This window comes from Anolis carolinensis, chromosome 3, assembly GCF_035594765.1.
Source record: "Anolis carolinensis isolate JA03-04 chromosome 3, rAnoCar3.1.pri, whole genome shotgun sequence".
Taxonomy (NCBI): domain Eukaryota; kingdom Metazoa; phylum Chordata; class Lepidosauria; order Squamata; family Dactyloidae; genus Anolis; species Anolis carolinensis.
In genome coordinates this window covers 108105762-108177850 of record NC_085843.1, presented here as the reverse complement: position 1 = coordinate 108177850, position 72089 = coordinate 108105762, and the positions used below count along the sequence as shown (strand labels likewise).

The 72089-nt window shown below is 39.6% G+C and overlaps 2 protein-coding genes and 1 long non-coding RNA gene across 3 annotated transcripts; all 3 read left to right on the top strand.

Annotated features, from left to right (window-relative positions):
• The first annotated feature begins 12773 nt into the window (after positions 1-12773).
• On the top strand, positions 12774-29544 carry akap17a (A-kinase anchoring protein 17A). The gene is made up of 5 exons (XM_003218820.4): positions 12774-12968; positions 16447-17652; positions 21398-21546; positions 22181-22421; positions 27727-29544. Exons 2-5 carry the CDS (start codon positions 16891-16893, stop codon positions 28609-28611), a joined length of 2037 nt encoding a protein of 678 aa, XP_003218868.2. The 5' UTR covers positions 12774-12968; positions 16447-16890; the 3' UTR covers positions 28612-29544.
• A 147-nt stretch (positions 29545-29691) lies between these two features.
• Positions 29692-51438, top strand: asmt (acetylserotonin O-methyltransferase). Its single transcript, XM_003218807.4, has 8 exons — positions 29692-34119; positions 38509-38683; positions 40415-40544; positions 43130-43198; positions 44189-44307; positions 45484-45624; positions 48435-48557; positions 50415-51438. Exons 1-8 carry the CDS (start codon positions 34006-34008, stop codon positions 50624-50626), a joined length of 1083 nt encoding a protein of 360 aa, XP_003218855.2. The 5' UTR covers positions 29692-34005; the 3' UTR covers positions 50627-51438.
• A 9978-nt stretch (positions 51439-61416) lies between these two features.
• On the top strand, positions 61417-62960 carry LOC134297533 (uncharacterized). The gene is made up of 2 exons (XR_010004302.1): positions 61417-61713; positions 62787-62960. It is a non-coding gene; the product is annotated as an uncharacterized LOC134297533 (long non-coding RNA).
• The last annotated feature ends 9129 nt before the right edge of the window (positions 62961-72089 follow it).

Below are 72089 nucleotides of genomic sequence, written 5' to 3'. Positions count from 1 at the left end.
CCAGTAATTACAACATAACATTACTGCATATTGAACTACTTTTTCTGTCAAATTTGGTGTATAACATGATGTTTTGGTGCTTAATTTGTAAAATCATAACCTAATTGGATGTTTAATAGGCTTTTCCTTAATCCCTCCTTATTATCCAAGATATTCGCTTATCCAAGCTTCTGCTGGCCCATTTAGCTTGGATAAGTGAGACTCTACTGTAATATAATATATTGTATGTACATACAGCTGCTCTGAGTCCCCTTCGGGGTGAGAAGGGCGGGATATAAATGTAATAAATAAATGTAGTAAATGAATAAATAAATAATTTTAGACTTAGGCCCAAAGTCTGAAATGACTTGAAGGCACACAACAATAACAATCCTAATTAACTGGACTATCTCATTGGCCAGAATCAGGCCCGCACTTCCCATTGAAATCCTGATAGGTTTATGTTGGTTACAATTGTTTTCATTTTTAAATATTGTATTGTTCTTTCATTGTTGTTGTTGTTTTGCACTACAAATAAGACATGTGCAGTGTGTTCGTTTTTTTTTCCAAATGATAATTCGACCCCTCGACAATCTGAAGGATTGTGGACCGGCCCTCTGTTTAAAAAGTTTGAGGACCCCTGATTTAGGAGAACCCAAATTCCATTTCAAACAGTCTTCCTGTAGAGTAGAGCTTTCCAAACTTTCCATGTTGGTGACACACTTTGAGACATGCATCCTTTCATGACACAATAATTCAGAGCCGGAGGTTAAACTAAATCCTTATAAGAGTTTCATGCAATATATATGTGTGCATATTATAAAATATATATGATACATGTAATATATAAAACACATATTATACAATATATAATATATAAAATATATAAGTTCCATATTTACTGTATAAACAAAGTTTGGACATTTTCCCTTTACTTTTCTTATGCTCTAAAGTTGATTTCTGTGTTATTTCTTCTACAACTGCTCTATAGGGTTTATCACAAACATCATTGTCAAAATTTTATTTTTTAATTAGAAATGTATCATTTGTAGTGGTAATTAGTACTGCAACTTAATCAACAAATTTGAGAATTCCTTCCAACTCTAGCGACGTATACACTGACTGGGAGTCGAGTGGACTCTCCTTCTCTTGAGGTTTTTGAACTGAGCCTGGATAGCCATCTGTTGGGAATGCTTTGACCATGCCTTCCTGCCAGGCAGCCTTTGTTTGTGGGGGTAGGAGGATGGGGTGATGCATGCAGCACCTGTGTACCACAGGCAACACATTAGTGTGTCCTGACACACAGTTTGGTAAGCTCTGCTGTAGAGTCTGTGACTAATGACCTCATCATACTTACCTCTGGAAGCATCATATGATGCTTCCAGTCCAGCTGGAAGATGGATAGATGTGCCGCCCATCACACAACGCAGAATAACTTCCCGTGGAGGCCTCTCCTCCAACTGGAATGGAAACATCATTTGACACTTAACTCTCAACATGGGAAGCTTTCTGTTTTGTGCTGGCTCCAATGGAGCCAAGACAATCGTGCCCTGCTTGGGTGACACTTCCCCTGTGTGATGGGGAGAGCATCGCTGTGAGGGAGCGGCACACGGGGCGACGGATTAACTCCAGCTGCTCCTCATTTCAATGGCAAAGCCAGGTGAAGTGAGATGCTTTGCCTGGTGGCTAATATGATGAGGCCTAATTAATATTCAGAGAGCTGGACACTTTCTACATTCGGCTCCACCACAATGAACATGCATATACGAGTATCATAAGATATGCCAATTCCTTCACTTATACAACTTTATGTGATGAGGATTTCTGCATGTATGGTACAATTGCATGCAGAGTTGTTATCACACTGTTGCGTTCCACCCATACTCATTGTGTGCATGAAGAGCTCTTGAAAACTGGGAATTAAGGTCTCCTCTAGAACTAACCCAAGAATTCAGAAGAATGAAGTACCCTTTCTCCTGATTTCTTTGAAGGAGGAGTTCATGTTTTAATTTGTAAATTTGCTATTTTATCTCTCTGATTAACAGTCTACAATGTAGCTATCAATGAAAACAAAAGCAAGGAGAACACAGAAAAAATATATAACAAAAGGCATAGTGGATTTGGCTTTTAAACTCTACATTTTAAAAATCTGTTAATATATGAAATGGTTTATAATGTGAATTTGTTAATCTGTGTTCAATTGTCTGATTGTCTTTGTTGCTTGTGTAAATGTAAATTGGGTTTTATCTTTTGGTTTATGTTATTTTGTATTTTTATACAGCATTGAATGTTTGCCTCTCTATATGTTGTAAGCTGCCCTGAGTCCCCAATGGGGAGATACAGAAATATCATTCATTCATTCATAGTGGCAGGGAGAAGTATCACACATGTAACTTAGAATAAACAACTACCCCTTATAGCTGGCTCAAAAATGAGATTGGAGACTACTTTTTTTGGACTACACAACTTCCCAGAACCACCCCCCCCCCCCCAAAAAAAAATGACCAGGGTCAGTGCCTTCTTTATCGAAGTTTAGGCTGGCTGAACTTTGCTGAATTTTTTTAGTACATACAGAGCCTAAAGTAATGTTGGAGGAACCTCAACTCTTTAATAGTTTTCTTGTGTGCTCATTTCTCATTCTTCAGACAAGAAGATTAACAAGGTCCCTGATGCTGATCAGGCTGTTTGGAATAGATTTGTACAGGAAGAGAAAGTCTTGAGGGACCCTAGTCCTAGACCATTTTAAGATTTTAAAAGTCAAAACTACTCATTTGAATTTTGCCATGAAACAAATTTGTTAAGCAATGAAGATAGAACAGATCTTACTTATGTGCCCTGGAGAGCAAACTATTTGCAGTTTTTGAACACTGTATCACTTTATAATAATCTAATTTGGATATCACCAGGAAAGACACAGCTCGTTCGATAGCTACCAACTTGAATGTAAAGATATGGTATTTCCCAATTACAACAAAGTGTAAATACCCAATAATATAGGGCTGTCACATCTCAGGCTGAGGCCTTAGAGAATTACTATAGTTATTCAGGTATCCAGAAAAAAATGAGGGATAGTAACAAATTTTAGAGCAAGCAATTTTGCAAAAGGAGACTTTAATTCCTTTATGTGAAGTTCCTTGAATGCCCAACCATCCATTTCTGATCGTAATGGAAGGGCAAGGTGACTGAGCTTATTAGCATACCAAAAAGTCAGGAGCAAGTTGGAGAGAGAGTTGATACACATTCTAGAGGCCATCATGCCAACTTATATCAAGGCAAAGAAAGTGGCATGCATGCCAGCTGGCATAATGAGTGTTCTTCTTACTGAAGCTTTGGCTGCAGTAACATACATCTAGACACAATTAATGGTAGAAATATCTCCATGTGTCATCTGTGCCATAAGTAAGGCTGCTGGGGATGTGAGTGCTACCTGGCATGGCAACAACCACTGCAGAAATAAGGAAGGCAATTTAGCTTTTGGCCTGTGGAGCTACTTATTAAGAATTTTTTTGGGGGGAAACCCAAGTATTTCCTTAGATCTGTAGCACATAAAATAAGAATTCAAGAAATATTCCTCTCTGTAACATACTTTCATAAAAAACAAAGTATAATATCCCATAGCAAGTTATTCAACACTAATTGTTTAATGCAGTGGTTCTCAACCTGCACCCCCCAGGTGTTTTTGGCCTACAACTCCTAGAAACCCAAGAAGTTTACCAGCTGTTAGGATTTCTGGGAGTTGAAGGCCAAACCATCCGGGGATCCACAGGTTGAGAACCACTGGTTTAGTGGATTATTCTTAGCTCTCATACACCATCCTCTAAGTAATCATCCCCTTAGCACTTCTCCTTTCAGTAAAAATACAATAGAAGCAAAGTAAATAGCTAATAATATTCCATCCTTTTAGGATACTCAGAATCCCATTGTTTTGGTTGTAGAACTGGCCATGAAAGTTTGCACTCTAGTGCCAGTCTAAAGTTAAATAAAGCTAAATTGTGACACCACCAACATCATTACTACTACACACAGAGGTCCATATAGTGACCATGTTAGAAATGTAAATGTAGCACATTTCTTATTTCCATAAATATCTTGCATAAATATTACTGATATGTACACTTAGCTTAAATTCCAAACTGCCTTGCGTTAAAAATATGATTCTTGCAATAATGTAATTGTTAAGCCAAATGGAAGTCTAGTAATGGAAGATAATACTACAAAAAACAAAACAAAATGTTTGTTAAATAAGGAGTAAGAAAGTTGAGTCTACCTGTTTATGTAGTCACATCTGACACGGCAAAGTTTTGTTGTCAAAATGGATTCATTTTTCTCTCCAGTATCTTGATGTAAAGAGCATGGTCTATTACAACACATCTACTTCCTTTGCTGTTTTTAGTTTTGCTCGCACATACTCAACCTCAAAGTTAAGTTCCCCACCTTCCAATAATTGTATAACAAAGGGCGGAAGAGTACAATAATCAATGAACTGATCCTCTTTTAAAGTTTAAATTAACTACAGAAAGGAGAGCTATTCTGATTATGATTAGAGTAGCAGTGGTACAGAATGGATACTTCCCCCACATAGTTTTTCTAATAGTATGCATTTTTACTAGCATTGGTGATATTACTACATTTGTACTTTCTGTCATCATAAATACAGATGACAGCATTATCCAACTTCTGCTTTTTTGTGTGAATGTGAACACATTGGGAGAAGTATCTTCCATTGCTTCTGACAGCATGATAATATTTAAAACAGTGTGTTCAAATGACTGTATTCAATATGTGCTTGAACAAGCTGTCACTCGTAAAACAAATTCACATTCAGCCCTGGTTCTCATTGAGGGCCCTTCTACACATGCCCTAAAATGTAGAAGAAATTGGGATAAAAGGGTGTGGGTATGGCCAAATGGCATTTCACAAAACTGTGTAGTGATTTGGACTAATAGCTGAAAAACGCATGTTAAAAAGGCTCACTTTAAATCCACTTTTGGCCGAAAAATGTGCATATTCTTATGACTGTATACCCCTGCAGTCAAGGAAAAAATGTTATTTTGTTCAGATTTTCTAGTGTGGACTGCTCCAGTGCATGTGTGCATTTTAAAATCCTGAAACAGTTAAAGAGGGCTGTAAACAAATGGAGCCACGGACATACAGGTGGCTAAATGGAAGCACAAATGGAAAGCAATTACAATGGGAACTCTCTGCAGGCAGTCCTTTGTTCTGATCTTTATGAAATTAAACAGACCTTGAATTTTCAGTAAGGTGAGGAGAGATAAGAAATTGCTTGTATCTACATTTAGATATCCACATGAGTGCATATGAGGTCCAGCGCATCTCGGGGAGTCAGTTTTTAAAAAAGTAAACTTCTGTCGGATGTTATAAACGAAGGTGTCAGGATGGTGGGGGATCATTTACTGGGACTGACAGGTCTGTGTTTGGACTTGCTGTCAGATCTTGTGATTTTTTGCCCCTTATCTGTCCCACAATTTGATTCTGTTTGAAAGTGCCCTGAGTGATCTTATGTTAGTTGCTGTCTCTTAACTAACCTACATCATAGGATAGCTGTCCAAATAAAAGTGTGGTGGGACCATGCATGTTTTCTTGATCTGAGGCCTGATCTACACTGTCATATAATACAGTTTATAGTCCATGTAGCCTCATATAATGCAGATTGAACTACTTTGAACTGGGTTATGAGTCTACACTGCCATATAATCCAGTTTAATGTATTTCAATCTGCATTCTGAAACAGGATTATATGGCAATGTAGATGGGGCCTCAGAGCAAAGGTTCATATTCAGAAAGAGTCTCCGTTTTGCAATAATCTGAAGGAGTCCTAAACCTAAAATTTCTGCTACTGCTTCCACTTTCAATTTTGAAGAAAAGGGGCTAGCTACACATCCAGAGCCCACCCATTATTTTTTCTCAAAGAGCTCTTGCTCCACCAAAATTCTGATAGTGAAGGGGAAAGATGGGAAGAACTCTAGGATCTGTGGCTTGACTTACATAAAGCCTTTGCAAAAAAAAAAAAGCAGGGGTAAGCAGAGGATAATGCATTGGTTGTCCCAGACAATGCTTGCCTGTGATCCCGGTTATCAAGGCAAGCCGTTTAACATCACAGTGATCCAAATATACACTCCAACCACAGCTGCTGAAGAAGCAGAATTAGATAAGTTCTATGAGGATCTGGAGTACCTACCGGATAACACACCAGAAAAAGACATTCTCATTACAGAAGATTGGAATGCTAAGGTGGGCAGTCAAATGATAAGTTAAGTCAAGTCAAAATAAAGTTTCACACATCTTTTCCTTGCTTTCATTTGTTCTTTGATCAAAACTCTCACTTCTAGAAAAAAAAGAATAGTTTCAGTTCATATTTCAGCAAGCTGGCACAAACTTAGCAGCTGTGTGTTTGCTTTGGTTTATTTGCTGCAGTGTTGTTGTTTTTTTGTTTTGTTTTTAAATTGGCTTACCCCACAATTCGTAGGCACACCCAAAAGTACTTGCTATATGTAATGTAAAAAAATATAACTGTGAAGCTGATCAGAAACAGGTTATGCTTTTAAAATTACCTTGTGGCTTAAGAGTGAGAAAATATGGTGCCTGACTAACCCAGGCAGCCATGCCAGGATTAGCACAAGGTATAGCCACCATGTGGTTGGGCTTCCCTTTTATGCCTTGCTGGGGTAGGGTAGGGTGGGAAGCAGGCCAGCGACTGCTGCAGCCCAGCCACTTATGTGACACCTTTTCACCCAAAATGAAGAGTGAATTAGCCCAAATATAACTCAGCCAAAAGATAATCAATCCACTGATTTAAAGATTATTAAAGAAATGAGTGTTCTATAGAAAAAGCTATTTAAAAAACACATTTCAAAGTAAAAGATACAAAAGTATTAAGTATACAAGGTATACTTAATAGATCAAAACAAAAGTACATCCAAAGAACAGGATTCAAAAGTCTTTCCAAAATATATTCTAAAAGGTATTATTTGATGGAGCAATAAACAAAGTCTAGCACTGAGAATAAAGCCAGAGTCCCCAAAAGTTAAACAAATAACTGTATCCAAACAAGAATCCCTGATCACAAACAGAAAAACTTGACATGAAACCAAGGGAAGAATCTCCTACAACGGAGCTCAAGGAAAAGGTGACATTCACCTGAAAATACAGTGGTGCACTCACACAGAGCAACTAAAGAAGATAGCTTAAGAAACCAATTTTTCCCATGGAGACACTATTTGTCTGAGACCTGAAATCTATTTATTTTTCAAACGCTGAGAAAACCGTAATTGTCTCTGCTTGGCACTATCTTGTCATAATTGAAAACTCTGCGTTATAAGCAACAACCTGATGTCTTCCACCTCCCTCACATTCCTCTCAGGGTCAGGGAAAGTCTCTGGTAGAGTCTCGTGTGAAACATTTGAGCTAAGAGCAGATCTGTCTGTAAGGAATTCCAATCATCCAGGGAAGAACTACTTTCTTCCTGAGACACTACAGAAGTAGCCAGCTCCAATTCAGGAGCGCAAGGCCCTACGAAAGGGTCCCCCTCCTCCTCCTCAAACCAGGCCTCAACAGTGACATAGAAACTGGTCAATGACTGAGCAGCAGTTTGCTGTTCATTCATTGTCTAGCAGGCCCATTACTTGGTTGGAGGATCTGGATGGCGGCCTTCTCTCTGATCAGATAGTCGGGTATTTATTCCCAGACAGAGCAAGCTGCTGGCAGTTTGCTCAGAACTTTGATTCACCCAACCTCTCAGTTGTGTTTGCTTGCTGTTCTGTTCATAACTTTGTGGGGCAGTTGACATGGGCCTTGGATCCCTGACTGGGTGCCCAGTGTATTCCAGGCATTGGTTTGCAGAGGGACTCAGTGGATGTGGTTGCATAGGTAGGCAGATGCAGTATACACCACCTGATGGCTTAGAGAACATGGCTGGTGCATCTCAAGCCATCACTAGGACATCTGGCACCAACATGGAGCCAGACCCAAGTGTGAGCCAATCTTTTAACTACAGCTGTAAGCAAATAAAGTTATATATGTGCATGGTTTCTTTTGGGATTTTGACACAGACTGTTATAATTACTTATGCTTATAATTTCTGAGGAATTCCAATAATAAGCTAAGAAATGTTTACATAGCACCACATACATCTATGTAGGTTCTGGTTGTCTGACAATGGGCCTTTCCAGACAGACCCAAATGACATCTCTGGTAAACCCAAATTAATCAGGATTAATTAAACACCTGGAAAAATCTGGACCTTAAGTTAAGATCCGGATCTTTGCAGGTGGGGATTGTCAGGGGTTCTATGCAGTTATAAAATTCCCGTTCTTGTAGAAGTGTTTGCATTAGTTTCAGTTAAGGAACCAGGGATCCAAAAACACAAAAACACTTGAACAAAAACACACAGACTTTTGTTTTTTCCCAAATAAGCAGAAGGCTTTTATTTCTCCTTTGTTGCAGCAGTATACAAAGTATATACAAAATATACAAAGTGTACAGCTTCTTCCTCACTTCTCATAGCACTAATTCTCCAAATACACTCTCAAAACCACCATCCGCCTCTCATCAAACTTATTATAACTACAACCTATATACTACTCCGATTGCATTAACCACCACACCCTAATAGTGGCTTAACTCTTTTACAGGTGGCTAGGCCAGATATATTAATCTTGCTATCATTAAGAAAATGCCAAGTAATTTCCAAATCATGACAAGGGTTTTGTGGGGATCTCAGTTCTTCAGACTCAGAGCCCAAAGGGTTGGGATTACAACCACACCCCCCCCCCCTCCCCAGCTCCCATTTCCCCCAGAAAAAACTCACTTAAGGGGCCTGCTAGCAGCGCAGGCCCCTCTAAAGATCTCTCCTGATGCATAAAAATGACATGTCATGAGGTGAGGTGGGAGTGAAAGCCTAAGGCTTGGGTTGGGTGTGGCGACTCAATCCCAAGAGGAACTGGGATTTAATGTGGCATTGGCCCCTTTTACACTTGACTAAGGTCTCATCCACACTGCCATATAAAATCCAAATTATTTGCTTTGAACTGTATTATATGGTAGTGTAGACTAACATAATCTAGTTCAAAGTAAATAATCTGGATTTTATGTGGCAGTGTGGATGGGGCTTTGGTCAAGTGAAGAAGGGCTCAATGTCACATCTTCAGGATCTAACTTTAGGGAAGGATTGTAGACAGAGCATCCAATGCATCTTATTGCCTATATGAGAAAATGTCCCACACGTTTTGGTATAACAAGATTATCATATGCCTCATCAGAACAAATTATGTAAGATCAGATGAAGAGGGGAGATATCACATTATCTCCCTATTTTCTTACCTCAGACAAGTAAAGATGTTTCTATTCTGGCTGACATTTGATGAGTGACTATATAAGGTCTTACACAATGTGTTGGATATGACTAATCCATGCGTATGTTTAATGATTAATTTTCTAATCTGATTTAAATATTTTGGTTTTTTAATCTTGTTTTAACTTTTGAATTTTATAGATTTTTCGTGATACTTTTTTTAAAAAATTGTAAGAGAAATTTGTTTTGAGAGCCAATATAGTGTAATGATTGGAGCATTGGATGATGATTCTGGAAAGCAAAATATAATTCTCTATATAAACCCCCTGGCTGAATTTGTATTAGTCACATACTCTCAGCGCCGGAAAACATCATGATATGTTTTCCTGAGGTTTGCTATAAGTTGGAAATTACTTAAAGTAAACAACAACAAGCAACTTGACTTCTGATATGTGAAAAAGGCAGAATAGAAATTAACAACCACAATAATATCCTCCACTGCCTATAGAGGAGGGCTTATTTAGAAGTGGAAATCATGATGCCGTCAAGATATTGTGGGACAGCATGTCCTAGCAGTCCTAGCCTGTATAGTTAATGGCGTGGGATGAAAGGAGTTGCAATTCAAAAATATTTGGAAGGTCATATGATCCCCATCTCTACACTAAACCATCATGGTTAATAACTACTGAAAAATCAATTTTCACCTTTTGAGCTTTTCTAAGACTTGTTTAGACCAATTGATTAGGTGGCCTATGCTAAGATAAAGGTCTCTTCCAACTCTATGATTCTATGAAAGTATATGCAGCATTTTTTAAAGTTTTTTTTAAAAATAATGTTCTTGCTATTCAGTATAATTCAATTTTTTTCTCATGACAACAGCTTCCTCTAGTGGAATTCCACATTTTGTGCTACAGGGTGGTTAATAAGCAGCACAGTCCAGTGTATGTTTCATTAGAAGTAGGGTTGTTGTTTTTTTTTGCTAGTACTACTTACTACAAGTAAATTTGTATATAATTCAGTCTAATAATATTTTTTAAAGATTACATTGGCAGCAAAGCTCCTAGAGCATATCTTCCAACTTTCACAGATAAAAAATGAAACCTGATCAAGCAACATCAAAGTGTTATCAAGATGGCAAAAGGCATTAATGAGGAAGAACATACAAAGCAGGAGAGGCCAGAAAAGGATAGATAACGCACAAGGCTACAGAATTCTATTGCACTGATCCATGACAGTTAAAGTGGTATCAAACCGAATTAATTCCACAGTGTGGATACATCCTCAGTCAAGGGGGAGAGGTATAGGAAAAGAAAAAGACCATATTATATCTGAATGACTCAGTCAAGAACACCACAACCTTGGATTTGCAAGCCCTCTTAATACATCTTGGAACATTTGACAGCAAATATTAACAATAATGATACTAGCTATGATAAAAACCTAGTTAGTTAATTGATATTTCAGGGCCCTTCCACACAGCTGTATAAAGTCCACATTGAGCAGGATTATATGGCAGTATGGACTCAGATAACCCAGTTCAAAGCAAATATTGTGGGTTATAAGACTGTGTGGAAGGGTCCTCAGATTGATAAAAAAGATCAGAATGTCTCACATTTTGTGTGCATTCTTTCTAATTTTGGAGATATTTTTTTCTGTCAGGAGTGACTTGAGAAAATGCAAGTTGCTTCTGGTGTGAGAGAATTGGCTGTCTGCAAGGACGTTGCCCAGGGGATGCCCAGATGTTTTACCATCCTGTGGGAGGCTTCTCTCATGTCTCTGCATGGAAAGCTGGACCTAACAGACGGGAGCTGACTCCAGTCCCTGGATTTGAACCACTGGCCTTTCACTCAGCAGTACTGCCAGCACAAGAGCTAACCCATTGCACCACCAGGGGCTCCACATTTAGAGATACATAAAAGTAAAGGTTTCCCCTTGACATTATGTCTAGCCGAGTCCGACTCTGGCGGATGGAGCTCATCTCCATTTCTAAGCTGAAGAGCTGGCATTGTAGACGCCTCCAAGGTCATGTGGCCAGCATGACTGCATGGAGAGCAGTTACTTTCCTGCCAAAGCGGTACCTATTGATCTACTCACATTTGCATGTTTTCAAATTGCTAGGTTGGCAGAAGCTGGGGCTAACAACGGGAGCTTACCCCGTCCTGCAGATTTGAACTACCAACCTTCCAGTCAGCAAATTCTGCAGCTTAGCAGTTTAACCCGCTGTGCCACCGCAGCCCTTGGAGATGCGTACATTTTGCTTATTCCAGGATAGTTTCTGTCAAAGGATTTTCATACCAGCTGCCTTGATCAGTTTACCAGTAGTTATAGGTACCAGATCCCCTATGATCTTGTAAGCTAAGTAAGGGCCCTTCCACACTGCTCCTGTATCCCAGATCTGATCCTAGGATATCTTCTTATCCCAGAATATCTGGCAATGGACTCATATATTCCAGTTTAAAGCAGATAATCTGGGATCAGATCCTGGAATATAAGGCAGTGTGGAAGGGCCCTTAGTCAGCTTAGTATTTGGGTGGAAAACCAACAGTGAAGACTGCGGCCCCTTCTACATAGCTGTGTAAAATCCAAATTGAACTGGATTATATGGCTGTGTGTTCAGATAGCAGATATTGTGGATTATTTGCCTTGATATTCTGGGTTATATGGCTGTGTGGAAAAGTCCTGGGGGATCTTCCACACAGCCATACAACCCAGAATATCAAGGAAGAAAATGCTACAAGATCTGCTTTGCACTGGGTTATCTGCTTTGCACTTCCAGACAGGCCCTATATCCCAGGATGTGATCCTAGGTTTTCTGCTTTAAACAGGATTATATGCACACCCACTGCCAGATAATCTGGGATAAACAGAAAACCTGGGATTAGATCCTGGGATATTGGGCCTGCCTGGAAGGGCCCCTTGGCACCATTCACACAGCTGAATAAAATCCTACATTTTCTACTTTGAACTGGAATACATGGCAGTGTGGACTCAGATAACCCAGTTCAAGGTAGATATTGTGGGATTTTCTGCCTTGATATTCTGGGTTATATGGCTGTGTGGAAGGGCCCTGGGTCCACACTGCCATATCTTGCAGGTCAAAGCAGAAAATGTGGAATTTTATTCAGCTGTGTAGGAGGCTCAGGGCCCTTCCACACAGCCCTATAACTCAGAATATCAAAGCAGAAAATCCCACATTATCTGAGTGTGGACTCTGATAACCCTGTTCAAAGCCGATATTGTGGAATTTTCTGCCTTGATATTCTGGGATATAGGGCTGTGTGGAAGGGCCCTCAGTCTTCGTATGAATTTGTATTCAGTGCGTATGCGCCCCCAAGCCATGCCTCCAATCTGGACCCTAACAACAGGGAACGTCTAATCTCCGCAAGAGAGAGTCTGCCGCTCTATAATTGCTAGCTCTATGTACTCCCCGGCCTTTCTTCTTCCGGTCCTCTGCTCACTACTTCCCTTGCTGGAGTTCCTGGTTATGTTTCCGAGGGAAGCGGAAGTTTTTTTGTTTTGGTAGCGCTGGGCCTTGTGGGAAGGCCGGCGTCGCCTTGCGCCCAGGCCAGCAGCCAGAGAGGGAGTGAGCGCGGAGGAGGAGGAGGAGGAGAGGCACGGGATGGCCGCGAAGGCCCCCTTCGGTCGCTGTTCCTAACGAGGCCGTGTGGCCAAGGGAGGGGTGCGTATGTCCGTGTGTGGAGAGAGAGGCTCTTGGTGTAAAACGGGGAGGGGGTGCTTGTGCCTTCCTCTTCCAGCCGAGAAGGAGTTATGTTTGCCTCTGCATTTCTCCTCTTTCAGGGGAGAGGGAGCGCGTCTCCTTGGCCTTTTGCGGTTGGGTTTGTGAATAAAGAGGAGGTAGGAGAAATGGGCAGGATTTGGGCGCTTTGTCATTAGACCATCTTCTGGATCTTTGTGTCTTGGGAGGCCCACTCGATGCCCATGGCTGCTTAAAGCTGGGCTGTTATCAGTAAAGTCATCCCTGCTCTCGCTGATACGTTTGTATTTTATTTTAGTTAACAATCTGTGGCTAATTAACTTGGCCCCCGCCCGTTTTACAGCTGTAGTCTGTCCTCCCTATTCTCCAATTCTGTATCCACGGATTCAACCATCCATGGTTTGAATGTATATATATATATATATATATAGAGAGAGAGAGAGATTAAATGTTTCCCCTTGACATTAAGTCTAGTTGTGTCCAACTCTGGGGATTGGTGCTCATCTCCATTTCTAAGCCAAAGAGCCAGTGTTGTCTATAGACACCTCTAGGGCATGTGGCCAGCATGACTGCATGGAGCACTGTTACCTTTCTGCCTGAGCGGTACCTATTAATCTACTCACATTTGCATGTTTTCGAACTGCTACGTTGGCAGAACATCAGGAACTCATCCCGCTCCCCAGATTCGAACTGCCAACCTTTCAATCTGCAAATTCAGCAACTCAGCAGTTTAACCCACTGTACCATAGTGGGCTCCAAATAATAATAATAATAACCACAACAACAACTTTATTTTTCTATCCTGCCACGATCTCCCCGCATGGACTCAGTGCGACTTACACAGGGCCAAGCCCAAAACAAATAATAAGCAAAATAAAATACATATAAAACAGCAAACTTAACCCAGGTAAAACACATTAAAAACAATAACACAATATAATAAAGGTAAAACCAATTTAAAAACAGGGTGATAACACAGAAAGACCACAACTCAGGAAAAAATGGTATAAAATGGTAGAGCAGGTCTAGCAAAGTGCAAAGTTATGTATATATAAATCCAAAAAGCAAATCTGGATTCTATCATTTTGTACACTGCCATTGTATAGCATGGGACTTGAGCATCCATAGATTTTGCAATCCACAGGGTCTCCTGAATCAAATCCCAGCAAATTATTTATTTACTTTTATACCCTGCCCTCACTCCCTCATTAAGGGACTTAGAGCATCTAACACTTCACAGAAATTCAATGCCATACGAATCTAAGACTATACAAAAACTCAAAATAAATATAAATCACAGATACAAAAAAATTAACACATCATATAAAACTGCAGTATTAATAATAATACACTTTATTTATATTCCACCCTTCTCCTCGAAGGGACTCAGAGCTGATTACAGTATATATAAATCAGAGGCAAACATTCAATACCTTAGTTATAATTACATACAATGAGACACAGCACAGACAAGGCAAAGGCTTATCTTTTCATTTTTGGCTTTGGAGGTGTTGCTCATCTCTGGCTCTGGAGAGGTGTTCTCTATTTTCAAGCCGAGGAGCCTGCATTGTTAGCTCTTGGTTGTGTATCCGGCATGATTTCTTGGAGCATCTTTTGTTACCTATTTTCTCACATTTGCATGCTAGCTTGGCAGGAGCTAGGGCTGACAGCGAGAGCTCACCCCGTCCCACGGATTCAAACTGCCAAAGTTCAGGTCAGCAACAGCAGCATAATTGTTTAGCCCATTGTGCCACCGCAGCCCCAGTACATAATACAACAATAATTCAAACCAGCTATAATTAAAACCAGCTCCATAATGTCAAAATCTTTTATCATTTAATGCACTTGCTCATTGTTTTCCCCAAAAGCTTCCCCCTCCCCCTGGAGGAAAGTGTTTATTTTTTTCTGAAGGAAAGCAGGGAAGGAGGCCAATCTGATATCCTTAGGGAGGGAGTTCCAGAGCCGAGGAGCCACTGTCGAGAAGGCTCTCTCCCTCGTACTCACCAACCGCACCTGAGACGAGAATGGGACCGAGAGCAAGGGGGCATTGTATTATTATGTCGACTGCTTTAGCTCTCTAAAATAGAGACCCATACAATAATAAAAGCAGTACAATACATAATTTAAAACCTAACAAAAGTACAAACAGAATTAAACATAAAAATATTAATAGTTAAAAGCAATAAAACCATTAAACAGATCTATTAAAATATTGAAAACACAACATCCCTTGGTTTGGTCCTAAAAGCTTTTTTTGTAATTGTAGTCGATGCTTTTGAAGTTCTGTTTCTTAAAAACCCAACAGTAGCTCCTGCAAGGTCTTTGTTTTGAGGTGGGATCAAAGTTTGCACTTGACTCCCTATTGCTGCTTTCCGGCAAAAGGGGAGTTCAGGATATCCTTTGCCCAGAGGAAAGAAGCCCTGAAGGCTGAGGCCACTGAGATCCTCTCATACAGAAGGATTTTCATGGCCCCTTCTACACTGCTGTATAAAATCCAGATTATCTGCTTTGAACTGAATTATATGGCAGTGTATACTCATAATCCAGTTCAAAGCAGATAATGTGAACTATTGAATTTGATAATCTGGATTATATGGCAGTTTAGAAGAGGCCTCACTCCTTTGCATCAAAGCTACTGCAAATTTCTTTCTGGGTGCTTCTGAGAGTTTTTGTTCTCGGAAGCACATTTTCTGAAGTCTTGGTTCTAAAAAGCACTTACTTTATTCAGATAGGTGTCAAAGGACATACCATTTTGTTTTGGTCTTAATGAAGCAAACAAATTATGGATAAATGTTACCTATAATAAAGAATTCGTTATTACTATTATCAGTATCAGCATCATATTTTCATCTATTAAATTATGCAGTGTTGGGAACTTGGGGAAGTAGTAGTGCTGTGATGTTTTTATCATTTGTTTGACATTTTTCACTTTTAAGTGAAATCTATAGTAAAGAATTTTGTTATGTAGAATGTTTGCTGTCATTATGGCTGTCTTTTATGTATGAAATTATGTGTTTTTATATTTGTATCAGATATAAAGTGCTTTAAATATGATATTTATGGGATTTCTTTTTAACATACTTGTATAATTTATAAGTTTGTTTTGCTGAGCTTGTAATTCTGCATGCTATTATACTCAGGAAGAGGAAAAAATACAAACTTAATGAGTTTGTAGTGCAAATATATTTCGAACGTGGTATAAATGTCAATTTTGTTCCCATTCCAAAGTTGTCACCCATTTGTCTTCACCTAAGCATGAACTTCAGTGAGAACAGTAGGAAACATATTGTGACTAAATATGCTAAGTTTTGTCAGGATGTTTGTTTCATAAACCGTTTCAGTTAATTTGGGTAACTGTGTTTACTGGCAATAATGTTGAGAAATATCTTTTTCTTTGATCTAATAAACAAGACACTAACTCATCTATTTCAATTCTCCACAGAATATTTTTCCCGGCTTTTACAAATGTTGAAATTCTTGCAAGATTGTGATAATTCAAATAATTGTGTTGAAGCAGTGTGCTCTCAGAAGACTGTTGCCCCCCTCCCCCAAATCTTGAGTTTCCCTTTTGCAAATAACACTCTTAGTACTCCTTGCATACTTTTACAGTTGCTGTGCAAAGATAATTCATATTGCCTTCAATTAGAGAACACAAGAACAGCACAATTAAGAAAGGGAATCCTATTTAATGGATTCACATATAATGATAACATTTAACAGGCCCTAAAAGATAGAGAACTTACAGTCTTTAAAAGCTGCTTTTGAGATATAGTTAAAATGGTAATTTATTCAAACAGAGGAACAGTTTTCTACCCATGTCTACAAAATAGATAAGCCTATAAAATAGTTAAGCCTGTTCTTGCTAGAATCATAATTTTTTGTAGCCATGGCGGCTGCTACAATAGTTCATGATACTTCCGAAGCTGTAGAGCTCTGTGCTCCATATGGGCTATTCCTCAAGCCCATTACAAAAATGACAATCAGTGTGGCCCTTCCACAGTTAAAGCAACCAGGAAAGTCCATTTCCAATTGGGAAGTGATGGAAAGACTGAAAGGAATGGTGCAAACACATCAGTTCTCAACTTTACGGATTTCCAAAAGCACCATGGATTTCATCCGCTTTGAAGGAGAAGTGGAAAATAAGGGTCTGGTTAAATCCTTCCTTACATGTCTAGATGGCAAAACTATAAAGCTAAGTGGTTTTTCAGACATTCTCAAAGTTCGTGCTGCAGAATACAAAATTGATTTTCCTACTCGACATGACTGGGATTCCTTTTTTCGTGATGCAAAAGATATGAATGAAACGCTGCCAGGGGAAAGACCGGACACTATTCATTTGGAAGGTTTGCCTTGTAAATGGTTTGCACCGAAAGACTCTGGATCAGAAAAACCAAATGAAGAAGTTCTTATTAAAGTGTTTAACAAATTTGGGGAAATTCGTAATGTGGACATTCCCATGTTGGATCCATACAGGGAAGAAATGACTGGAAGAAACTTCCATACATTCAGTTTTGGAGGCCATTTGAATTTTGAAGCTTATGTTCAATATGAGGAATATGCAGGCTTTATCAAGGCTATGAATGCTTTGCGTGGGATGAAGCTAATGTACAAAGGTGAAGATGGCAAAGCAGTGGCTTGCAACATAAAGGTGAAGTATCTGAGCTTTTCCTGGTATATATTTTTAGAGAATGTTAGATTTTTTTTGTATATTTGAAACAACTGGTTGCAATTTTAGACTTGTGCAGTGTTCTCTGCTTTCACAAACTGAATTCACGGTTCAGTGAGTTGGGGAGACGAGAAACAGTAGCAGTATCAGCTTTATTTTATGTTTTCACAAATGATTCCCAAGTTTGCAAAAGCTTTTCTTATTTTTTCATAATGGTGGAACTCATGGTTGTTCAATGAGACTGAACAGGACACAGAAAGGAAGGTAAATTTAATCTCTTATGAAGGCTAAATTACATAGCAACCACGAAATGTAAAGATGGATACTTAATTGAGTGGCTTTAAAAGGGACATATTGTGTATATACCCATGTGTAAGTCAACATGTATAAGTTGAGGCAAGTTTTTTGGGTTGATTTTTGACCAAAATTTCTAGACTTATACATGAGTATATGTGATGTATATATTTATGGAGGATAAGGCTGTCACTGACTACTCATCAAAAGAGTTATGTATCATCTCCAGTACCAGTAGATCTGAGTATCATTTGTTAGACAATGTGAAGTGTTAGGTGCAGATGCAGTGAAAGCCTTCTGGTGGACTTCTGTAGGCTACTGAACAAAATACTTAACTAGGTGGGCTTCTGCTTGGTAGTTTTTGTATCAGTGTAACTTCTTACATTCTTAAAGATTACTGTATGAAACACTATAGTGTGACCTGCTCATCAACAGATTCTATGTCCACTTCCGCTTCAAAAACATACATGTTTATGGGCCTGTTGATCTTTTAAGTGTAGTTCTGCAATAGACTGCTGGTTCTAGCACAATGAAAATATAGAGTTGGGCAGTTGTTCACAGTTTCAGCTTTCCATGTTGGTTGCCTTGGAACGTATCCCCTCCACATATGGGGTATGGGTGGGGGTAGAGATTTAGAGTGTACAGTTTATAACAGGGATTCTCAAAGTTTCTAAGCCAAGGGCCTGTTCATAGTACCTCAGACAGTTGGGGAGCTGGACTATTGTTTGAAAAAAAAAACATGAACAAATTCCTATGCACACTAAACGTATCTTATTTCTAGTACAAATAGACATTAAAGAACAGTACAATATTTAAAATGAAGAGCAATTTTAACCAACATAAACATAACAATATTGTAATGGGAAATTTGGGCCTGCTTTTGGCTGATGAGATAGTCAGATTAATTAGGATTGTTGTTGTGTGCCTTCAAGTTGTTTCAGACAGGGAAGAAAGTCCAAATCTAAGGTTTAGGGTGGGAGCCAGGTAAATGACCTTGAAGGGTCACATTCTGGCCTTAATTTGGAGACCCCTGGTCTATAAAGATAGATACAAGGGTTTTTTTTTTTTCTTTTAAAGAAAAAATCATGACAGGAATTCAGTATGAGATTTGTGACTAAGCGGATTTAATATTTCTGGGTAACAGAATTGAACAATTTTGCAGTGTTTGTATTCATTCTGCATGATGTTATTGTATAGAGGAGCCAACAAAGTGGCTAATGGACGTCAGTACACATTGGACACTCTTAAGTATCCATTTGAACAATAGGCGGGGGTTATTAATTAGTAAGCTCCAATGTATTTGAAGTCTCCAATGCATGCTAGGACACTCTTGCCAGTGCCCTGATATGTATCTTCACAATTCACTAGGAAGGTTCTGTAACACCTCTGCCACATAGCCGTTTTTAATTCCAACTATGATATAGAATTGCAGTCCACATTTGTAACATGCTCATTCTTTTCTACATGTAAGCCTTGAACACATACACTGGCATTTCCTCCTGCACTTGAAATCACTTCTTTCATTTGTTTAACCACTCTTCTTGTGAGGAAGTGATCAGGAATCATTAACATACTGTTCATTCATGATAAGTCAAGATTGCTTCTGACATATATCAGATGAATGCTTTCACAAGAATTAAAAGAAGCTGAGCCCATATAATTACCTTAGCTTTTGGTCATGTGAAAAGAACACCATGCTTATCTGGATCTCAGAATATATTATAGACGCATGTTCCATTTTCTGCAGTCTTTTGAGATTTTAGTTCCATTTTCTGTTGGCCTTTGAAGAGATGCAAGAGAGCCAACTATCAATAAGAACTACTCAATAAGAGGATTTTATCTCAGTTGTTGGCTTCTCATTAATTGACACTTCATTCTCTGTGAACTGCATTCAGTTGAGCTTGCTCAAAGGCAGGTGTGCCTAAGGTAGTAGACAGGCTGTTTTGAAGGCTATTTTTACATTTATGAATTTTCTTTCAACGTGCAATAGAGCTCCTGCTCATGTGCCCACCACTGAGATATATTATGATCATGAGCACAGCAGGCAGTGTTTTTCTCATGTTCCCATCCATGTGGAATTTTCATCTGAAGAAAGTAATCCTGGTTCCTGTAGTGGAAAAAAAACTGGTGTGTTTCACTTTACTTTTTTATGGTTTCTGGGTATGTTGTCTTTATATGTATAGGGACATTTACATTTTTGCTTTCAACTTTAATATTTTCATGCTGATGTTCTGGTTGATTTCTTTATTTAATATGTTACATAACGTTCATGATTCTGTTTTGCAATCAATCTTGAGAAGATGTTTTGAAATGTAAACAAATGTGTAGATGGAGAAATTCTGAAATATTTTTGATAATAAAATGAGAGATGTATTACAGAAATGCACACATGTGGCATCCTGAAACCACAGATAATAGTAAACCTTGTATGTTGATTTGAGTCAAAAGGATATAATAGAATTGCCTAAAACCTAGTTGGGGGGCGGGGGGAACAAACATTTACAAGGGGAAATTTTTTGTAATGTAAGAAAGAGGAACCATACTTATTGGATCCATGGATAAGGGAGTCCTACTGTATAATATAACACTTAGAACCTTTGAAAAATTCATAAAATCCTTCCGTGGGGCCAGGCACTTGCATGGGAGAGAAAGAAGATTTATTTATTTCGTGCCAAAAGCATTGCACAATAAAATACATTTTCAAATGATGAAATAAAGGAAATCACAAGCAACTAAATAGTTTTAGACCAAAAGCGGGCAACAGCAACCGCATTGTCCGTAGCTTTAAACAACAACTCCTCCGTACATGAGGCAGGACATTGTGGGCAAGCATACATATGTGGAGTTGTTTGTTCTGCTCCAACGTCACACAAGGTGGAGGATTCCTCCAGGTAGTGCCACCTTGCCAAGTTGTCTTTAGATCTGCCCACTCTACTCCTGAGTCTGTTCAGGGACTTCCAAGTTGCCCATTCTTGGTTTGCCCTTGGAGGAGGACCCTCATGGGGGCCATCCAGTTAGAATTGCCAGGTTTAGCTGCCCAGGGGGACATTCTTGCTGTGAGAAAGATGATGAAAAAGCTAGCTGTTGAAAGCAACATAGGTGTCCCAACAATTCTCAGGTTTTTAATCTTCAACCATCTAATTCATGAGTTGATTTAATGGATAGATCCAGGGTGGTATAGTGATTTGAGTGTTGGACAGGAGCCACACCATGTCCAGGGTTCGAATCCATGTTCAACCATGGATACCCAGTTCATAATCTTTCAGTCTCAGATGAAGGCTAAGGCAAATCCTCTCTGAACAAATCTTGCCAAGAAAGCCCCATGATACATTCAGCTTACAGGTGTTGGAAACAAAAGACACACAAAACCAATACATTTAATAAAATCATAGTTTAACATATTAGCAGAATTTTTTTCTTTTGTCTTTAAAAGGTTTCATTTGATTCAACAAAGCATCTGAGCGATGCTTCAATTAGGAAACGTCAGCTTGAAAGGCAAAAGCTTCAAGAGCTTGAAAAACAAAGAGAAGAGCAAAAACGTAAAGAAAAAGAAGCAGAGGAAAGGCAAAAAGAGGAGGAAAGGTACCTTTCATTCTTTTCATGTATGATTACAAACTCCAGGCATTTCTATACTTGAATTTGCTAGGGGGGTTTTTTTGGTATGTTTTGGGCAATTTTTTAAACTTTCAAGATCTGTTGAATATTTTAAATTAATGTATACATCTGAACATTATGATAAAACTGTTAGTAAGGAATCAAGCATTGGCCAAAATGTGAGCATAATGGTTGGAAATTTTATACCATTGGATTTTGATTCTGATAGTAAAATAAATTAAGAAAATACAACAATTTATGGAGAAAGCTTTTATACATACCACTAATAAAACCTGTTCTTTTGAAATCAATTTGATATTGCATTAGTGAGGTTTGCAATGCAGTTTGAATAAATCCTGAGCTAACAGTAACACATAATCTGTGGTGGAGTTGTTTGTATTTTTGGAATTTTATTTCATAAGTGGAGTGAAAATTGCCACCTCAGGCATTTTGTAAATTTCTTGGGTCATTGATTTATAAAAGAGTTAGGCTAGTGTATAATGAACTACGAATGTTTATCTGCTGTTGAGATTTTGTGGAGAGAAATGATTTGTACATTTCTAATCATTCAGTTAAATTCAGAAGCTAGACCTCTAGTGATTGATTTCATTTTCTTCTTTAGAAAACAAAAAGAACTTGAGGAATTAGAAAGAGAGAAAAAGAGAGAAGAAAAATTGAGGAAAAGAGAGCAAAAACAAAAGGATCGTGAAATTCGTAGAAACAAAAAAAGACTTGAAAAAATACAAGCTGAAGAGCAAAGAAGACTGCAAGAAAAAATAAAACTTGAAGAGAGGAAGCTTCTTTTAGCTCAAAGAAATCTTCAGTCCATTCGACTAATTGCCGAACTGCTGAGCAGAGCAAAGGTAACTTAACTTGAGGGGCCTGTTTCCAATAGAATATACCATATATACTTGGGTATAAGCCAACCATAATATAAGGCAAGGCACCTAATTTTACCATAAAAAACTGGGGAAACTTACGGACTTGAGTATAAGCCGTGGGTGGAAAATGCAGCAGCTACTGGTAAATTTCAAAATGAAAATAGATCCCAATGAAATTATATTGAGGCACCAGTAGTTTAAAGGTTTTTGAATATTTACCGTATTTCAAAGAAAAACAGTAAACTAGCTCTGTAAGTGGAAAAGTAGGGTCAACAAAAACAATATGGTATTAACTTAATAATAATAATAATCTTCATTTGTATCCCTCCCTATTTATCTCCCCGTGTGGACTCAGGACAGCTTCCAACATAGTAACAGGCAAACATTCAATGCCTACATAAACAATGCAGAGCTAGATATAGATCTATAATTATATATACTAATTTCACATATGCATTTCCCCTGAAATGTTTGCAAATATATATATATATATATACATTTCCCTCCTGCAATATTTGCAAGCCCTATATGTTTGTTTGTATCTATCTAGAAATCTATATGTGTGTGTGTGTGTGTGCATTTCCCCTACAATATTTGCAAGACCTATATATCTATATTCATATATATCTATCTAAACATCTCTCTATATATAGATAACTATATCTGTATAGGATTTGCAAAGACTTGCAATCATGTGAGGCAAAAATTCATATATAACATAATGTATACACATAGATACAGATATACAGGTACATGGAAATCTCTATATGTATATAGGATTTGCAAAGACTTGCAAACACATGAGGGGGAAATCATATATAAAATTTATTTAGATAGATAGATACAAATATAAGGGTACATTGGGATTGCAAAGGCTTGCAGGGAGAAATGCCTATTTGTAGCAGAGATTAACAAATATTTCAGGGAAAATGCTTTTATACAATTAATGGGTATATATATATATATATATTCTTCTTCCTGACTTGCAAGGGCTTCTTTCTCTTTTCAAAACATTCCCTTGGTTAAGAGCTAGGGAGGCTTTGGAAAAGTAAACACTGATAAGGGAGGGTAAGATGAGAGATAAATATATCATATATTGCAAGTAACTGCCTCCAGTTTCCGCTGCCAGGCTTGACCCGATTATAAGCCGGGGGAGGCTTTTTCAGCTCATAAAAAGGGCTGAAAAACTTGGCTTATCTTCGAGTATATATGGTAGTAATTTTTAAAACTGTAAGTAGAAAATTATGATTTGTGAAATAGTTTGAAAAAATGCATACCAACTGATATTTTTGACACTTTGTTGGATATCCTGTACCATGCATAAATCTACACATGCACAGTGAACAGCAACATTACACAATAGGATGTGTGTCTGTTTCTACATAGGACAAAAATGTCTGCTTTCAGGGGCAGTTATTCTCTTCAGTAGTTATATAATTTGCCAGCTCAGTTCATGTTGTTTTAGAATTCATCAATAGCACTATGGCTGGAGAAACCAGAATTTGTTTCAGTTATCTAGTGCTCTAATGCCTGAACTGGTACAAAATGCATCTATAGCATAATTTAAAGTGCTGATATTAAACTTCAAAGCCATGAGAGTCCATATTATTTGAAGGACTACATCAATATCTGCTAACTTGCCTGCACTCTGTATTGTATTATACTGTACGTATTGTAGCCCTGGTGCCAGCTTGTAAAATCAATTACTCTGGTCAGTTCAGTGTTCCTCCACTTTGAGCTCCATTAATATCTGTCATTTTCCATTACAGATTAACTGTAAAGTTAAATATGCTTGAGGTATAAGAACTGAATTAGAACCACGTGAAAGAAGCTGTTTGATTTTAATTGTTGATATTTCTCTGTTTTTATAATCTTACAATATTTTGTGGTTTAAAATTTCAGTTTAAAACTTTTTAAAATGGATTTGGTTTCAGCTTGGACATGTTTCTGGGCTAACAATCCAGCCAGCCTTTCTGTTTGACAAGAAATATGTGTTTAACCAATTAGTTAAATTCAACCTTGGGCTCTGATCTGTAGAAAATAAATGAACATCTATGGCTGAGACTGATGACAAAGAGCCTGGAGCATGAAGGCTTTCCACCTCTTTGCAACACTGTTGCCTTAGTTTCTCCAACAAGCCATTGGTGCCTGACACTGGCACATTTATGGAGCAATCCATGGCCTACTTGCAGCCTTTGGAGCATGTTCAAGTATGCAGAAGCTCAATATTAGCTATAAATTGCATGTTTTGGTTTGTTTTGAGGAAGATTTCATGTATAGCTTTGCCGTACTTAGCATCCTAGCTCTCTGCTTCACCAGTTTTTTTAGACTTCTTTAGCAGCGGTCCTGACTTCTGAGACTGATTGTTATGGTGACCTGCCATGAGCTTTTTTCACAGGAACTATTGAATGAGAAACACAGGCCAACACACATTTTGGTGCCTCTAATGTTAGCCCTTCTGGGTATATTTGACCTGCTGATTCCAAAAATGATATCAGTTTCCCCCTATCAACTCCAGCTTTTGAGGTAGAGAACAAATGCCATCTACCAGTCTTCATCTGCTTGCCCATAGAAAACCATGATAACCTTTATCTAAGAAACTAGAACTGATGCAGTCTATCTAATGCAATTTTCTGAATCAGCACCACAAATACCATAATAAAATAACTTGATGTACATTGTACAATAAAATTAAATCCTTTCCCAAGCACATATCACAAAACAAAACACCCATCCCTCCACAATCCTACCACTACCGCACAGCCCCCAATGCCACATCAGTGTGAAACCATGGTGTTCAGTATAGTTACAGCTCCAGGATAAAAGCTGTCTCTCAGTCTGTTTGTCCTTGCCTTTGCTACCCTGTACTGTCTGCCAGATGGTAATACAGTAGAGTCTCACTTATCCAACACTCGCTTATCCAACATTCTGGATTATCCAACGCATTTTTGTAGTCAATGTTTTCAATACATCGTGATATTTTGGTGCTAAATTTGTAAATACAGGAATTACAACACAGCATTACTGTGTATTGAACTACTTTTTCTGTTAAATTTGTTGTATAACATGATGTTTTGGTGCTTAATTTATAAAATCATAATCTAATTTGATGTTTAATAGGCTTTTCCTTAATCTCTCCTTATTATCCAACATATTCGCTTATCCAATGTTCTGCCGGCCCGTTTACGTTGGATAAGAGAGACTCTACTGTAATTCAAAAAGGGAATATGCTGGATGAGATGGATCCCCAAGAATGCTCTTGTTACGCCCTAGGCAGCTGGAGCATCGAAAACCCAACACAAAGACCAATAACAATATATCTTTATTAAAGCAAGTAAAGTTCCAAAAGAAAATAAGCAGCAAAGTTGTAGAAGCAATTGACCTTTCAGAAAAGATCAAAGTTAGTCCAATAAGTAAAAGTCTTATGTCCAGTATTAGAGTTCAAAATCCAGAAACCAAAACACACTCAAACTCCGCCTGAGTTTTGAGTGGAGAAAAGAGCAAGAAGCAAGAAGAGTTCTCTTGAATAAATGTCCAAAAACAGGGTTTCAGGGCAAGGCAGGAACTAGATGTTCTGGAGCTGAAATGCAGTCCAAACTTGGCAAGGAGGTAGACCGGCGCCCGGTCTACTCAAGAGTAAGTGCACCGTCAGGCTGCCTGGAAATCCAGGAGCTGGAGACGATGATGTTTCTCAGTGAGATGTAAAGTTGTCACCACAAAGGCAAGTTCTCAACACAACACTTTTATTGAAGTTCATAAGCTCCCCCAAACCAGGTGCCTAACTCCCTAAAACTTTCCAAGAGCTTGTTACAGTTATTACACCAGGTGTCTAACTCCTCAATTCTTCTCAAGAGAACTGGGCTTAACCATAGTCACCACGCTCCGCTAATCTGGCGCTTCTCCGGAGGCTCTGTCTGTTTGATCTGTCTGAATATACAAATGCCCTACGATCAAACGCCAAGTTTTTTGGAGAATCTGGGAGAGCCGGCATTGTTTCAAGGGCATTCTTAATTGGCTCTAGCTTGGAAATGTCAACATGAGGCATCTGGAAGGGTGTCGAAACTTGCTGACTTGGGAGAAAACCCAAATCTTCTTCATCCTGGTCAGGAAATGGCACAGGGTCCAGGGCCAAAGGTGCCCTAGGCATCACAGCTCTGAGTTTTCTTAAGGCTATGGGACCTATAAAGGTCTTCCAGAGAGGGGAGAGGGCAACCAGTGATTTTCTGTGCAGAAGTGGTGACCCTTTGGAGTGCCTTCCTATCTACCACTGTGCAGTTACGCAAACTACGCACAGATGCAGAAGGTTAGGACACTCTCCATAGCACAGAAGTAGAAAATCACCAGCAGTTTTTCATTTTGTTGTTGGTTCCTTAGAAGTCTCAGGTAGTACAGTCTCTGCTGGGCCCTCTTAACCAACACTGCCATATGGATGCCCCAGGTCAGATCCTCCTTAACAGTGACATCCAGGAACTTAAAACTGGCCACCCTCTCTACTTGGTCCTTATTTATGACTAAGGGCTGGATTTCTGGTATGTTCTTTCTGTAATCCATGGGGTTCCTTGGTCTTATTGATGTTAAGAAACAGATGATTGTCCCTGCACCATGAGAGCAGCCAATGCACCTCATCCCGATAAGCAGACTCATCCCCTTCAGATACAAGCCTCACAATGGTTGTATCATCAGTGGATTTGCTAATGATATTGTTATGGTGGACGGGGATGAAATCATATGTGTACAAAGTGTAAAGCAGAGGACTCAAGAGCCCTATGGCATCCCAGTGTTGAGAGTGAGAGCTGAAGAGGTATGATTACCTAATCTAACCCTCTGGGAACATCCAAACAAAAAGTCCATCCAGGAACAGATTGAATATGACAATCCAAGATCCATGAGTTTAAACACCAATATGTGTTGGAGGATTGTTTTAAACGTGGAACTTAAGTCTGCAAAAAGCATCTTCACATAGTTCTCCCATAGTTCCAGGTGAGTGAGAGCAGTGAAGTGTGATGGTTATGATGTTCTCTGTTGATCTGTTGACTCTATATGCAAACTGATGGGAGTGAGTGCCACAGATCTGATACCACAGAAACAGGCCTAAAAACCAAGACATCAAGGAAAAAATGCTTTATTTGGGTTGTGTAATCAAGGAATCTCTCTCTCTCTCTCCCCTATAGACTATCTTTATGAATTTTTCTTCTTTTCAGCAATTCTTTATGTATGAAAGTCTTTGTTACAGAGAAAATGTTTTTCATATAAAGACAGGAATTAAGTTATATTTTCTTTCTCTTAGGCAATAAAACTTTTGGAACAGGAGCACAGTGAAGAAAAAGTCCGCATTCAGCAATTAGAAGATAGGAGGAAACTGCAGGAAGCTGAACTCCGAAGAGTAGAGGAAGAAAAAGAGAGAGCTCTTGGACTGCAGAGGAAAGAGAGGGAGTTGCGTGAGAAACTATTAAGTAATCTTCTGAACAAGAAAATAGAAACAATACATCTTAAAAAGACTTTACCTAGTACCCCTTTGAAAACCCTTCCATGTGTTCCTCAGTCTTTCAAACCTACCTCAGTTCCTCCCATTTTGGCTAAACCAGTGTTGATGTCTCAGAGCACCATAGCAGCTAATGAAGATCTGGATTCTCAGCCCAAGTATTTAAATGGGAGCCTTCATGAAAAAGTTCTTCTCAAAGACCCTAAGGTTAATATCAGTGACAGAGAAACAGTTTTTGATGAAAGTGCTACATGTGTCCTTACATGTATAACACCAAATCAGCAGCATAGGAGTTCATCAGATCATGAGCTGAATATCTACAAAAAGGACCTCATACCAGAACAAGACAAGTGTAACATAGAACCCAGCAAGGGAAGGAGTCACTTGTACAGAGACACACAGAACCATCACAGCAAAGACAAAACAGAAAAAAGTAGGCATAGAAGAGACTTGAGTAGTGAGGATGAAAAATTCAGAAAAGAAAGGCGCCTCCATAAAAAATGCTCCACAAAAAATAGCAGTCCTCACCAGAGAGGTTCAAGTCGAGAACATGCACAATATCAACGCTCCTCTAGTAGAAACAGAGAGCAGGATAAAAGAGGACGTAGCCATGGCCACAAAAGTGTGGGTAAGAAACAAAAATACCGGAAGAGATCTTTGAGCCACCAGAGAAGCACTTGGAGTAGGTAATAGAGGACTTTATTTTTTGCAAGGGCTATCCCAGAGATAACTGGACTAAATTCTTCCTCTTTCTAGCCTGGAAGGGAAAAAACCTAATTGAAAAATTTACTAGAATATAGTTTATGGAGTCAAAAAACCAACAACATAATTGACATGCTTTTCAGATTTTTTTTTTACTTTTTAAACTGTCAACTCTGTTGACATCCTTACAACCTGGTGGCTCTTATCCATTCATTCTCGTTGATAACTAGCCCTCATTAGGCATTCAGCATTTCATTTTTTTTAAATCTTCCATTAGATTCTTTTAACAATCACAGCAATCTTTCCTAAGACATAGACTATCATGTCTGTCTGTGATAGGAAATATAAACTTGACCTGGAGCTGCGCACTTGATTCATAGAACTCAGTAATTCCATGCAAGATTTATTGTTATCTCAGTTGGTGCTAGATGCAACCATATTTTTATACAGTGGTGTGTTGCTGCCTTTGCTATTTTTGACAGCAGCATACTTAATAGATTGTTGCAGGGCCTGGATGGCCATGGTGTTTGCAATTTTACTTGTTTATGTTTTGTTTCCAAATAAAGATGCCAGTTTTGGATGCCTTGAGAAAATTGTCATAGAGGCTGCTGTTGCATTAATATATGATGTAATTTGCTCAAAATGTTAGCTATTGTCTACATGCAATTTCGCAACAACTCTATTTTGAAAGATGAATCTTCCGGTTAAATTATTTTTATGTACAATATTTAGATTGTACTTTTCTCTTTTTATGACATCTTTGCTTTTAGAAATGAGTCTCAGGAATTTCTTCAAAATACTACTGCAGTGTAAAACCAGCTTTTTAAATCTGATGGTAAAACCATAGAAGCCATTGCCAGTGAACTCCAACTTCTGTGTGATGTTTAGGTACATTAAAATATATACATATGCATCATTAAATCAGATTTCCTTTCTGTTTGTTTGAAGAATTGGGTATTGCGTAATATTATTCCATATTATTCCATCTTACAATATATCTTATAATTGCTTTACAAGAAGAAGAAGCACTGCATTTTATGCTGTTTTCCCCTCTCAGAGGTTTAATCTTTCATATCTTGATGAAGAAACTTTATTATTTTTGCCTTTACAAACAACTTTTCATGGAAGCCAAACCTGATCGTAGACAAACAGCTCCAGATTTGTTTTTGTTTCAAAACAGTTCTTTTTGTTCTATATTATCTTTAACACTTCTTGTCATCTTTTAAGTTTAACGCAAGTGTGTCTGTGAAGCAGACTTTGGCCTACAAAATAGGAAGGCCACATGAAGGATATTATATAAGCAATGCTATAATTTTTGTGAGTTTTTACATTGTGAGGAATCTTAATGTGGTAGCTATATGCCAGGATTCAAAGCTAAAGTACCTCGAGTACCTCGGTATCAGTGGGATTTGTGCCAGTCATGATGTATTTATCAGTAGTTTTCACCAAATATACTATAGATTCGAATTAGATGTACTCACAAAGAACGGGTTCTTTGAAAAATGGGTGTGACTTAATGTTCTATGAAGCTCAACCAGTTAACTTGGTTTAGTCACACTTACTTCACATGATGGCTTTGAGAATAAAATGGCATGAAGTACTTGTACAGCACATTAACATCCACAGTTCAGCTTCCTGAAAAAGGTAACATTCATTTTTCTTATGAAGCAAATTTTAAACTTTCAAGGTAACCATCATAGCTTCAAAATATTTATTTGACTGTTCTTTACAAGGACATAGTTTTCTAACTGATCACTGATGTTTCATACAAAGTATTCACCACTCTGATGGGTGGAATAAATGGTAAGAAACTTTATCAGAGGCCCAGAGGGAAGAGGTGCAGTGTCATAGTTAGGAGCCAGTCTGGATCAAACCAAGATCTTTTTGGTCCAAGATCTTGTTCCCACGATAGCCAACCAGATATGTATCACAAGTGATATATTAATGCTGCGTTAACCTCCTGCTTCCTAGCAACTGGCATTTGAGGGCATACCTAAATTCTGATCTTTTATATCCATATTAGTCCCAACTAGAGTAGACCCAGTCAGTCAATGTTGAATGGTGAGGCAACATGTAGATCTAATGGATTCGCCTTGAGATGTCTGCATTATTTACCTGAAATTCTACCCTTTTCAGAAGATCCTACCCTGTTCCAATCTCTGATAAGATACCAACGATCATATGACAAATTCCAGCAATTTATCCACAAACAAGTCCCATATATTATAGGCTCACTGCATGTTGAATGATGATCAAACTTTTAAGTAAATTAATAATAATAATATAATAACTTTATTTTTATATCCCACCCCATCTCCCCAAAGGGACTCGGGGCGGCTCACATGGGGCCAAGCCCAACAACATACAATAAAATACACAATATAAAATACAACAATATAAAATACATAACAATCACAATAGTATAAAATACAACAATATAAAATACATAACACAGATCAATAGCACAGCTTCAACAGAGTAAAAACATGGCTATTAAAAGAGGCGATAACATGGCACTTCAGTCCATAGTCTTGGTGGAGAGGTAATTTCAATCGTGCAGCGAATTAGGAGAGCTAATCATGGCCATCCGTGATAAGGAACAAAAGACTGTGCTATAGGAACAGGTTGGGACTCAATCAACTGTTCACCTCAGTCAAAGGTAGCTTGAAAAAAACAAGTTTTTAAGGCTTTGTCAGTTCAGTTTGTTGTGGTTGGCGCTAGCAATTTGATTTTGGCTTCCCAAAATAATTGCTAGTACCAGGTGCAGTACTGTTGAATATTAGTTGTTACTCATTCATGAATAAAATTGCAGTTGAATCCAGAGTAGCTAGAAGAAATCCAACCGAACTCTGTTTCTTAATCTCCCTTTTGTTCTGCAGCCTGATTGAAAATACTGACTTAACACATTTATATGAATGTACTGTTATGCCAAGCAACTGTTTTCTGTTCTAAGTTAGAATGAAACGCTTTCTTTAAAGCAAAAACAAAACCAAGGAACAGATATTGGTAATAAGCACTTTTGGGTATTAGATTTGAGCATCTTAAAACTCTTGGCCAGTGAAAGTAATCCCAGTTTTATCCTCTTCGTGTTTTAATAAGAGGTTACACAGTAATCATCAATAGCATAACACAGTTTGTTGTGTGTTCAATCCTTTTCAGATATATGACTTAAGTAAATCTTTTGAGCTGATTACCTCAGTTCTCTTCCAGAGACACATACTATTTAGCTGAAACCAAAAGGTAACATGGAATCTGGTTTATTCAACAAAAGGATATTAGATTTATAGACCTGTATTTAAAATCACAGCAGTATTCCCCTTTTCACTGAAAATCATGAGCCCTACATATTTGTGGACAATTTTTTGCTGTCCAGGAAGCAGTCTTCCCAGGGAACCCACCCATGACTGTGCCATCCCTTGCCAGTTTTTTTTCACTTTGAGAAGTGCAGCAGTTTAAAAATCCTTAATATCATTTTTAAACTTCCATGTTTTATTTCAATGTGAAGTAGTTTTTCCATGTGTCTCATTTAGAAGTGGAGTCACACTCTTGGAATTTGTGCTTTAAAGAGTTGAAAATAGAAAAAGAAATGTGACTGTATTTAAAGTGAAAAGTATGTTTTTAAAGGGGAGTTACACATTTTTGCAGCACTTCAGCTAAATTTCAGTGACGTCAGAGGCAATGGCAAAGGCAACTTAAGTCCAGCCACCTAGAAGACAGTAAAAGAGCATAGGAGATTATATGGATTGTGCCAGCTATGTGTTCCCCTATTGTTTGCCTTGAAGTCATCTCTGATTTATGGTGACTCTAAGGCAAATCTATCACAAGGTTTTCTGGTGCTGAGATGTGTGTGGTATGCCCAAGACCACAAAGTGGGTTTCCATTGCTGAGCCAGAAATTGAAGCCTGGTCTTTGGAGGCATAGTTCAACAAGAGTAGTTCCATACTCTTGTTCTACCTACAACAGCTAAAAACTTATGTGAGTAATAAATAGGGTTAAAATGTATATAATGATTTCCAGTGTTCAACCATGCATGTTGTCCTTACAACAGCCCTATAGGTTGACTCACTATTATTATCCCTCTGCTCCCCATTATTTTTCTGGAAAGTGAAACTAAGACAAAGTGTGAATTGCCCATGGCATCTTAAAAGATTGAAAGCAACAGCAAATTCAAAATGAAAAAAATCATAGTACAGTAGCTTAACCACAGTGTCATAATCAGGAATCAGTAGACTAATAGGTTTGTTTGTAAGGCTACACTAACCTCACAAAGCAAACCTATTTACTACTTCAGTAATTTCTGTTGGCTTGTAATAGAACTCCACAAATACAGAGCCAAGGTTACCAACAGAAATTATTTTGGGAGTTGTCTACTTTTGAAGTACAACAATATAGAGAAAGTCCAAATACCTGAAGAAGTTGAAGCGAAACAAGGGGAACAACTAAGGAGAACTTGTCATGCTTGTGCTTAGAGTTGTGATCTGCATGAAGCACCTCTACACAGAAGCTGTTGTTTTGGATCTGCATATAACATTTTGACTCATTCCTAAGCTATGGCTAGATACAAACTTATGACCAAAATACAGCTCCATGATTATCACAGACACATTTGTCTCTCTAATGCCTTTCTTTATGGCTGTTACTAAGAGACTACAAACTCATTGTTTTGTTGGAACATTATATCCCTTTATTGGAATATTATAATTTGATATGAACTGTTTCTATAGATGCTTCTAAAGTACAAAATTTACTTTTTGTTACACAGTTTAAAGACATTTACTTCTAAGTAAACTCAATTTAAGAACTGAAGGAATTATAATTGAGTGACATCTTTTTTGAGGAATTATAAAGAGTTGCATATGTACATACATTGCTGCTTTGTGTTGATGTAGATATCTGTGCATTACTCGTGAAGAGTAGCTCTGACATTGTGCTCTGACATTGTTGGCCTCCTGTTCTTGGAGGTTTGACACTTGGGGGGTGGGGGCTTTTTTTCAACTCAAGAGCAGCTGCTGGGAGAGTGAATGCAAACCAGGGACTCACTGCCCCTGCAGTGGGGGAGCCACCAGCTGCCACTGTCCAAACCAGTGAGGCTCATACTTGACTGAGTTGCCCATTTCCATGGCAAGGCCCTTCCAACACATGACTAACTCTAAATCTAACCCAATATGTATATATAATAATTCTGTCATCCTTTCTTCTAACCTATGCCATCCAAGCAGTCCATTTCCATCTGTGAACTTATGGCAGCATGTTTTTGTAGTAAAGAGGGTCTGTATCAGCACATGTGTTAGAAAACAAAACATGTGTTTGAAATGGCATTAGTCTAGTTAAATTGGACTACGCAGAATGATCTATGCCCGCAAGCAAAAGAGGCTTATTTAAATGAAGAGGGAAAGAGGATTTTTCACAGATCGCTGCAGAAAAATGAACTCCACGGAAGACCTTGAATATCTGCAGATCCTAATTCAGTACCAGAATGGATTTTTAATATCAAAGGTAATGTAATACCTTATTTTATTATGGCTGTGTTACTCTGTTGAAACTTTATATATTATTGGCAAACGGAGAACCTTTTAACCTGCCTTTTGAAATGGCTTTAATATGAATAGAAAAACATGTAGGCAGCAAGTGTTGCAATGGATATTGTTAGATTTAAGAGCATTATCAACATAATTTAAGCCCATGCCTTAGGAAATCCAAAATCTCTGCTGGTTCAAGATCCCTATTAACTCAAACAAAATCCAAAATTAAAAACCTTATAGGCAAGAAACATGTTTAAATTTTAAATTCAAATTTTTGGGAGTTTCTAGCATTTTGCTTAAACGTAGTATAAGATTCCATAAGTGTTCAGCAGCGTATGCCTTTGAAATGGTTTTGTTACTGTCTCCAGTTTAGCAGTAGCCCTTTACCTTTCTAGAATATTGGTGTTCTGTTGTTATTGTGTGTCTTTATGTTGTTTCCAACTTACAGTGACCGTAAGACAAACCTATCACAGGATTTTCTTTGCAATATTTGTCCAGAATAGAGTTGTCATTGCCTTATTCTGAGGCTGAAAGAGAGTGGCTTTCCCATGGTCATCCAGCAAATTTCATGGCTGAGCAGAGATTCAAATCCTACTATCCTGGTCTCCAGAGTCATAGTGCAATGCTCAACCACTGTACCAGGATGACTCCCTTCCAGTATATCTCTGTTGGTATATATGCTTGGGCAAGCCACACACTTTTAGACTCAGAAAACTCCGCGATAGGTTGCCTTAGTCAAAATTTGAAGGCACACAACAGCAATAACATCTGTATCTACAGATAATTCATTCTATGTGATGAAGTGAACTACAGTCTATGAAAACTCATGCTAGAAATGTATTTTTCTCTAGTCTCAAAGGTGCTACAGAACTCTTACACCTTTACAGTATTTCAGGAATGCATAAAAAAAGATCTGATTCATATACATGAAATTATTCTTCACTGGTATGAAATAAAACGCACCTATATGTGGCACCTTAAAATATATATCCAGTCAGTAGAAAAATACAAAAATGTTAGAATCTCACTTGAAAGCCAGGAATGTCCAGAACTTGGAAATCTTGGTTTTTGTTTTGTTTTGTTTTTTAAATTCCAGCACCCAGAATCCCTCCAGCTAGTTATTTTGTTCAGAAGATTCAGGAATTTCTGATCAAACAATTATAATTTTTCCCAGCTCTGAGAAACCTCCTAAATTCAAATATTGTGGCTCCTATGTCCCTTCAAATTGACTGTGGTTTATCATCATCCTTTTATAGGATTTTCCTATCAAGATTTCTTAACAGCTGATTTTTACCATTGCCTTCTTCTCAGGGTGAGAGAGTGTGACTTGCCCAAGGTGATCCAGTGCATTTCCAAGACTGAGCAGGAATTCAAATCCTGGTCTGCTGGAGTATTAATACAACACTTGAATTGCACATTATGTTACTTCTTTAAATATCAACATAGTAGAAAACTAATAAATAACTTGATCAATCTCTTCTTAAATATTTTAAATGTGACAGTACTTCGTAAAATGGCATACTGTTACATCTATCTAGTATACAAGAGGAATACAAATGCCAAAAAATGAAATTGATAGGTATCTCCACTGAAGCTTATATAGCTTGCTATCACATCTAACCTTTCCAAAAATTCCAGTAATTGCGAACTGAAGTGAACCTTTTAATTAAATGTATTAAAACCAGAGTTCATATATCAATAAACATTAAGAAATTACTGTAATCTATCAGTATCTGGAGCAGTGATGGGTGAGGTATCTATTTCAGAAAGCATCATGAGGACATCATGCTTGCAGTTGTGATTTTAACATACTAAGGAGTTTGAGTTTTTTTGAGCAAGACCAAACGTTTGCAAGAGAGATGTAGATTTTCACATTAAACCATCATATACAGTGTGAACATCTCTTCTCTGGAATGCCGAAATCCAGAATGCTGAAAAAACTTTGGCCTGAGAGAGTGACACTTTTGTTTTCTGAGGGTACGCAAACTTTGTTTCATGCACACAATTATCAAAGATGTTGTGTATAACCAGGTGTATCTGTAACATCAATGAATATAATGTTTATACTTGGATTCATCTCCAAGATATCTCATATGTAAAAGGTAAAGGTTTTCCCCTGACATTAAATCTAGTCATGTCCAATTTTGGGGGTTGGTGCTCATCTCCATTTCTAAGCCAAAGAGCCGGCATTGTCTGTAGACACCTCCAAGGTCATGTGGCCAGCATGACTGCATGGAGTGCCGTTATGTAGGTATATGCAAATACAGTAGAGTCTCACTAATCCAAGCCTCACTTATCCAAGCCTCTGGATAATCCAAGCCATTTTTGTAGTCAATGTTTCCAATATATCGTGATATTTTGGTGCTAAATTCATAAATACAGTAATTACAACCAGGGCCGGCCGGAGATATTTTTTGATGTGAAGCGGGGGTGCTGAAAAGCGCCCCCGCCACCGGCCCCGCCTCCCGCGCCCTGGCCCCGCCCAGCGTGCCCTGGCCCCGCCTCCCACGCAGCGTGGGAGGCGGGGCCAGGGCGAATAGTGAGGGAGGCGGGGCCAGAGTTGGCCCCGCCCCCCACCCAGCGTGCCCTGGCCCCGCCTCCCACGCAGCGTGGGAGGCGGGGCCAGGGCACGCTGGGTGGGGGGGGCGGCGCCAGAGTTGGCCCCGCCTCCCACGCTACTCCCGCTTGCCCGTCTGGCCTTTTCTAACAGGCCAGACTGCAGCGGACGTCCCTCCAGGCCGCAATCGCGGCCTGGAGGGACCTTCGCTGCAGTCTGGCCTGCTAGAAAAGGCCAGACGGGCGAGCGGGAGTAGCGTGGGAGGCGGAGCCAGCTCTGACGCCACTCCCCCCCCGCCCAGCGTGCCTTGGCCCTGCCTCCCACGCAACGTGGGAGGCGGGGCCAGGGCACGCTGGGCGGGGGGGCGGGGCCAGAGCTGGCCCCGCCTCCCACGCTACTCCCGCTCGCCCGTCTGGCCTTTTCTAGCAGGCCAGACTTCAGCGGAGGTCCCTGCAGGCCGCGATTGCGGCCTGCAGGGACCTCCGCTGAAGTCTGGCCTGCTAGAAAAGGCCAGACGGGCGAGCGGGAGTAGCGTGGGAGGCGGAGCCAGCTCTGACGCCGCTCCCCCCCCCCACCCAGCGTGCCTTGGCCCTGCCTCCCACGCAACGTGGGAGGCGGGGCCAGGGCACGCTGGGCGGGGGGGCGGGGCCAGAGCTGGCCCCGCCTCCCACACTACTCCTGCTCGCCCGTCTGGTCTTTTCTAGCAGGCCAGACTTCAGCGGAGGTCCCTCCAGGCCGCAATCGCGGCCTGGAGGGACCTCCGCTGCAGTCTGGCCTGCTAGAAAAGGCCAGACGGGCGAGCGGGAGTAGCGTGGGAGGCGGGGCCAGCTCTGACGCCGCTCCCCCCCCCGCCCAGCGTGCCCTGGCCCCGCCTCCCACGCTGCGTGGGAGGCAGGGCCAAGGCACGCTGGGCGGGGGGGGGGGGGGCGGCGTCAGAGCTGGCTCCGCCTCCCACGCTACTCCCGCTCGCCCGTCTGGCCTTTTCTAGCAGGCCAGACTGCAGCGGAGGTCCCTCCAGGCCGCGATTGCGGCCTGCAGGGACCTCCGCTGAAGTCTGGCCTGCTAGAAAAGGCCAGACGGGCCAGGGCGCACTGGGCGGGAGGCGGGGCACCGTCAGGGCGGTGCCCCGCCTCCCGCCCAGCCTGACGGCGCCCCCCCGGGCCTGCGCCCGAGGCGGCGGCGTCAGGTGCCTCAATAGTGGGGCCGGCCCTGATTACAACATAACCTTACTGTGTATTGAACTACTTTTTCTGTCAAATTTGTTGTATAACATGAAGTTTTGGTGCTTAATTTGTAAAATCATAACCTAATTTGATGTTTAATAGGCTTTTCCTTGATCAGTCCTTATAATCCATGATATTCGCTTATCCAAGCTTCTGCCGGCCCGTTTAGCTTGGATTAGTGAGACTCTACTGTACAAGTTTTCCAAAAGAAATAAAAATATTAAGAAATCAAAAACACTTTTGGTCTCAAGCATTTGGTTAAGGAATATACTCAACATGTACCAGCAACACTCTTTGCTACAGTAAAGCTTAATCACAGTTCTGTAAGCACTGGTTCCATTGTCTGCCTTTCCAGTGGACATATATCACACAAGACTGTGTGCTCCCATCTGGGGCCCTTCCAAACAGCCCTATATCCCAGAATATCAAGGCAGAAAATCCAACATTATCTGAGTGTGGACTCAGATAACCTAGTTCAAAGCAGATATTGTGGGATTTTCTGCCTTGATATTTTGGGATATAGAGCTGTCTGGAAGGGCTCCTGGTTAGCATCTTTAATTCTGGTTCCTATCTTTGCCTTTAGGTGATGTTCACTGCCTGTGAGTTGGGAATCTTTGATCTCCTGAGAGAGTCAAAGGAGATACTGTCGACAAAGACCATTGCAGAGCGGCTAGGCAGCAGCATTCGTGGAATGGAAAGGCTTTTGGATGCTTGTGTTGGATTGAAGCTTCTGAGAGTAGACATGAAACAGGAAGGAGGTAATATGATCAACTGTTCCACATCAGGACTCTATATTCACTAGGTTGTGCTAGATCAAAATGTTGCAAATTGTCCTAGGGCCCTTCCACACAGCCCTGTATCCCAGAATATCAAGGCAGAAAACCCCACAATATCTTCTTTGAACTGGGTACCTGAGTCCACACTCAGATAATGTGGGAATTTCTGCCTTGATATTCTGAGTTATATGGCTGTGTAGAAGAGCTCCTAGAACGTGGGTGAAAAGTGTGACTTGTTTGGTCAAGCAGCATCACAGTGTGGGCAAGATAGCAAAAAAACACACAGGTTAGGAAAATCTGCAGCAGTTTCCATTTGCCTGAGCTTACAGGGAAGAGACAGATTCTACTACCATTCCTCTTCTTTCCTATGTTTAGTTAATTGAATGCTAATTAGTTTTGCACTTTGAATTTTGTTTGCAGCAGTCAAGAGTAAGCTGAGGACAAACTGATAAAGTGGAAGAAGGAAGACAACTGGTACATTTTAAAAGTAGCTAAATAGTGGGACAACAGAGGATTAACCAAATCAGAGCAGTTGGGAAATATGCTAAATCCTCATGCTGAGGCATTTTATTTATTTATTTATTTGTGGTAAAAAGAAAAATAATTCTGAGGGCCTCCAGGAAAAGCAGTCGTGTTTGTAAAGCAGGCATAAAAGTCCTCTGATCTACTCCATTCCCTTTTTTAAAAAGAAATAGAATAGGAATGGGCTTCCTGCCATTTTTGATTGGAATTTTTTTAACCATGTTTCTTTTCTACGGGCAGACCTGGGTATAACACAATATGGGCACAGATCACATTGCTCACCCCTAATGTACAATGTTCATCTTAATTCAAATGTGTCCTGATGGGCTTTCATCTGGTGGTGACTTCACAAGGAAAGGAATTCTTGAGTTTGGAATAGTTGACTCAATGAAAATTTTGATCTCATATGTTACTGCTATGAAAAAGATAAATTCCTTATTCAAGGGACATTAAGAAGGGTTAGGGTTGGGAAAAAACTATTTTTGTACACGTTTTTTTATGTGGCCACACTTAGGTTACTGAGTAATGGACACCAAATTTCAAAAATAATATTGCAGAATAGAGAAAGGAACAATCCAAATGACTAAAAAGCACAGGGAAGAACATAATGGAAGTGTATAAAATTTACATAGGTGGAGAATGTGGATTCAGTGAAGGCCAGCATTTTTCATAAGTTTGGTATGTGTCCAGAAAATGTCCTAGAAAGAAAGGTAACCAGAAATGATAAAAAGTCAATCTTAACTAGTAATTTGGTAGGATTGACAGCTGAATAGGTGTTCTGAAACTGGATTTGGTATGAATGGGCTCAGCACAGATCTCTGTCAGGAGGATATTATCAAAAATTGTCTTGAGGTAGGCAAAGGACCTGTCTAAGGACTTCATCACATTGACTTGTCTCGTGGGGTGATTCACCAGCCTCCCCCTGCGCTGGCCCCATGGTTTGCAATGGAACACAGGAAGCCTGCCATGTTCCCGGTGCAGTGTTGTCGGATGCTTGTACCCCAGTTTAGCTAGAGAGCCTTACTGGAAGTGAGCCTGTGTCATTTGATAAGCAGCGTGGGACTCCATGGCTCAACTGGGGTGAAAACTGGGGCAAATGACTTGTATGATGAGGTCCTAAATCTATTCTTTGTGGGTAACAGGGGCTGTCATCATGGTGTAATATTTTGATTTCTCTTTTTTTCTTTTTAGCTTTTTATGGAAACACTGAAATATCAAATCTCTACCTCACCAAATCAGGTCCAAAATCCCAGTATCATAATTTGATGTACTACTCCAAAACCATCTATCTGTGCTGGCACTATCTGACAGATGCTATAAGGTGAGATGGATAAGAACTGAGCTTATGTTTCAGAAGAACAAGTGTGTCTGCCAAACTCCTTTCATGGAACCCATTCTATCCTCTTTTCATGGATTTGTTTTCAAGGCAATTGGGGAAAATAACTGGGTCTATTGGTAATTGTAAACAAACAGTAACTGAAGTGTTCATTGCTGATAAAGGAGAATTCATGGAGGGGGAAAGTTACTTTTTAAATTAAAGCTCTGAGAATCCCCCTGAGTGTGAGGTCTGGGGATTCTGGAAACTATTTTAAAAATGTTTCTAAGCTCTGGGACTGCTTCAGAGTTACTACAGTTATACTCTTATGTTTTTGTTTCATTCTAAATACCAAATGCTGAAATTGCAATACCTCTGAGGACAAGCCTATTACAGGTGTGAGGAAACACCTAGGGAACACTTAGTCATAATAACACTATTTGTGGATATAGTTCTCTGGGGGATACCTGACAATGAGCAGCTGGCATGTAGGCGTTGCGATATCAAATGATGCTCTTGTCTGTGTGGAAGGGGGGGAAAGGACGGAAATGAGATTTTTCTGCTAATGGGAACCACCATATGGTTCTCTGCTTAGCCTCCTGTTGTTATGATCAGCATCATGATCATAAAATTCTTCTTTACCATCTCAAATGAAATGAAGAAGAAATATGCTACTGATATTTTATATATGTTTATGGATATAGAAACAAATATTGCATTTACCTGGAGTGGGGGCAGGAATTAAGGCTAATCTTTTAAAAGAAAGCAGGTTTGGTCCAGAAGAAGTAATAAATAAGAAATGTGGGAAGACATGAAGTACACAGTGAAGGCAGAGAAGAGGAAAATGGAAAATTGACACTTATATAATATCATTTTTATGAAAGACTATGGAACTGTAAAAGAGTACAGCTTATATTCAACATACTGATGTTTTTGAGATTATAAAGTAGAGTTTCAGACCAGGTTATGGGACAGATACAGATTTGGTTACCATGGCTGATGATATATGGAGGGAACTGGATAAGGGGAGTGTGCCCTGTTTGTTCTGTTGGACATCTCAATGGCTTTCTATACCATTGACCATGGTATCCGTCTGAGTCGCTTCTCTGGAATGGGTCTAGGAACTATTTTTCATCAGTGGCTCTATTCTTTCCTGGTGGAAAACTTTCAGAGTTTGGTGCTGGGGGGAAATTGATTGATTCCTTGGTTACTGGTCCGTGAAGTCCCTCAGGGTTTGGTTTTATCTCCTATGCTATTTAGCATCTACACAAAACCACTGGGGAAGGTTGTCCGTAGTTTTGGGTTTGGGTGTCACCAATATACTGATGATACTCAGCTCTGCTAGTCCTTTCCACTTAACTACAAGGAAGCTGTTCTTGTGGTAATCCAGTGCCTAGCAACTGTAATGGGGACAAAGAAATTGAAGTTTAATCCAGACAAGATAGAGGTATTCCTGATCAATTTAAAGACAGATCTGCGAATAGAGAATCAGCCTGTGTTGGATGGCGTTACACTCCTCTTGAAAATACAGGTATGTAGTTTAAGGGTACTCCTGGATTGAAGGCCCATTACTGACCAGCAATCCTTTTGCACAGTGAAAGTATGCCAACTGCACTAATTCCTGGAGAAGTTGCATCTGGCCATTAGGATACTTTAATGCACTCTGTGTAGGTCTGCCTTTGAAAAATGTTCAGAAACTTCAATTGGTCTAAAGAGTTGAAGCCATGATGTTAATCTGGTCTTGATTTTTGGAGCAAATAACTTCCTTATTACAATAGTTCCATTAGCCGCCAGTAAATTTTCAGATGCAATTCATATTACTGATGTTGATCCATAATATCCTATATGGTTTGAGGCCAAGTTTGAAGAACCATATCTCCCTGTACGAGGTCTAAGTTTATCTGGAAAGGCATTTCCTAGTCCCACCAGTTTCTCAAGCTCTCTTGTTTTGGGGACTTTTCTCAGTGGCTTCTCCCAGACTATGGATTTCCTCGATAGAGAGCTAGAATGGACCCTTCTTTACTTTCCTTCTGGCGGGAGACAGAAACATTTTTCATGCCATCAAGCTTTTACAAAATTTTGATGCTGTTTTAAGCCACCCTGAGTCTCATTGGGAGAAAGGCAGGATATAAATGAATAATAACAAAAATAACAGCAATTTATTTTTCAGGATTAGGTCCTCATTTTGGGTAGCTTTGGGTCCAGTCTTGGTATAGAAATGCATTACTTAAATGCATTGTTTTAAAGCCTGAAGTAACAGAGTAGACTTATGCTCCATGGACGTAGAAGCCACTAGATACCAGTGTGTTTTGTTCCATCTTAGCTTGTTCACATCATTGGGTAGGGCATGATGGAACCTCCTGCTATCAATTTTGGCATCTTACTTTCTATATCTTTTCTCCTGCTGTCTTCTGTCTATGAGTGAAAGTTCTTCTGACACAAACAACCATAATATAAGCATTCTCTGCCATGTCTCCAATGTCAAACTTGTTCTGAAGTGTGTGTTACGTAGGAGGCATGTTACATAAAATAAAAGGCACTTAAAGTTAGCCTGTCAGATAAATTGTGCCCTTTTCTTTTTGTTTCTTAAGGGAAGGGAAAAACCAATATGAGAGAGCATTTGGCATTCCATCAAAAGATGTATTTGAGGCTCTTTACAGGTAAGTTTGCCATGCAATAACTTTATATGAAAGTGTATCGCTGGTCTTTGTTGATATATTTGTATAAATCCCTGTGTCTCCCTCATAGCACCGAATATTAATTGTATTGATATTCCACCTAGAGTAGACCTCAATCGATTGAATGTTGAATCAGTACTTATGTAAATCTCTTTCATGCAATGGGTCTACTCTGGTTGGTAGTTATAATTTAAGCTAGTCTCAGGCAAAGTGTGGCCCATGGTCCATACACAGCCCCCAGGAGCAATTTGTGGCCTCCAGAGCCCGCTGCCCCCTGAGGTCAATAATTCCACCAAATGGCTTGCAGGAGTCCGGGAAGCATTTTCACCATGTTACTTCCAGGTCATTTTAGGTGTCAAAATATTTTTTCTTAAAGCAAGAAGTGAACGAAAATTGAATGCCTAGTCAATCTGTGTTGTAAAACGTTTTCCTAGAGAGCCTTTAGGGTCAGAGGTGTGTGGCAGAAATATGGCCTTTCTAATACTTTCGAGGTACTAATGCATCTCACTAGCCTCTGACATCTGCCAATTCTTAATCTAGGCCATCATTTTTTCTCAAAGTTGGCTCTTTTCTGATACCAGCTAAGTAGCAGTTAAGATCCAATATGATTATGTAATATGTAAAACATTATAATGCACCCTGCTGGATTACAATATTCAGAATCCTGCGTTTAACATGAAATTAATTAATTCCTCATGCAGCAATTCAGCAATATCCCCAGGGCTTGGATGCACGATTGAACATGAGGAATGAGGATCCCAAGGATGACTCATTCATGCATGAGGGACAACAAATCCACTGAATTACAGATCTTCCCCTCTTTTTTAAATGAATGTGTCAGTCTGCAGATATTGAAGCATAGCCAGCCCTTTTAATTAAGATGATGGTATTTAATCTGTGAATTCATGTATGTCACATAAGGTTAGTCCACATACTACAATACCAATTGCTGATGCAATTTCAAATCTGTAGGTCAGAGGAAGAAATGATAAAATTCATGTATGGACTGAATGCAACTTGGAGCATATGCGGCAGAGATGTGCTAGCTGCATTTAATCTTTCTCCATTCACTGTGATTTATGACCTCGGAGGTAAGCTCCTCAAAGATTTTCAACTGTCTGGCTTATTCAGCTATGGAGATGTCAAAATGCTTAGCTCAAAACTGTCATGCATGGAGCAAAATGTGTCTTTAGACACATAATTGGTTTAATGAACTGAAGCAACTGAAATGGGGGGGGGGGGGAGAGACTGATTCTATTGACTAATTGTCTTTAATTTCTCAGTTGCAATCTCTGTACTGCTATAGCACAATGAGAGTGCTTGGTAATATAGCCAGGTCTGTCAAGCTTCTTCCCAGTCCTGTTATGATAGTTCTGCTGCTGCTGCTGTAATTTTTTTTACCAACCTCTCCTTGCAGCTCAAGGTGGGATACAAAAATTTTACTGGTATATAGTAAATATCAAGATGCTCTCTAAACCAGTGGTTCTCAACCTGGCATCCCCAGGTGTTTTGGCCTACAACTCCCAGAAATCCCAGTCAGTTTATAAACTGTTAGGATTTCTGGGAGCTGTAGGCCAAAACACCTAGGGACCCACAGGTTGGGAACCACTGAACTAGATGATCAAATTTTCTTTAGCCCTATGCTGTTTTTAATTGTTGTTGTGTGACTTCAACTCATTTCTGGTGTCACTATATGATCCAGTAAGGCAAATACCAGCCCACATCCTGTTGTACTGTCAGTGCCCTTCCCCATACCCATTCTGTTGTTTGAATAACTCACTTTGGCCCTCGCAGTAGCCAAAGATATGCCATCAACTTTAATTTTTTGAAATGCAATGCACAAATGTTTCTGTTACACAATACTGCAGGTGAAACAAAACTTAGCGACTTTGTTCATTGCCATCAAGTTGGCTTGAGTTTTTACCAACTTTATGAATGGGAGACCTCCAAGCCATTCTGTTCAAAGCTGAGGCTTCTTTTCATTTTGCAAACCACTTTTGAGAACACACATTTTAAAACTAGGTGTGATATAAAACCCAAAATACCTGTCATGAAGTTTGCATTTTGTCTTCCGCATGATGAGGACTCTCTCTCTCTCTCTCTCTCTCTCTCTCTCTCTCTCTCTCTCTCTCTCTCTCTCTCTCTCTCTCACACACACACACACACACACACACACACACACACACACAGACACACACACACCCAAAGAGCAGTTACTGCTGTACCAGATTTTATGCCTAAATTAATTGTACTTTTTCTCTGAAAAGGAGGTGCTGGTGCTCTGGCCCATGAATGCATTTCATTGTATCCAAACTGTTCAGTCACAATTTTTGACCTCCCCAAAGTGGTGGAAACAGCAAAAAAGCATTTTGTATCTTCAGAGGAACAGCGGATTACTTTTCATGAAGGTAAATATGAATAATTTAAGGAGCCTATTCTTCTATGCTTCCAACTTAAGCTGGAAGCAGAGAGAGAAAAGAGCATGATTTCCTCTTTACAATCTTTCTACCTCGACAGGAGTGGGACTCAGGGCAAACCATGAGTTACCTATAGAATTCCAGGGACACTTGACCAACCAGATGTCAACCTGCTAAAATGGATTAAAAAAGAAAGAAAATAGAGTTTAAATTCTGAAACAAGAAGTACTATATATACTCGAGTATAAGCCGACACGAATATAATCCGAGGCACCTAATTTTACCACAAAAATCTGGGAAAACTTATTGACTCAAGTATAAGCTGAGGGTGGGAAATGCAGCAGCTACTGGTAAATTTCAAAATAAAAATAGATGCCAATAAAATTATATTGAGGCATCAGTAGGTTAAATGTTTTTGAATATTTACCATATTTCAAAGAAAACAGTAAACTATCTCTGTAAGTGGAAAAGGAGGGTCAACAAAAACAATGTGGTATCAACAATAACATAACAATAATAATAATAATAATAACAACAACAACAATAAAACTTCATTTGTATCCCGCCTTATCTCGCCATGGGGACTTAGGCCAGCTTCCAACAGTAACAGGCAAACATTCAATGCCTATATAAATAACACAGAGCTAGATATAGAGCTATCATTATATATACTAATTCCACATATGTATTTCTCCTGAAACGTTTGTAAATCCCCCCCTCTCTCCCTCTCTCTCTCTCTCTCTATATATGCATTTCCCTCCTGCAATATTTGCAAGCCCCATATATCTATTTTATATCTATTTAGACATCTGTCTCTATATATGTGTGTGTGTGCACATTTCCCCTGAAATATTTGCAAGCCCGATAAATCTATATTCATATCTGGACACGTCTATATATATTTGTGTGTGCATTTCCACTCTGTAATGTTTGCAAGCCCGATATATCTATATTCATATCTATCTATCTAGACATCTCTCTATATATAGATAATTATATTTATATAGGATATGCAGAGACTTGCAAACATGTGAGGGGAAAATTCATATATAACAATAATGTATACATATAGATACAGATATGCAGATACATGGAAATCTCTAGATATCTATATGTATATAAGATTTGCAAAGACCTGCAAACATATGAGGGGAAAATTCATATATAGATAGATAGGTACAGATATATAGGTACATAGGGATTGCAAAGGCTTGCAAGGGGAAATGCCTATATATCTGTAGGAGTGATTAACAAATATTTCAGAGGAAAATGCTTTTACAAGATTAATGGATATATGTATTTTCTTCTTCCTGACTTCCAAGGCCTCTCTCCCTCTCCTTTCCCTTTTCAAAACATTCCCTTGGTTAAGAGGGAGGGAGGCTTTGGAATTGTAAACACACTGATAAGAGAGAAAAATATATCATCTATTGCAAGCAATGGCCTCTAGGCTCTGCTGCCAGCTTGACCTTGACACCATTGTAAGCTGAGGAAGGCTTTTTCAGCTCAAAAAAAAACTTGGCTTATCTTTGAGTATATATGGTAACTCATGCTGTTGCTCTGGAGTTTTACAAAAATGATTTGCACTCAGTATTCCAGAATTTGTGGTAATCCTCTAGTGTTTTTAAGGTCCTTTCACACTACACAATTATAACACTATGATTCTGATCAATGAACAAGCTAGTTTTTGTAATAGTGTAAGTCACCGTTTTAAGGCAATTGTGGGTACCTTAATCAATGCTAAAATTCCAACCCATGTGTTTGAAGACAATGTAGAAAAACAACATGTAACCGTTCACTGTCCCTCAGACCATTGGAGGGCCAGACTATAGTTGGCCACTGAATAATAATAATAATAACAACAATAATAATAAAGAGGGTTGGAAGAGACCCCTTGGGCCATTTAGTCCAACCTCCTTCTTCATTTGTGCACCAGAAGCACGAGCAAAGCACCTATAACAGATGGCCACCCAGCCTCAATGTTAATCATAATAATCATCATAATCATAATAAAATTAATGAAGGGCGTTGGAAGAGACCTCTTGCGCCATTTAGTCCAACCCCCTTCTGCCTTTGTGCACCAAAAGCAAAGCAAAGCACCCCTTAATAATGAATAATAAATAAATTAATTAAATAATAGTTAAAATACAGAGATTAAAAGCACAAGCAAAGCATTAGAAGGCATGCACTGGGTGAGGGAGGAGGCAGGAAAGGTGTGCAACTTTCCCCCTGCCTTTGCCCTTCCCCAGCAGCATCAGGAAAGGTGCACGCAGGGCGAGGAAGGAGGGAAGGCGCCTTTCCCTCCTTCTCCTTCATGCTGCATGAGCCTTCCTCAGTGGAGGAGGAGGTAGCAGTCACCGCGGGAAGTGGATAAATGGTTTCAGGGGCCGCATGTGGCCCGCGGGCCATAGTTCGGGGACCCCTGGCTTAGTTTAAGCATACCTCTACCGTGGTTGTGTGTTTTAAAAATATATGATCCACTTCTATAGGCTTTCATATGTCATCTGTGACGTTAAAGAGTAAAATATAATCATATCCTCATAAACTAACCTTTTTGTATGTTGTCCATTGTATTCTCTATTGTTCTAATCATAGTAAAGGAAAATCTTTTTAGATTATTATTACATCAGTGGCATTATTTTCTTGACACTCTTCAACTTGATCTTCTCTTAAATGGCAATGATTTAGATTAATTGTTGAGTTTGTCATTTCCCCCCACTATAGCTCATATTTGAATAATATAACGTGGCTGATTAAACAGAAATCAGTATGTTGAATTTATTTTCCCTCATTTTTCAATACAGGGGATTTTTTCAAAGATCCTATTCCAGAAGCTGACCTGTATATCTTAGCAAGGATCCTTCATGACTGGGCAGATGAGAAATGTGTGCAGCTGCTTACAAAAGTGCAAAAAGTATGCAAACCTGGTATGTAAGTATATGGGACCCATAAGACTTGCCTGTGTATCACATCTTTCATGTCAAAAATTGTCCCATTATTTCTGTGATACTACTTCATTGGCCCAATGTTTTCTAAAGACTGTTACAACCATTTCTCACTGGCACTCCTTGGGACCCAAACTCTATTGACTAAATGTTTTATGAAGGGAAATGCTGAGGTGACCTGTAGCAGAAGATGTGTCCTACGCAATTTCTAATAAAAAGCATTAAATATATCAATGGCAGTGTACACCATTTCTAAAGATCTATTTTCAGAGGTAGAAAGGGAACCTTTCCCCCTTGCATCTCATCAGACTTTCTTTGGTGTAACCTGACACTGCCAGTGATTCACTAATTCTACACGTTTCATCTTTAGAGATAGGTTCAACTGAAATCTAGCCAGTGTTTTGCACTTTTGCACTGCTCATTTGAACATGGCAATGAACTTGTTATGGGGATGAGCTTTTGCAATGAGAAAGAATACATTCAAGAATGCAAGAATTCAAGAATGTACTGATGTTTTGTTGTAATACAATTAACTTATATATTGATATACAGTAGTATAAGGTGATTTCGGGTATACAGTAAGTCAATGGCAGGTTTTGATGCCAAAATTAAGGATTTTGATAGCGTGGATAAGTTATGGTACATTCCACAGAGAGCAGAAAACTCCAGTCACCCTTGGCCACCACCACTATCACTTTCATTTCCCCAGGTATTCAAAAAGGCCAGAAGCTGTAGCACAGCAGAGACAATAGAAGAGGTCAGTGCTTCTTTTATGTCTTCCCAGGATGGACATAACTCTCACCTTTCATCACTGTACTCAGAGATTGTATCTTTATTGATAAGAGTTAAGGCATAGTAAGGGGTCAACATATATTTTATTTGCACTATGGCCATTGCAGTATGATATCATTACGGTATGGATGCACACGTGGATAAGTCAACCTAGGTTTTTTGGGTCAGATTTAACTAATATTTCTAGATAGCATACATATACTATGTCAAGAGAAGATCCTTCCTTGCTCCCCTCCACCTTTGCCCATGTGTCACAGTCTAGACCATCTTTCTGTTATTCACTTATAATAACAATCTGGAATAATTGTTGGCATTCTAATGATCTGAACCTCCAAGTCCTATCTCTCTCTAGCCACCATAGCATGACAATCCACAATGTTTAAGGGAAAGGATTAGGATTGTCCTCTATTGGTAACAATCCAGAGTTGCTTCACCTGAGCCCCACCTACACTGATCATTTAATGAAGTTCGAAGTTAGCACCAAACTGCTGACAACCAGACAACAAATTCTCACAAAAGCATGTGGAAGAAACCCCTTAATGTGCATCAGGGCTCTGTGATTTGTGTAATCACCATCTGGGCATCAAATGGGTTCCAGGATTTTCTATGTAATCACTTGTATAGCAAAACCACTTTCTTCAGTACCCGTTTGAAACCACTTTAAATGGTCAATGTAAATGGGGCCTTTAATAGCAGAGCCTTGGTTTGTAGAAAAAACATTTTAAAAGCACATCTCACTGATCCACATTCTCACAATGATTTAATTTCTTGGCACTTGCTAAGAGGCAAGTTAAGATAGTCTAGATATTGTTGGCTTGCATCTCTTATATAAACCCCTAGGGAACAGAAAGGATACCGAGACATGAGTCCAATGGGAAGGCCACATGTTGCCCTGCTCTCTGTAGTGCTAAATGAGTACTATTCCCATGTGAACAATGCTATCTTTGTGCTAAACTGATCCGTTGATGTTACAAAGCCAGCTGGGAGAAAAGGGACAGGTTGAGCTGTGCATTACAGTGAATCTTCATGATCTTATATCCCAACTAGGTGGTGGAGTCCTGCTTGTTGAAACACTTCTGAATGAGGACAAAAGCGGGCCATTGGAAAGTCAACTCTATTCTCTTAACATGCTTGTTCAGACAGAAGGAAAAGAGAGGACTGCAGCAGAGTTCACCAAACTGCTCATAGCAGCAGGTTTCCTGGAGACTGAAATCAAGAGAACAGGAAAGCTGTATGATGCCATTTTAGGCAGGAAATAATTTAGCCCCCGTTGCTTTAGAATGCAAGTAAAGTGAGTAATAACAGACTATGGTTCCAGCGGGGATCCCTCCTCCATCTAATTCACTAGATTAGCAATTATCATATCAGTAGCAATCTAACAGCTATGAAATATTGCAGAATGAATTTGTTTAATTATAGTCTACCTTAGCAGAGTGCTGCTTGGCCCTTTTTTGTCTAGATTTCTAGCTTAAATTTCCCTTACAATCCACATAGTACATAGTTGTAGGTAATCAACCAAGCCAATGGCTTAGGTCAGGCACACTGTGTTATCAGGGAATGCTAAGAAAATACTGATGGTGGAGATATCGGTCATGGAACAATGACAACAATTCAATGATGAGAGAAATACAAATCTCACAAAGGCCTTTAGGCATCAGGAAGCATTCTTGCTTGGGTGAAGTGCTGCTTACATAGGCCCAAGAAAGGGGTCTAATACACAGTTAGAGCAGGCATTTTGATATGTTGGGTTCTTTGATACTAGAGGCATGTCAAAGAGAAGCAAGTCAATATAAAAGCATGATGGAGTATGGTAGTTCCGCCATTAAAAAAACCCCAGTTCACTAATAAAATACTGTGAAATGAGATTTCAAGTGGCAATGTAGTGATGATGATGATGATATAAATATATAAATCAATTAACATCCTGACTTAGTTTAATTAGTAGAAATGTTTAATGCACAAGACTGAGTCCCAGTTGATGTGCCTTTGTGTAAAGACTTTGAGAGAGCAACCATATCAGTCTGTTGTCGCAAAACCAAAAAACTAATAAAGGTATTTTTGTGGACTAGAATCCATTTTGTGAGTGAAGTCTTTCTCTGATTTGGTCGGTATAGATGCATATAATTGCAGAAAATGAATAATTGTTTCCAGTAATATCAGAGGGAAATGAACTGTAAATGAAATTGTGTAAAGAGTTGATAAACAGATTGCTCAGAAATTAAAAACAAAGACACTTTCACATGGCAGTTATATCACCCATTAGGTGGCACTGTTGCGCTACACTTCAACTCAGACCAACATGTACCCATTTTCAACATTGTATGCTAGACCTTATTTTTCCACTATTTTTTCCAGAAGTCCAGCAAACTGTAACCAGGCTATTTAATCTGCAAGTGGAATGGTCTCAGCAAAACTTTCTTCTATGGTGACATGTTTTCCTGTAAATTGCGTTTAGAATGTCGGCATCTAGGATGAAACACACATTCTGTTTTCTAGAGGGGTTATTATTTTTCATATTTCATGGCTTTGATGCTAGAGTGCTAGCATTTATACACACAAAGGTAAGGCAATGCAGAATTTGTTTGGCCCAGAAGGATTTCAAGCTGAAATAATGTGTGTGTGTGTGTAGTATAAACATTTGGTTAGGAATTGTTATTTAATGGGGTGGGGAAGTAAGAGTGAGCCAGGAACCAGGAAGGCTCCCATTCCTTCCCCCAGAGTCTCCCTAAGCCAAATGACATCAGAGGGTACAGCCTTGACCCTGCCCATCATTAGGACTCTTACTATAGCATCAGTTGGAGCTTTATTATGTTTTGATTGAGAACCCTAGGTGAGAATGTTTTCATTCTGTGGAAAGACATTAATTGAGAACCCTAGGTGAGAATGTTTTCATTCTGTGGAAAGACATTCCTGTTCTGCAAGGAAGAGAATGGGAGAGCACAGAAAGAAGTAAGAAGACTTCCCCTTCTCTACATAGGGAGAAACAAACAAGAGCTACCGTGAGTTACCTGAAGCACAGGCAAGCGCTCAGCCAGTTTTTGCAGCACTGGCCGGCAGTACAAGGCATTCTAGCTACCTCAAATCAGAGAGACAAAAAGTGATTTGTAAAAAAAATTGACAGGTTATCCCCTTCCACTCCAATTTCTGATCCATTGTAGCAAGACTTCCTCCCCTCTAGAAGTGGTTGGAGATTGCTAGAAAGGGGTTAAGATTTCTAAGAGGGTGGAGGAACATCTGGCAGGCGATATTTTGATTCTTAGGCATTAGACTGTATGTTTCCTTTCCCTAGCGTATGGATCAGTCTGCATTCTACTTTGAACATCAATACCCAGAAATACTAGCCATCATGGCCAATATTAATGAATTCTTGGAGCTGCTATCCAAATTATCTAAAAGCCCTGATGTAAAGCAAAATATTCCTAGTCTAATCCTATAATGAAAGAAACAAACTTCCACATCAACTGACAGGCACTGTGAATGTGGAAACTTACCCCATGTATTGATCCAAATGGAAAGTGCTAGACAACACTGTGCTTGTGCATCACATCACTTGGCATGAAATGAGACTGTGGGCAGATTTCTAACACAGGAACAGTAGGCGATTTCTAAAAGTGTGAAAATTCAGCAATATTTAATTGCAGCTTTACTGACTGACTGGATCCATGTGAGAGCTGAAATTGACTGTATCAATAAGAGTGCTGATAGCAGAGTGGATGCAGGAAAACAAAGCTAGGAGATAACCAGGTAGGACAAGGAGTGGGATTTGACATATAAGATATATGCTACAAACAAAAGGAGCAATAACACTTGAAAGTCCAGATGCTTTGGTGAAAGAGTTTAATTTAGAGCTTGAAACAATTTCAAAACCATGGTTGTTTATAACAAAAATCAAGGAAACAGCCGAAGGATTCACTGGATTTGCTCCCCTCTCCCCCAGAACCAACCTCTGCCCCATGTTCCAAATTGAGATTGAGGCATGTCACTTCATGCCAAGTGTCCCCCCAATGGAAAATACTAAGGAGGGACAGAAGTCAGAAGGGAAATACATTATTTCCTTTGTATTTATACTTGTTAATTTATATATACAAATTGGATCTTGCCTTTAGGATTCAGAGAGCTTTATAGATTCATACAAACATAGGAGATACGTGTCTTACTTTCCATTGAGCTTTTATGTTTCCAAAGTGAACATCAATGAGATAAATGTAATAGGCTCTCTCAGTTGTGTGCATGGTTGTTTTAACTTCAGCATGGGACAGGCTTTGACTTAGATTGAAGTAATGGTGGTTATGGGGGGGGGGGGGGCAGTGTGGCTAATGGCTGGAGTTTTGAATTAGGACTCCAGAAGACCAAGATTTGAATCCTCATGCTCCATGGAAACCCACAACATAATCTTGGGCAGCCTTGAGGGAATGCAATCTCAGCCTTGAGGGAATGCAATAATATACCTCCTCTGAATAAATCACGCCAAGAACACCCTAGGATAAGGTAGCCATAATTCAGAGTCAATGTATAACCACATACAAGTATCAATGCTGCTGGAAAGGAGATGTTACTTCCTAATCTATACTTATCTTATCTGAATTGCTAGCAATCTCAGTAGTTTAGGGCTGTTGTTAAAATATCATTACTTTCATCATGTCTCAAGGGAGTAACCATGTTGTTGCAGCAAAACAACCAAGACTCATGCAACAATTTTAAGACAAACATAGTATGAATTGTGGATTACAATCAACTTCTTCACAGTTGTGTAGTTACTGAAGGAGTTGGGGGTGAAGATATTGATTCCCCAATTAAGAATTATACCTCTCATGTAATTTTGCATCAGTTGCCAAATTTCTGGTAGTGCAGACCAACACACTGAAATTTGTAAATACCTAGAATGACATATTTACATTTCCTAAAGAAATTTGTCTGCACCTTTCTTGGGTCATCATTCTGTATTGCAGTTATGGATTCGTAACCTAAAGCTATGGATCCATAACCGTGCCTTGGTCACCCATGCTACATATTCATGCTCATGCTACCATTGACATAATGGCAAATACCACTCCAGTGGAACCCATTTTAAACTCAAGACAACCACTCTGAGCAACAAAGTGTGGATGAGTTGGGTGTCAGGATTGCATAGCTTCCACTAATTCTACCATGACTGAGAGGTCAGGAGAGGACCAATTGGACCATGGCTTGAGGCCAGAGTTGAAAAGCCACATAATTCTGAAACGAACTACTTGCCCACAGTGGAGGCTTCCATCACATAGAATCATAGAATAATAGTTGGAAAAGACCACATGGGCCATTGAGTCCAACCTCCTGCCATGCAGGAAAAGCACCTCCAATGGATGGCCATTCAGTCTCTGTTTAAAAACCTTCAAAGGAAGGAGCTTCCGCCACACTTCGAGGCAGAAATTTCTACTGCTAAACAGCTCGTACAGTCAGGAAGTTCTTCCTAATGTTCAGGTGGAATCTCCTTTCCTGTAATTTGAACCCATTGCTCAGAGTCCTAGTTTCAATGGCAGCAGAAAACAAACCTGCTCCCTCTTTTTTGTGACATCCTTTTGCATATTTACACATGGATATCATGTCTCCTCTCAACCCCCTATGAACCACCTCAGAGTTTAAGATCGTCTGGTGAGGCCCTGCTCTCGATCCCACCCTCTTCGCAAGTGCGACTGGTGGTGATGAGAGACAGAGCCTTCTCAGTGGTGGCCCCTTGGCTATGGAACTTCCTCCCTAGTGACTTTAGATCAGGCCCCTCCAAGGCTTTAGAAGAAGAGTAAAAACCTGGCTTTGGGAGCAGGCCTTTGAAAAATAGCGCAGTGCAATAATTCTAACCGGAAATTGTGCAATTGATTATGGAATGGCTTAGACCTTGTTTTTGGATGACGTGTCTTATCATTAGAATTTTAACTATGCTTTTATGTTTGTATCAATTTTAATCTAATTTTATCTCAAGCTTTTGTTTTTAAGTTCAAGGCACTGTACAAGTGCTGTTTGTAAGCCACCTAGAGTCTCGCTTGGGGTAGAGAAAGGCGGGATATAAATAAGGTAAATAAATAAATAAACCTTCTCTTCTACAGGCTAAACATATCCAATTCTTTAAGACGCTCCTCATAGGGCCTGGTCTCCAGACCTTTGATCATTTTAGTCACTCTCCTCTGGACACCTTCCAGCTTGTCAATCTCTCTTTTGAACTGTGGTGCCCAGAATTGGACACAGTATTCCAGGTGAGGTCTAACCAAAGCAGAATAGAGAGGGACCATAATTTCCCTTGATCAAGAAACTATAGTCCTTTTGATTCAGCCCAGAATCCCATTGGCCTTGTTACCCGCTGCATCACACTGTTGGCTCATGTTCAACTTGTTGTGCACGAAGACACCAATATCTTTCTCACATGAACTGTTGTTGAGCCAGGCATCACCCATTCTGTATCTTTGTATTTCATTTTTCTGCCTAAATGTAGCATCTTACATTTGTCCTTGCTGAAATTCATTTTGTTAGTTTTGACCCAGTTCTCTAATCTGTTACGGTCATTTTGAATTCAGATCCTGTCTGCTGGAGTATTAGCTACCCCTCCTGATTTGGTGTCATCTGCAAGCTTGATAAGCACACCCTCTAAACCTTCATCCAAGTCATTAATAAAGCTGTTGAACAGTACTGGGCCCAGCACCAAACCATGTGGAACTCTACTAGTCACTTCTTTCCAGGATGAAGAGGAACCATTGGTGAGCACCATTTGGGTTCAGTCGCTTAATCAATTACAGATCCAATTACATGAAGCAGTTGCTTTAAGTTGGGTTATGGGGATCAATTCCTTAGGTTATTCATATGTTTATGTAGGTACACATTTGTTTATTTATTGTTTATTTTATTTTTATTCCACCTTTCTCCCAGTACAAGGACACAAATGTCATGTAGATCTCAGGCTGTGCTTCTAAATGCTCAATTAAAGTTTTTAGTTGCTGCAGTACTAGAGATGGAAGGATAATAAAAACTCAGGCTGGATCTACACTGCAATATGCATTTTACTGTCATTGAACTGGACTCTATGGCAGTGTAGACTCATATAATCCAGTTCAATGAGTTAAACTGCATTCTGAAACTGCATTATTTGGCAGCGTAGATCCAGCCTCACATGGGGCATGCTTTCATTTAGTCCCTCCCTGTGGTTACACTCTGTTTCATGAGATTCGTGGAGGAAAAGCAAACTTCTGTTGATCCCAGCAGCTGATGTTTGGACACGTGGTCATGCTGGAATTTACTACTTAAATATTTCATTATGGTGGTACATACCCTGTTTCCCCTAAAATAAGACATCCCCAAAAAATAAGACCTAGTAGAGGTTTTGCTGAATTGCTAAATATAAGGCCTCCCCCGAAAGTAAGACCTAGCAAAGTTTTTGTTTGGAAGCATGCCCGGTGCCCACCAAACAAAACACCATAGCATGCAGGATTGGTAAATGTACATACCAGTTGTACATGGAAATAATGGTAGTAACAAGAAATTCTTGACAGAAGTCACAGTGTCTGGTTTGGTTATGTTGGTTTGTGATGACAACTACTGTACAGTATAGAATAAATGTTCATTTTTTTGTTCAACAATAAATGTGAATTCTTCATGGAAAAATAAGACATCCCCTGAAAGTAAGACCTAGCGCATCTTTGGGAGTAAAAAATAATATAAGACACTGTCTTATTTTCGGGGAAACACGGTAGTATGCATAGGACTTGGCATCTGACTTAAAATCAAACCTGCAATGGGAGCTTCTCAGAGCTGATTGAAATTTAAAAGAATCCACTGATGTCTGTCTTGCAAGATATTTCTTTTCAATACCTGTCATCAATAAAAACTCAAATTATCTTGTCATAGTTCCTATCTTACAGGTGCTACAGTTATATATTTCTCTCTATGTGTGCACGTGTGTGCATGTATGTGCGCATTTGTGGGAAATAAAAGAAAGAGCAGTACTAAATTTACTGGATTGTACTCATGGAGTATAAACTGTCTGTTTATCTGTATCGATCAAACATTGTATTTATAATCCTGCCATGTGGCTTTCAGACGCTCCAGATCTCGACTATGCAGGATTTCTTCTTCCTCTCTCACCCCCTCCCTTTGCATCTTTTAGCTCTGGCACTTGATGACTGTACCTGAGAGTTTTGATGCATCACAAGGTGACCTTGCCTATAGCTGCTCTTTCTTATGTAAGTTGCACACAGTTCCATTCTGAGTGCACACACGTCAATTTCCATAAACAATGGAGCAATCTTTTTGTAGCAAACATGGGAAAACACAGAAATTGTACTAAAAATGGAACGGACTGAAAAGAGTAGCAGACAAAAAGCTAGCTGAGTCACAGCTTTTCCTCCATGGCAGGTTGGCAGGAAACATTTTGTACAGGTCAAGGGGACAAGATATTTGTTCTTGAGGAAAGAGAAATAGGCAGTGTTTAGGAAGGCGTTCCCCAAATTTCTAACCAGATCACTTTTTTAAAGGTTAAAATAGCCTTTACAGGGGTAGCCTTTAAAGGAATAAAGTTAAAGAACAAGAAATGTTGCTTCTCTAAGGCTCTCTCTAGGGCCCCTTCTACACTGCTATATGATCTAGATTATCAGATAATCCATATTATTTGCTTTGAAGTGGATTATATGAGTCTACACTGCTATATAATCCAGTTCAAAGCAGATAAACTGAATTTTATATGGTAGTGTAAAAGGGGCCAGGAATTCAAGACACAATTGGAGTTTTACTGTTTTGGTATTGCCACTGGCCATCTAGCCAGCTTATTCTAGTTCAGAAAGTGAAAATCACAAGCTCTAGTTGATATCCAACACCTGTCCAGCAGTGGAACTCTCTGCCGCAGAGTGTGATGGAGGCTCCTTCTTTAGAGGCCTTTAAGCAGAGGCTGGATGGCCATCTGTTCAGTGCTTTGAATGTGATTTTCCTGCTTCTTGGCAGGGGGTTGGACTGGATGGCCCATGAGGTCTCTTCCAACTCTATGATTCTATGATTAATCACCAATAATGTTCCCCAATCTTCAGCATGCTGATACTTTCACACTTCCAGAATTCTGCTTCATAAAAGCTTGATCTTCATCCAGCTGCTTCTTAAAATTTTCATCTGTCTGTCTGACCAGTCTGCTGTCTAGATCTAAGGACTGGCTATGATAAAGGCTACTTCAAGGCCCTTACTATATCTTCCTATGATTCCTTATCTTTTTAGACTAGACAGATCTGAAGTAAGGACCTTTGAAATTAGAGTACTGTCCTTTAGAGAGAACAACATATGGCCATCCTTGCTTAAATAGGACTTCCTCTTACTGTGAGAAACAATGCCAACTAAAGTATTTTTCTGAGGCAAAGACATTATGCTGAGGAAAAAATCATCATTTTTAAAAGGGAAGAAAAAGCAGAGCAACTTCATTTGGTCAGCAAATAGGCAAAGTCCATCCTTCTCCTTTCCAATTATATGTACAGAATGCTTCTTCAAAGTACTACCTTCCTTTGATGTCAGCAAAATATCGACTGTTTCTAACCATTTGAATCTGCTCATTTATGTCAATAACTTTTCCTCTGATGGTCATCAGTGTAGTCGGATTTTCTTGTAATCAATGGAAGGGTAAGAAATGTGTCAGACTGAGTTGTCCTTATTAGTGGTGGAAAATATGTGACAGAAACCTGAACTAATATGATGTTTTTGCTCTGGCTTTGATCTTTGGGAATTAAACTCAGGCTATCCCCTAATTATTATTTCTGGGTGTCAGACTCTGCATCCTAAAACAAAATTAAATTAAAAATGAGAAAGGAGCAGCATGGAGGAGGGGAAGGGGAGGAAATTCTGCAGCATTTAGAGATCACTGGGAGACATTTTCAAACTGATGAACAGATTTTAGGCATATGTGCAGAAAGGAATGAGTGCAAACATTTGCTTCCTCACATCTTTGCTTCCTAGTTTCTCCATGTATAGATTTCTCTTATTCCAAGAGACAGTCTTGTTTAAGCAAGGATATGTGTCATACTTTGATAGTAGAGTGTTTGGTTCCAACCAGTAGTGTAAGACTAAAATGTGAAGGGCAAGCCTGTTTCCAGATTTTCCTGCTTCTTGGCAGGGGGTTGGACTGGATGGCCCATGGGGTCTCTTCCAACTCTACTATTCTATGATTCAGATCCCTCTCTATGGCAACACCTACACAGGGTGTCCAAAAGTACAGGTGCTTGTGTTGGTACAGCAATTTCTAGCAGTTTTCATCATCATCAGAAAATGTAATTCCACCCCCCAAAAGATTATGATAGAGATATCTCATAACAATACATCATTTCTGGGGGGGAAAGACATTTCCCTGTAGAGACCAGGATCAAAATATATTTTATTTGCACCATAGCCATTGCAATATGATAGCAGTACTATATGGATGCAACTAAATATAAGAGGGAAAGGAGAATTGTGGGAGAAGGAACAGAATGTCAATGCCCCTAATAATGACAAAATAATTTTAAAAATCCAAATCTTCAACTCTGTGAATCCTGGCCCCACTATATTTCTGGTCCGCAAAAAAGTGTATTCTTAAAACTTTGTCTCCATGGGAATGCAACTTTTGTTCTGTGTTCCAGGAATTGGGCAAACCACCTTTCATAAGTATTCAATGAACAATTGGATGACTATTTCCTGCCATTCTAATATTGCAATGCACTTTACATGTATTGCAATATCTTAAGGAATGTGGTGAACTCATTTGTTAGAGCTGCTAAAGAGATGCTAAATAGCCAGCTCTCGGGGATCCTGTCGAGGTGATGTCAAGCATCAACAGAGGTGAAGTAAATGACTCTTGAGTCCTTTTAATTTTTATGCATCTCTGATTATTGCGGCACTATTGGAAATAATGCATTTTATTTAGAAAATTCAATTGACACATTTTCTATTGTGGGTAGCCTTTGCACACACACACACACACACCCTCATGGAATGGCAATGTGGCTATTTGTAAAATGTTTTCGGCAGAGAAACAGTAACTTTTGAAAGAAAAAAGAAATCTTGATAATTATTCAAAATGTTCTGCAGTAGACAGTGCTTTCAAATACAGGTTTTAAACATGGTACTTATTTGCTTAAAGCTCATGGTTTTGCCCTTTGGAAAAAAATCAACTTATATAATCTATGTGATATTCAATTATTTATCTGAATATCAAGGCTTCTTGTTAGTCAGATTCATGATTCACACAAGAACACATAGGAAAAAACTTAATCACATATGACATGACGCACATAACAATTTGCTACCAAGGGCAGGGGTGAGCTAACAGCCCCCGGAAGGACAGCTGGGAAACCACAGGGAAGAATTAGGCATCCTGAAAGACAAATAAGCAGCAGGTGAGAAGCACAGGGGTCTTCAACCTACAAAGGTCTCAGTTTTTCAGGAACAATCCAGATTCATCCTCTACCATACTTCTTTTGCTGCTGCTTTCAAAATATCTCAGTATCTCTCTCCTCCTTCAATGACTGTTTTGCGAACACAAATGGAAATTGTACTCTGGCTTTAACCATTTGAGAGAGCAGGAGGAGCAGGGAACATGCAGTAATCACAAAATAGTTCAATGATTCCTGTGACAGATCAGTATTTTTCCTCACACTGAACACTCTCTCCTGATGGTTCTGTGCTACTTGAAGATTAAGGAACTTAGAAAAAGGGTGGAGATATGAGATATGCTCTCAGGACTGGAGAAGAAAGTCTCAGCCCTGAGACTGTAGTGATTTCAGCTAGGACTCCAGATAAGAAGGTCCATACCCAATGAACTTCCACTAAACCAGATCAGCCAGGACAAAGAACAAAACACTTCAGGTTGAAGGCAAACTATAGAGGTTTATTACAGTTTGGGCAAAAGGGATGCAAGTACCAGGTTACTGTTCAGAATGTACAAGCAGATCTGTACAGTAAAATACAAGACATTTTATACCCGTTTGACAGCTATTCAGACTTCCAGTGCCTCCTCCTGATTGGCTGAGAAACAAGCTGTCTAGGATTGATGCAGGGATTGGCTGGCGGTTTCCCTGATGTCACAAACGGAAGGAGGGGATCCACATGGCAGGAAGAACAGCTGATTATTGGTAGGGTTAAAGGCCTAGTCCGTTGGAGGACGTGAAGCTGAAGAGGATGTTGTGGGTATGAAGACGAGTCCTTGATTGATTTAAGTGTCCAGTTCCAAGAAGACAAAGGTGTAAAACCTGGAAAGCAAAAGGTGGTAATCCTGGATGACTAGAGGCCTGGCTGCCCTTTCAGAAGGCTAATGTATTCATGTTTGTTTTAGCCTTCTCTTCCATGGGAACCATAAGCCTCCAGTCACATTTAAACAGTAAGCATTCTAAACAGAGCTCTGGTGATAAAGGGATTGTCTCACATACATGCACAAAGGAACTGATATTATCTAGCTTGGAAGGTCACTGGGGGATCTTCCTAATTGTTTATTTATTTATTTGAAGTATTTATATTCTGCCCTTCTCACCCTGAAGGGGACTCAGGGTGGATCACAATGTACAAATATATGGCAAACGTTTAATGTCATTAGACAAACAACAGACAGACAGACAGACAGACAGACAGACAGACAGACAGACACAGAGGCTATTTAACTTCCCAGCTTCTGGCTTTGTGAGGGTATGCTTGATTCCGGCCATAGGAGGAGCTGCTGCTTCATCATCCACTGTGACGATGAATACTTTTTGATGTAGTACTTCCTCATCCGGTGTTGTAAATCAGTTAAATTAGCCTCCCTGCATAAGCGGTCCCTAAATTTTCCTTCTTGAGAGATGCAATTGTCTTTTGGGTTGCTTAGGTCAACAACGAGCAGGGCTATTTTTTATTTTAATTGTCAGGTGCTCACTCTGACACGGGCTGACCTCACACTCATGACCAAGAGGTCATGAGTTCGAGGCCAGCCCATGTCAGAGTGAGCACCTGACAATTAAACAGTGATTTATTGCAGCTGGCTACTAACCAGCCTGCGCCACAGCTATCTCCATTCCCAGAAGCTTATGTAAATAGGAGACACATGGGGAAGTAGATGCCTTCATAAGATATTTGATACAGTTTCATATATTTAAGAATTGATACAGTACACAATCATTACAAGTTACACAAGAAATATCATTTTATATAATTTGAAGATAAAATTTCTCACATAAGAGCTGACTTATATAGTTCCATTGGAGCAGAGGCCAGCAACAAGGCGTCTAGCAACTCTATAAGTGAGATTACACTGTATCAGTTTCAATTGGTGAATACTGTTGATGTGGACAAGCTGCTGGGGCAAGTAAGGAAAACAACCTGCTTTCTTGATCCCTGTCCATCTTGGCTGGTCATCCAGGGAGGAGATGCAATTCAATCTCAACATGATGATACTGAACTAGCTACCTTATGTTTTGGTAGATTCTGGGCCCTGATGACAATGTGAAGAAATTGGACACCTGATATAATGGCAAAATATCAGGGCACAAGAAGACTTCTGGCAGAAGAGACGGTTTAATAAGATATATATGGAAGAAAAGAAGCATTTGAGTATTCAGTTTCTGTAGGTTACCAATACTACTGTGGTTCAGTTAATATCAGGCAATCGATTTATTAGATTTTTCTGGCTTCTGGTAGGGGAAAAATATGGATTTCTCTTATCCTTTGCCACATGTATACCGGATGCTTGGTGAAATATCAACTATGAACTGCATTGTGGTTTCCTAATTGCTGTTGGCAGGTGGAAGCATGAGCAACTGAAAACCACAAGTGAATCAGTCTTAGAGACATAGTTTATTTACTCTTGGGTCTTCTTGTCAAAGCACTGGAATACTTATAACAGGGAGCACAGAAATCATTTTACACATGACATCTGTATGTGTATCTAGGTGATGGTTTAATTAACAGGAAGATCTTTGATGAGTCTATAATTCACCTCTGTGAAAGTGTCTCAGGATAGGGGATGTGGGAACATGCAGAAGGATTTTGTGAAATGATATCTGGAGCAAGGCATAGAACCAGGTATTATGAAAGATTTTGAAACTTTGTTGTCCTTACTTCTTGCCCATCCAGATTTAATTCCAGAAGCACTTGATGTTTTGACTCTCCAAAATGTTTTTTAAGTTGTTGTGGGAAAACTTTTATTGGTGACTCAGCAGCAATGTATAATGTATTTAATTAGAAGGATGATAAGGCATGAGTCATACTGAAATCTACGTCACTCAGTGCAGTATTCTCCAACCTGGTGCCTTCCAGAAAAGGTTTACTCACTATTAAGCCAAAAGTGGGGCACTGGCAAACTCTTAAATCCTAGAATCACCCTTGTGCTGCAGAAAAAAAACCCTGTGTACACAGAATAGCTTGGGCTGCCTAAATTAGGCTGCTCCCACTCAGGTCCTTTCACACAATATAATTATAGTGATATGGTCCCATTTTATCTTCCATGACTCCATCCTATTGAGCCCTAGGGTTTTGGATTTGGGGAGGAGCATAGAATCATAGAATCATAGAATAGTAGAGTTGGAAGAGACCTCATGGGCCATCCAGTCCAACCCCCTGCCAAGAAGCAAGAAATCACATTCATAGCACCCCCGACAGATGGCCATCCAGCCTCTGTTTAAAAGCTTCCAAAGAAGGAGCCTCCACCACAGTCCGGGGGAGAGAGTTCCACTGCCGAACAGCCCTCACTGTGAGGAAGTTCTTCCTAATGTTCTGGTGGAATCTCCTTTCCTGTAGTTTGAAGCCATTGTTCCGTGTCCTAGTCTGCAGGGCAGCAGAAAACAAGCTTGCTCCCTCCTCCCTATGACTTCCCCTCACATATTTGTACATGGCTATCATGTCTCCTCTCAGCCTTCTCTTCTGCAGGCTAAACATGCCCAGTTCTTTAAGCCTCTCCTCATAGGGCTTGTTCTCCAGACCTCTGATCATTTTAGTTGCCCTCCTCTGGACGCTTTCCAGCTTGTCAACATCTCCCTTCAACTGTGGTGCCCAGAATTGGACACAGTATTCCAGGTGTGGTCTGACCAAGGCAGAATAGAGGGGGAGCGTGACTTCCCTGGATCTAGACGCTATTCGCCTATTGATTTAGAATTCTCTGCCAGAGAGCTCTAGTGCTTCACAAACACTACAAAATCCGTCATTCCATTGGATTGTAGCCATGGCAGTTAAAGTAGAATCATAGTGCTATAACTGTGTATTCTGAAAATGCTCTAAGTATTAACTAGAATTGTGGAAATGAGAATTAGCAAACAGTTCAATCCATTTTTGCATCTGGAATTAGGAGGGAACTTGCATATCTGGTTTTTTATAGCTGAAATCCTGCCATGGACATAGTACCATATTTATTCAAATCTAGTACACCATCGAATCTAATGTGCACCTTAATTTTCAAAACTCTGAAACCAAAAAAGTATTTGCTAGCAAATGTAATGTGCAGCAACTAAAAATGCATCTTTGTAATTTCTTCCAAAAAGGTGTACATTACAGTTGCTGTGTGCTTAGAATTCCTTCTTTAAAAATAAGAAGTGTTAGATCACCAAATCTGAGGACATTTCATGTGACATCTTATGTATACAGGAAACACACAGAGACATCACAATGAGAAGACCAAAAATTCTTGGAATGCAACTGGCAGTGGAATGACCTCACAGACAATATGGTAGTGCCATTTTTGTACGATCTGGTGTAGCAATCTCTGCAACTTCCCTCACAGAAGTGAACAACATTGAAATCTTATCTGTGGAACTTGATAGTTGCAGCGTATAATCACTCTATAAACCATTTGGGGCTGATTTCTATTTTACGCCCCCAACCAATCGCCACAATCATTAAGCCCATTTTATTGTGGGAGATTTCAATAGCCATAGCTGTGTCTGGGGCTATGATGAAGATGATAGAAATGGTGAAGCAGTTCTAATGAATGTGCCTCCTTCATGACAGTTAAATTACCACCATCATTTAATAGCGGCCGATGGAAGCGTGGTTATAACCCTGATCTGATTTTTGTAAATGAAAGCATAATCCACCAATGCATCAAAAGAGTATTAAACCCGATACCTAACACACAACACAGACCAATATGCTGTGTAGCATATGCAGCTGTAAGACCAAAAAGTGTCCCATTCCACAGAAGATATAATTTCAATAAAGCTAACTGGACAAAGTTTACAGAGACCTTGGAAGCTGCTATTTCTGATATAGAACCTTCTATAGAAAATTATGACCTGTTTGTAGAAGCTGTGAAAAGATCCTCAAGGCTCTCAATCCCTAGAGGCTGTCGCACAAGCTACCTACCAGGCCTAAATGAAAAATCGCTTCATCAGCTACAGGAATATCTCAGACTATTTTAAGAGAATCCATACTGTGATGAGACTATAGCAGCAGGCCAAAAATTATCTACAGTCTTAGCTAATGCTAAGAAAGACCGCTGGATAGAGCTGCTTGAGAATCTTGATATGTCCAAGAGCAGCCGAAGAACCTGGCAATTGCTGAGATGCCTGGATAGTGACCCTCTGGTCAACCATGGACATGCAAACGTAACACCAGACCAGATAGCTCACCAGCTAATTCAGAATGGGAAAACCAACCACACTAGAGTAAAGCTGAAAATCAACAGGGTGCCAGAACTTGAAACCCACCAGTTGTCTTCTCCTCTAAACCTGAAAGAACTCAGAGAAGCCATCAAGCGATATAAAACTGGTAAAGCACCTGGCCTAGATGACTTAATGATGGAGCAAATCAAACACTTGGGGCCCAAAGCTGAAAACTGGCTTTTGAAATTCTATAGTCAATGCTTGGTACACAAACAGATTCCCAGAGTATGAAGGAAAACTAAGATCATTGGCATTTTAAAACCCGGTAATGCCAGGAGCTACTGACCAGTCTCTCTCTTATGTCATCTATATAAAGTATATGAGAGGATTCTATTAAATCAATTAGGACCTGTTATCAAACCCAAGCTTTTTGCACAGCAAGCAGGTTTCAGAACAGGGAAACCTGTACAGGTCAAATTCTTCATCTGACTGAGCATATCGAGGAAGGCTATGAGAAAGGCTGCATTACGGGAACAGATTTTGTGGACCTTATAGCAGCCTATGATATGGTGCAACATTGAAAAATGCTGCATAAAGTCTACCATATCACCCGGGACTTTGACTTTACAAAAATTGTCCAGACCCTCCTGGAAAACCGCAATTTCTATGTGGAGTTTCAGGGCCGGAAAAGTAGATGGAGGAGGCAAAGGCAGTGTTTTTGGACCAACCTTATTTAACATCTTCACGAACAATCAGCCACAACCACCACTCACAAAGAGTTTTAGATATGCTGATGACCTTGGCCTAACAACATAAGCAAAAGATTTTGAAACAGTTGAAAACTAACTCACTAATGTCTTGAAAGATCTCTCCAGCTACTAAAAGAGAACCACCTGAAGCCTAACCCTTCCAAGACACAAGTGTGTGCTTTCTACCTATGTAACCATGAAGCCAACAGGAAAATGAAAGTTACTTGGGATGGCCAAGAGCTTGAACACTGTTTCCATCCTAAATACCTTGGTGTCACCTTAGATTGAACACTAACATATAGGAAACACTGCATGAACACCAAGCACAAAGTAGCTGCACGCAACAACATCCTGCAGAAACTTACTGACAGTGCATAGGGTGCAGACCCAAACATCAGCCCTGTCCTTGTCTTACTCAACTGCTGAGTATGCCTGTTCTGTCTGGCACAAGTCTGCCCATGCGAAGCAGGTGGACATAGCACTGAACGAAACATGCAGAACAATCACAGGATGCCTTAAACCTACATCTGTTGATAAACTTTACAAGTTAGCTGGCATTGCCCCTCCTGACGTGCAATGGGAAGTTGCTGCTAATGGTGAGAGAAATGAGGTCGAACATTGTGAAAGCCACCCACTGCATGACTATCAGCCTCCTCCCACCAGACTCAAATCAAGGAAGGGCTTCATGAGAACCACCACTCCTCTTGATGTTCCTCCAGCAATAGCAAGAGTATCCCCCTGGGCAGTTAAACCAGGCAATTCTAACTGGGTGGCCCCCCATGAGGGTCTTTCTCCAGGGACAAACCAAGAATGGGCAACTTGGAAGACCGTGAACAGACTCAGAAGTGGAGTGGGCAGATCAAAAGACAACTTGGCAAGGTGGCACTACCTGGAGAACAAACAACTCCACATATGTATGCTTGCCCACAATGTCCTACCTCATGTACAGAGGAGGAGCTGTTTAAAGCTACGGACAATGCGGTCGCTGTTGCCCGCTTTTGGTCTAAAACTATTTAGCTGCTTGTGATTTCCTTTATTTCATCACTTTTAAATTTATTTATTATGCAATGCTTTTGACACGAAATAAATAAAAAAACCAAATCTTCCAGCAATGGAAAGTAACACCAGAGAATCAGGTAACCCTAGATAAGAAGAAGGAAGGGAAGGAAGAAAAGGGGAAAATGGGAGCAGAGAAGATGGGAAAAAAGGGGGGGAAGCAAGCTGAGAAGGAAGAAAGGAAAGATGGTTGGAGGATAGAAAGAAGGTAAGAAAATGAGAAAGGAGGAGGGCTGGAGGGAAGGAGGAAAATGGTATTCCAAATTTTTCTACTTCATTCACGGTTTCCTAAAAACAGGAAAATTGATAGTTTTCTGGTCTGGCTTGCTTTATAGGCTGGATCTTGCTATTAAAAATGAACCTCAGTCATAAGAGCTTTCATGTATATACAAGGCCACCCAGAAGGAATGCCACAGAGCCTGGGAGACACTCTCGAGACCTGTGTGCAATGTTTGATTAAGATTAATGGATTATTTACTCTGTTCTGATGTTCTTGTGAGTTTATTGATTGTGGAAGAGCAAATTGCTTAGTCGTCTGCCTGAATTTCAGGAAGGCACCCCTCATCCTAAAATGATCCAGACAGCATCAGGGGGGAGTAATTAGCAGCTGTAATGAAAGTCACTTGCATCAGTTCGTAAAGAACAAATTTGAATTTAGTCTCTCTGTAGTCCAGACAGAGACTCGATTTCTTTCTCGATGAAAGAAACGCACACTGGTGCTGAGTTGTGAAATGGCACAATTGATCAAGAACAATGAACAACATACTCTGAATTTACAGTATAAAGATATGTAACAAGCAAACCATAAGCTTTATTTTCAAAGTTTTAATATCAGTACTGGACAAGATTAAACTGGAGATGAGAGAGGGAAGGGATTTGGAATTGTAACTGAAGGTGTTGTTTATGGGGAGGGGGCACTGTTTATTCAATGTCTTCCTCCTCCTGGTTCCACCAGTGCTGTCCTTCACCTCCAGTGCTACCATTCTCTGATTCCTTTCTTTCCTCATTGATCAAGGAGTGTAGTATCCATATGATTATATCAATCCTAATGTAACAGAGGGAGTCTGCACTTAAGCTGGAGCTCAAAACCCTCCTGAAATGTGTCAGGTTAAAAAAAACCTGATTTACTCATAAATTGGTTAACCAGTTAAAATGCATAAGTAAAAGTTTTTTTTAACCTGACACATTTCGGGTGGAGGGGTTTGAACCCCCTCTCTCCCCCCCCCCCCGGGGGCTGTGGCCCTTCTGTTGCATTCATGCTCCAGATTGGTCCTAGAGTGAACATAATGGTTGCCAGATGCACTCAGGTCAACCAGCTACATTGGCATTTAGACAGTCCAACTGGACCACCACCTCATCAGGCTCGCTGGACCATCAACTGTTGTCTATGTTGCCAGCACTGCTCCTTGCCAGTTATGGAGCTTCATAAGACCACTTGTCTGCAAGACCAGCAAGGAGGGAGAAGATTAACCCCTCCTTCTTGCTGGTTGCAGAGGTGCCTCATTCTGACATTACAAATGTCATCTCATCAGCCAGGTGTTCATATGGGGCTCCGTGACCAGCAAGGAGTGGTAGCATCAAGATGTCTTATTTCTAAACTAAAGCAGTTGAGATAAGTGGTCACAAAAAGAACTGGTGTTTTTTATTATTTTAATTAATTTTTATTTACATATATTTACAACTTACAGTGAAACAGAAGACAAAACAATGACCATTTTACAAACACATAACTCCACCACTAAGACCTGAACAAGTATCATTTCCTTTACCATAAAATTTATAAGTCAACCATTAAACAAATGTCATATCCAAAATTCCTGACCAACAAGATTGTATTGTTTTATTTATTTATTTATTTATTTATTTGCGACATTTATATACCGCCTTTCTCACCCCGAAGGGGACTCAGGGCGGTTTACAAGTATATATACATACAATATATTATATTATACAACTATATTGCAATATTATTAGTAATATTGCATGTAATATAAATATACAATTATAATAGTGAATTATAATTATTATTACATTGTTTTCCTTTTTCACTTTCTATAACATATTTAATAAAAACTGACCAGTATAAATCAAAATCAGATCTATCCGTTTCTCCTCTGAACACCCTCATTTCCATTGATAATTTATCATTTAAGGCTACATTCCATACTTCCCCATACCATGCTTCCAGTGTGAGATTGGTTACTATCTTCCACTTCTGTGCAATTATAAGTCTCGTCACTGTGAGTAAAATAATCACCAATTCTTTTCCATTTCTAAATTCAACTTTGTGGCATCCATTAATAATGCTAACCTAGCATCCGGCGTGATGTTTAATACTATAATGTTACCGATTTCTATAAATATCTTGTTCCAAAAATTCTTCAACTGGGGGCATTCTCACCATAAATGAAAATATGTCCCTTTATGCAAAGAACTAGTATTTGCAATTTGCAAATGCATCACTTCAATGTCCCGCTGCAGGAAAAAAATGAACACATTTGGGCATTTACTCCTTTAAAAATACTGCAAATAGACTATAATTTACTGAATCTAAGATGCCATCAGATGTAAAACACACCCATTTTTGAAATTTTAGAAAAAATAATTTTCTTAAAATATTTTTAAAAAATTTGCTCTGCATGAACAATATCTTTTTTGTTTCAATGCGGCTTTGTAGTGCAATTTTTCTGTGGAGTGAGGAGGAAGCATGAAGGAACCCAGAAGTCTTTATATCTGCCTGAGTCTTTCTTACTAAGTCTATGGGTCCATTGGGGAGAAAATGGAAGTAGGAGGTGATGCTTAGTTCAGCTAGATAGCAAACAGCTATTTGGCTGAGGACAAAATGGGGGTGGGGGGTGCCAGAGCCATTGTGGCTAGGGTCCTTCCTCCTCCTCCTCAAAGGTGAGACAGTTTTTTAAAAACAAAAAGCCCAGCAAATTAGAGGTAACATGGAGATTCAATTCCTAAAAAACCATGTCCAGATTCTCAAGTGGACACAGGGTTCTCCCATCATCACTACACTCAAAGACTCCTGAAAAGTGAGCCTGTTTTTGAAAGTGGCTTAAATATGAGATCTTTCTTAGGAAGCAAAGAGAATAAGTGCAAGAATATTTTCACACATGACTGAAAGCAATTTTTGCTTCACTTCGTTTCTAACATCAGATTAATCTACATTGGCCAGAATGTTCATTTGCATTACAGATACTTTAGCTCTGCATTAACCTCTTCTACCTTAACAACATTCACATTATTGCACAACAATGCTGAGATGAAATTAGATTATGGGGTTGTTATGCATTTTAATACATCTTAACAATCATAAAAGTATAGATGAGGACAAAGAATCATAGAATCATAGAATTGGAAGAGACCTCATGGGCCACCCAGTCCAACCCCCTGCCAAGAAGCAGGAAATAGAAGGCTTACAGATGAGCCCACATTTTTTTTACATGTGTATTTTCCCACTTCTTCAGTAATATCCACAGTGGATTTCATGCATTAACTCTCACAGACAGACAGTACTGTTCAGTTCAGTTCAATGTAGGAGATATTAAACATGTTTGTATGTCAAACAGGTATATAAAAGTAAGTAAAGCAGTACAAGCTATTGTACTGCTTTCCAATCCATAAGATACAGAATCTAAATATGGATGGTAGTGAAATCATTGATGAGATGTTAATAAATATGTACAGTGAGCCCTTGGTTTTCACTGGAGTTTGGTTCCAGGACCACCCCCACCCCACACCCCTGTGGATATCAAAATTTGTATGTGATTAATTCCTATCATATACAATGGCATAGTAAAATTATGTTCCTTATGTAAAATAACAGAATCAATGTTTGTTTTTTGGACATTTAAAATATATATTTTCAAACCATATTTGGTGGGATCTATGGATATAGGATCCACTTATAAGGATGGCTGCCTGCATTTTGACAAAGGCAGTTTTCTGGGGTTTAACAAAATTATTTTTCAAAGGCACTATTTACATAGGTGGCGTGAAATGTAAACAATTTTATTGTAAAGCAGACAAACATCTTAAAGAAGAAAAATACAAACTTAGCAGGATTACTTCTCCAATCTGTTGCTGGGAACCCCATGAACGACAATGTGGAACATGCCAGTCTTGGCCAGCAGGAGGCACCTTTCTGTTCTCAGCATGCATTGAGTTTCACTTTTGTGTTGAGCTGTAAGGTCTTTTGGATCTTGCCAGACCAGGGTACTACATGCTGCCCAACACAACGCCCACATTATTCACAACTGATACGCCGAAGTGAGGAGACAGGAGCCAATTTTAGGATATCTACCCATATTCCAAGGTCTTACCATCCAGACCAATTCTTGAAAGAAAGAAAAAAGAAGAAATAAAAAACAGCCCTTAAAAGA

Coding starts and splice junctions, on each gene's coding strand:
- akap17a (XM_003218820.4), top strand. CDS start 16,891: ATGGCGGCTGCTACAATAGTTCATGATACTTCCGAAGCTGTAGAGCTC. Junction 17,653..21,397: donor CAGTGGCTTGCAACATAAAG/GTGAAGTATCTG, acceptor TGTCTTTAAAAG/GTTTCATTTGATTCAACAAA. Junction 21,547..22,180: donor AGGCAAAAAGAGGAGGAAAG/GTACCTTTCATT, acceptor TTTCTTCTTTAG/AAAACAAAAAGAACTTGAGG.
- asmt (XM_003218807.4), top strand. CDS start 34,006: ATGAAGAGGGAAAGAGGATTTTTCACAGATCGCTGCAGAAAAATGAAC. Junction 40,545..43,129: donor TATCTGACAGATGCTATAAG/GTGAGATGGATA, acceptor TTGTTTCTTAAG/GGAAGGGAAAAACCAATATG. Junction 48,558..50,414: donor GCAAAAAGTATGCAAACCTG/GTATGTAAGTAT, acceptor TATCCCAACTAG/GTGGTGGAGTCCTGCTTGTT.